The following is a 72,089-nucleotide window of genomic DNA, read 5'->3' on the forward strand; positions in this document are numbered from 1 at the left end:
AAGAAGAGTCAGTCTTCTTGTACTTAAGTCGGCATTGTGCCTTTTCTATTTAATTCCGATGCAATTTCTGTGTTTCATCGTCAATAAGAAGTTCCAAGGGATACAGTAAACCTGAAGTGAATCATCGTAATCTATAACTAGTGTCACAGGAATGGTTCAAGCATAGTCAGTACGAAGAGTCAGTCTTCTTGTACTTAAGTCGGCATTGTGCCTTTTGTATTTAATTCCGATGCAATTTCTGTGTCTCATCGTCAATAAGAAGGTCAGAGGGATACAGTAAACCTGAAGTGAATCATCGTAATCTATAACTAGTGTCATAGGAATGGTTCTAAACACAGACAGTAATAAGGGTGAGTCTTCTAGTACTTAAGTCGGCATTGTGCCTTTTGTATTTAATTCCGCTGCAATATATGTGTTTCATCGTCAATAAGAAGGTGCAAGGGATACAGTAAACCTGAAGTGAAGCATCGGAATCTATAACTAGTGTCACAGGAATGGTTCAAAGCATAGACAGTAGGAAGAGTCAGTCTTCTTGTACTTAAGTCAGCATTGTGCCTTTTGTATTTAATTCCGATGCAATTTCTGCGCTTCATCGTCAATAAGAAGGTCAGGGGGGTACAGTAAACCTGAAGTGAAGCATCGGAATCTATAACTAGTGTCACAGGAATGGTTCAAAGCAGTCAGTAAGAAGAGTAAATCTCCTTGTACTTAAGTCGGCATTATGCCTTTTGTATTTAATTCCGATGCATTTTCTGTGTTTCATCGTCAATAAGAAGGTCCAGCGGATACAGTAAACCTGAAGTGAAGCATCGGAATCTATAACTAGTGTCACAGGAATGGTTCAAAACATAGAGAGTAAGAAGAGTCAGTCTTCTTGTACTTAAGTCGGCAATGTGCCTTTTCTATTTAATTCCAATGCAATTTCTGTATTTCGTCGCCAATAAGAAGGTCCAAAGGATATAGTAAACCTGAAGTGAAGCATCGGAATCTGTAACTAATGTCACAGGAATCGTTCAAACATAGACAGTAGGAACAGTCAGTCTTCTTGTACTTAAGTCGGCATTGTGCCTTTTGTATTTAGTTCCGATGCAATTTCTGTGTTTCATCGTCAATAAGAAGGTCCTAGGGATAGAGTAAACCTGAAGTGAAGCATCGCAATCTATAACTAGTGTCACAGGAATGGTTCCAAACATAGTCAGTAATAAGAGTCAGTTTTCTTGTACTTAAGTCGGCATTGTGCCTTTTGTATTTAATTCCGATGCGATTTCTGTGTTTCATCGTCAATACGAAGGTTCAAGGGATACAGTAAACCTGAAGTGAAGCATCGGAATCTATAAGTAGTGTCACAGGAATGGTTCAAAACATAGTCAGTAAGAAGAGTCAGTCTTCTTGTACTTATGTTGGCATTGTGCCTTTTGTATTTATTCCGATGCAATTTCTGTGTTTCATCGTCAGTACGAAGGTCAGAGGGATACAGTAAACCTGAAGTGAAGCATCGGAACTTGTACCTAGTGTCACAGGAATGGTGCAAAGCATAGATAGTAGGAAGAGTCAGTCTTCTTGTACTTAAGTCGGCATTGTGCCTTTTGTTTTTAATTCCGATGCAATATCTGTGTTTCATCGTCAATAAGAAGGTCCAAGGGATACTGTAAACCAGAAGTGAAGCTTTGGAATCTGTAACTAGCGTCACAGGAATGGCTCAAATCATAGTCAGTAAGAAGAGTCAGTCTTCTTGTACTTACGTTGGCATTGTGCCTTTTCTATTTAATTCCGATGCAATTTCTGTGTTTCATCGACAATAAGAACGTCCAAGGGTTACAGTAAACCTGAAGTGAAGCATCGGAATCTATAACTAGTGTCACAGGAATGGTTCAAATCATCGACAGTACGAAGAGTCAGTCTTCTTGTACTTAAGTCGGTATTGTGCCTTTTCTATTTAATTCCGATGCAATTTCTGTGTTTCATCGTCAATAAGAAGGTCAGAGGGATGCAGTAAACCTGAAGTGAAGAATCGGAATCTATAAGTAGTGTCACAGGAATGGTTCAAAACATAGTCAGTAAGAAGAGTCGGTCCTCTTCTACTTAAGTCGGCATTGTGCCTTTTCTATTTAATTCCGATGCAATATATGTGCTTCATCGTCAATAAGAAGGTCAGAGGGATACAGTAAACCGGAAGTGAGGCATCGGAATCTATAACTAGTGTCACAGGAATGGCTCCAAACATAGTCAGTAAGAAGAGCCAGTCTTCTTGTACTTAAGTCGGCATTGTGCCTTTTGTATTTAATTCCGATGCAATATCTGTGTTTCATCGTCAATAAGAAGGTCAGAGGGATACAGTAAACCGGAAGTGAGGCATCGGAATCTATAACTAGTGTCACAGGAATGGCTCCAATCATAGTCAGTAAGAAGAGTCAGTCTTCTTGTACTTAAGTCGGCATTGTGCCTTTTGTATTTAATTCCGATGCAATTTCTGTGTCTCATCGTCAATAAGAAGGTCAGAGGGATACAGTAAACCTGAAGTGAATCATCGTAATCTATAACTAGTGTCATAGGAATGGTTCTAAACACAGACAGTAATAAGGGTGAGTCTTCTAGTACTTAAGTCGGCATTGTGCCTTTTGTATTTAATTCCGATGCAATATCTGTGTTTCATCGTCAATAAGAAGGTGCAAGGGATACAGTAAACCTGAAGTGAAGCATCGGAATCTATAACTAGTGTCACAGGAATGGTTCAAAACATAGACAGTAAGAAGAGTCAGTCTTCTTGTACTTAAGTCAGCATTGTGCCTTTTGTATTTAATTCCGATGCAATTTCTGCGCTTCATCGTCAATAAGAAGGTCAGGGGGGTACAGTAAACCTGAAGTGAAGCATCGGAATCTATAACTAGTGTCACAGGAATGGTTCAAAACAGTCAGTAAGAAGAGTAAATCTCCTTGTACTTAAGTCGGCATTATGCCTTTTGTATTTAATTCCGATGCATTTTCTGTGTTTCATCGTCAATAAGAAGGTCCAGCGGATACAGTAAACCTGAAGTGAAGCATCGGAATCTATAACTAGTGTCACAGGAATGGTTCAAAACATAGAGAGTAAGAAGAGTCAGTCTTCTTGTACTTAAGTCGGCAATGTGCCTTTTCTATTTAATTCCAATGCAATTTCTGTATTTCGTCGCCAATAAGAAGGTCCAAAGGATATAGTAAACCTGAAGTGAAGCATCAGAATCTGTAACTAATGTCACAGGAATCGTTCAAACATAGACAGTAGGAACAGTCAGTCTTCTTGTACTTAAGTCGGCATTGTGCCTTTTGTATTTAGTTCCGATGCAATTTCTGTGTTTCATCGTCAATAAGAAGGTCCTAGGGATAGAGTAAACCTGAAGTGAAGCATCGCAATCTATAACTAGTGTCACAGGAATGGTTCCAAACATAGTCAGTAATAAGAGTCAGTTTTATTGTACTTAAGTCGGCATTGTGCCTTTTGTATTTAATTCCGATGCGATTTCTGTGTTTCATCGTCAATACGAAGGTCCAAGGGATACAGTAAACCTGAAGTGAAGCATCGGAATCTATAAGTAGTGTCACAGGAATGTTTCAAAACATAGTCAGTAGGAAGAGTCAGTCTTCTTGTACTTATGTTGGCATTGTGCCTTTTGTATTTATTCCGATGCAATTTCTGTGTTTCATCGTCAGTACGAAGGTCAGAGGGATACAGTAAACCTGAAGTGAAGCATCGGAACTTGTACCTAGTGTCACAGGAATGGTGCAAAGCATAGATAGTCGGAAGAGTCAGTCTTCTTGTACTTAAGTCGGCATTGTGCCTTTTGTTTTTAATTCCGATGCAATATCTGTGTTTCATCGTCAATAAGAAGGTCCAAGGGATACTGTAAACCAGAAGTGAAGCTTTGGAATCTGTAACTAGCGTCACAGGAATGGTTCGAATCATAGTCAGTAAGAAGAGTCAGTCTTCTTGTACTTAAGTTGGCATTGTGCCTTTTCTATTTAATTCCGATGCAATTTCTGTGTTTCATCGACAATAAGAACGTCCAAGGGTTACAGTAAACCAGAAGTGAAGCATCGGAATTTATAACTAGTGTCACAGGAAAGGTTCAAAACATCGACAGTACGAAGAGTCAGTCTTCATGTACTTAAGTCGGCATTGTGAATTTTCTATTTAATTCCGATGCAATTTCTGTGTTTCATCGTCAATAAGAAGGTCAGAGGGATGCAGTAAACCTGATGTGAAGCATCGGAATCTATAACTAGTGTCGCAGGAATGGTTCAAAACATAGTCAGTAAGAAGAGTCGGCCTTCTTGTACTTAAGTCGGCATTGTGCCTTTTCTATTTAATTCCTATGCAATTTCTGTGTCTCATCGTCAATAAGAAGGTCAGAGGGATACAGTAAACCTGAAGTGAATCATCGTAATCTATAACTAGTGTCACAGGAATGGTTCAAAACATAGTAAGTACGAAGAGTCAGTCTTCTTGTACTTAAGTCGGCATTGTGCCTTTTGTATTTAATTCCGATGCAATATCTGTGTTTCATCGTCAATACGAAGGTCCAAGGGATACAGTAAACCTGAAGTGAAGCATCGCAATCTATAACTAGTGTCACAGGAATGGTTCCAAACATAGTCAGTAAGAAGAGTCAGTCTTCTTGTACTTATGTTGGCATTGTGCCTTTTGTATTTATTCCGATGCAATTTCTGTGTTTCATCGTCAGTACGAAGGTCAGAGGGATACAGTAAACCTGAAGTGAAGCATCGGAACTTGTACCTAGTGTCACAGGAATGGTGCAAAGCATAGATAGTAGGAAGAGTCAGCCTTCTTGGACTTAAGTCGGCATTGTGCCTTTTGTTTTTAATTCCGATGCAATATCTGTGTTTCATCGTCAATACGAAGGTCCAAGGGATACAGTAAACCTGGAGTGAAGCTTTGGAATCTGTAACTAGCGTCACAGGAATGGTTCAAATCATAATCAGTAAGAAGAGTCAGTCTTCTTGTACTTAAGTCGGCATTGTGCCTTTTCTATTTAATTCCGATGCAATTTCTGTGTTTCATCGTCAATAAGAAGGTCAGAGGGATGCAGTAAACCTGAAGTGAAGCATCGGAATCTATAACTAGTGTCACAGGAATGGTTCAAACATAGTCAGTAAGAAGAGTCAGTCTTCTTGTACTTAAGTCGACAATGTGCCTTTTCTGTTTAATTCCAATGCAATTTCTGTATTTCGTCGCCAATAAGAACGTCCAAAGGAAATAGTAAACCTGAAGTGAAGCATCGGAATCTATAACTAATGTCACAGGAATCGTTCAAACATAGACAGTAGGAAGAGACAGTCTTCTTGTACTTAAGTCGGCAATGTGCCTTTTGTATTTAGTTCCGATGCTATTTCTGTGTTTCATCGTCAATAAGAAGGTCCTAGGGATAGAGTAAACCTGAAGTGAAGCATCGGAATCTATAACTAGTGTCACAGGAATGGTTCAAAACATAGTCAGTAAGAAGAGTCGGTCTTCTTGCACTTATGTCGGCATTGTGCCTTTTGTATTTAATTCCGATGCAATTTCTGTGTTTCATCGTCAATACGAAGGTCCAAGGGATACAGTAAACCTGAAGTGAAGCATCGGAATCTATTACTAGTGTCACAGGATTGGTTCAAATCATGGTCAGTAAGAAGAGTCAGTCTTTTTGTACTTATGTTGGCATTGTGCCCTTCGTATTTAATTCCGATGCAATTTCTGTATTTCATCGTCAATAAGAAGGTCAGAGGGATACAGTAAACCTGAAGTGAAGCATCGGAATCTATAACTAGTGTCACAGGAATGGTTCAAAACAGTCAGTACGAAGAGTCAGTCTTCTTGTACTTAAGTCGGCATTGTGCCATTTGTATTTAATTCCGATGCAATTTCTGTGTTTCTTCGTCAATAAAAAGGTCCAAGGGATACAGTATACCTGAAGTGAAGCATTGGTATTATAACACTCCTACCTGTTTGCTACCGTACCATAACCTCTATGCTAAAAGCAGGTTATAACATAAAACAATTTTGTAAAAGCAACTATGGCACAAAGCAACAGAGCAGTGTTACCCTCTGAGAGGAATTTTGTTAGTTTGAGCGTGTCGTTCCTAACGGAGGTGGCTTATCGGAAATTAGTCAAAATTACGTAAAAATTGGAATAGTAACAAACAAAATTTTGCCAGCTATTTTGTTTACAGAGTAAGGGAAACGGTCGCCAGCCTAATTAGGCAAGAGAAAGAATAACGTTCTCGTTTATGAAAGTAGTTAAAGTAACTATAACGGACAAACACAACCTAGACTAGGTCACACGCGAGTGCAATGAACTCTGACACACATATGCTTTAAGATTGAAGCTAACAACTAGGGCAGCACCAAAAACTATTTGCAAAATTATAACACGTACAGAAAAACACTATCACTTTCAAGGTTTACACAAACTGAGTGGTCTTTATACTGTTAATATGCACACAATAGAGACAAACACTTGGCATACATGAGAATGTAACGTTTCTCAACTGCAGCTTTCTCACTTTTACTACAACGAAACACAATGTTGACAAAATTGCAAGAAACTGACTCACCTTTTTGAATTTACCACAGACAACAACGTGATCATTTACTTTATAAGACTCAGCCTAAAGTTAGAAGTTGGTAACAGCACTTTAAATAGCAGTTTCAATAGAAAAATTATTATTGGACAAATAACATTTGTTTTAACTCACTCTGTTACCACAATAGCTTTAAATATCCTTTTACTAAGTTCAAGAGGTTTTAATTAGCATAACATTGGTCATAAAAGTTCTTTCAGTAGGGACACTCGGTGATTACTTTAGTTCAAACGGAAAGGAGCCTGAGAGGTGTAATGATGAGGAGTAAAATCAAGGTAGGTAAATAAATTCCGATATTAATTACCTTATATTTCAGCACACTAACAAATCCATTAGGCTGATCCTTCACTATACATCAATATAGTATTACGTTACAGTGATTGCGCAATGTGGTGGCAACTGCATGTTGGTAGGTGGAATTGCAGGTAGAATTGCCAGACTTTATCGTATCTTCATGGCGATGATTCATACAAATTCCAGAATAGTTCCAGCTATTTATCCACCCATCCGAGGCATTGGAAAGAAGCAGGAAAAGCCGCTCTCTGAAACAGCACGATGTGCACCTTTACAATGACAGTGCACAGACTGGTGGCTCGTCTCCGACTGCTGCTCGTCTCCGACTGCTGCTCGTCTCCGACTGACTATCAGTTCCACCTTTTCCACCTATGCCAACCACTATTCGCGCGCTACCAATTTCCGTTCCTGAGGGGAACCACACTACCTCTTACATACAGAATAACTAAGAGCCCTAAGTGAGGATCAGCAGTTTACATAATAGCAACCAAATGTATTAAATAAAACAGAACATTTTCACATATTGACACTTCTACAAAAATTATTCACACAAAATTACAATCATATACAGTAAGTATTGTTCCCTCCAAATGGGTCACAGCATTCAAACTGCAGATACACTACTTTGCATAGAATCAAATCACGACATCAAAGGTTTGACAAAGAAAAGAATACACAATTTTATGCTATCGATTTAAACACATTCACAGGCGATCAACAATGTAACATTAAATAAGCAAAAAAAATAATAATGATAAATCCATACAGCATAAGAGCTGTGGTGCTACAGTATCTATAACTAGTGTCACAGGAATGGTTCAAAACATAGACAGTAAGAAGAGACAGTCTTCTTGTACTTAAGTCGGCATTGTGCCTTTTGTATTTAATTCCGATGCAATTTCTGTGTTTCATTGTCAATAAGAGGGTCCTAGGGATAGAGTAAACCTGAAGTGAAGCATCGGAATCTATAACTAGTGTCACAGGAATGGTTCAAAACATAGTCAGTAAGAAGAGTCAGTCTTCTTCTACTTAAGTCGGCATTGTGCCTTTTGTATTTAATTCCGATGCAATTTCTGTATTTCATCGTCAATACGTAGGTCGAAGGGTTACAGTAAACCTGAAGTGAAGCATCGGAATCCATAAGTAGTGTCACAGGATTGGTTCAAAACATGGTCAGTAAGAAGAGTCAGTCTTCTTGTACTTATGTTGGCATTGTGCCTTTCGTATTTAATTCCGATGCAATTTCTGTGTTTCATCGTCAATAAGAAGGTCAGAGGGATACAAAAACCTGAAGTGAAGCATCGGAATCTATAACTAGTGTCACAGGAATGGTTCCAAACAGTCAGTACGAAGAGTCAGTCTTCTTGTACTTAAGTCGGCATTGTGCCTTTTCTCTTTAATTCCGATGCAATTTCTGTGTTCTTCGTCAATAAGAAGGTCCAAGGGATACGGTAAACCTAAAGTGAAGCATCGGAATCTATAACTAGTGTCGCAGGAATGGTTCAAAACATAGTCAGTAAGAAGAGTCGGTCTTCTTGTACTTAAGTCGGCATTGTGCCTTTTCTATTTAATTCCTATGCAATTTCTGTGTCTCATCGTCAATAAGAAGGTCAGAGGGATACAGTAAACCTGAAGTGAATCATCGTAATCTATAACTAGTGTCACAGGAATGGTTCAAAACATAGTAAGTACGAAGAGTCAGTCTTCTTGTACTTAAGTCGGCATTGTGCCTTTTCTATTTAATTCCGATGCAATTTCTGTGTTTCATCGTCAATACGAAGGTCCAAGGGATACAGTAAACCTGAAGTGAAGCATCGGAATCTATTACTAGTGTCACAGGATTGGTTCAAATCATGGTCAGTAAGAAGAGTCAGTCTTTTTGTACTTATGTTGGCATTGTGCCCTTCGTATTTAATTCCGATGCAATTTCTGTATTTCATCGTCAATAAGAAGGTCAGAGGGATACAGCAAACCTGAAGTGAAGCATCGGAATCTATAACTAGTGTCACAGGAATGGTTCAAAACAGTCAGTACGAAGAGTCAGTCTTCTTGTACTTAAGTCGGCATTGTGCCTTTTGTATTTAATTCCGATGCAATGTCTGTGTTTCATCGTCAATACGAAGGTCCAAGGGATACAGTAAACCTGAAGTGAAGCATCGCAATCTATAACTAGTGTCACAGGAATGGTTCCAAACATAGTCAGTAAGAAGAGTCAGTCTTCTTGTACTTATGTTGGCATTGTGCCTTTTGTATTTATTCCGATGCAATTTCTGTGTTTCATCGTCAGTACGAAGGTCAGAGGGATACAGTAAACCTGAAGTGAAGCATCGGAACTTGTACCTAGTGTCACTGGAATGGTGCAAAGCATAGATAGTAGGAAGAGTCAGTCTTCTTGGACTTAAGTCGGCATTGTGCCTTTTGTTTTTAATTCCGATGCAATATCTGTGTTTCATCGTCAATAAGAAGGTCCAAGGGATACAGTAAACCTGGAGTGAAGCTTTGGAATCTGTAACTAGCGTCACAGGAATGGTTCAAATCATAATCAGTAAGAAGAGTCAGTCTTCTTGTACTTAAGTTGGCATTGTGCCTTTTCTATTTAATTCCGATGCAATTTCTGTGTTTCATCGACAATACGAACGTCCAAGGGATACAGTAAACCTGAAGTGAAGCATCGGAATCTATAACTAGTTTCACAGGAATGGTTCAAAGCATCGACAGTACGAAGAGTCAGTCTTCTTGTACTTAAGTCGGCATTGTGCCTTTTCTATTTAATTCCGATGCAATTTCTGTGTTTCATCGTCAATAAGAAGGTCAGAGGGATGCAGTAAACCTGAAGTGAAGGATCGGAATCTATAACTAGTGTCACAGGAATGGTTCAAAACATAGTCAGTAAGAAGAGTCAGTCTTCTTGTACTTAAGTCGACAATGTGCCTTTTCTGTTTAATTCCAATGCAATTTCTGTATTTCGTCGCCAATAAGAACGTCCAAAGGAAATAGTAAACCTGAAGTGAAGCATCGGAATCTATAACTAATGTCACAGGAATCGTTCAAACATAGACAGTAGGAAGAGACAGTCTTCTTGTACTTAAGTCGGCAATGTGCCTTTTGTATTTAGTTCCGATGCTATTTCTGTGTTTCATCGTCAATAAGAAGGTCCTAGGGATAGAGTAAACCTGAAGTGAAGCATCGGAATCTATAACTAGTGTCACAGGAATGGTTCAAAACATAGTCAGTAAGAAGAGTCGGTCTTCTTGTACTTATGTCGGCATTGTGCCTTTTGTATTTAATTCCGATGCAATTTCTGTGTTTCATCGTCAATACGAAGGTCCAAGGGATACAGTAAACCTGACGTGAAGCATCGGAATCTATAACTAGTGTCACAGGATTGGTTCAAATCATGGTCAGTAAGAAGAGTCAGTCTTTTTGTACTTACGTTGGCATTGTGCCCTTCGTATTTAATTCCGATGCAATTTCTGTATTTCATCGTCAATAAGAAGGTCAGAGGGATACAGTAAACCTGAAGTGAAGCATCGGAATCTATAACTAGTGTCACAGGAATGGTTCAAAACAGTCAGTACGGAGAGTCAGTCTTCTTGTACTTAAGTCGGCATTGTGCCATTTGTATTTAATTCCGATGCAATTTCTGTGTTTCTTCGTCAATAAAAAGGTCCAAGGGATACAGTATACCTGAAGTGAAGCATTGGTATTATAACACTCCTACCTGTTTGCTACCGTACCATAACCTCTATGCTAAAATCAGGTTGTAACATAAAACAATTTTGTAAAAGCAACTATGGCACCATGCAACAGAGCAGTGTTACCCTCTGAGAGGAATTTTGTTAGTTTGAGCGTGTCGTTCCTAACGGAGGTGGCTTATCGGAAATTAGTCAAAATTACGTAAAAATTGGAATAGTAACAAACAAAATTTTGCCAGCTATTTTGTTTACAGAGTAAGGGAAACGGTCGCCAGCCTAATTAGGCAAGAGAAAGAATAACGTTCTCGTTTATGAAAGTAGTTAAAGTAACTATAACGGACAAACACAACCTAGACTAGGTCACACGCGAGTGCAATGAACTCTGACACACATATGCTTTAAGATTGAAGCTAACAACTAGGGCAGCACCAAAAACTATTTGCAAAATTATAACATGTACAGAAAAACACTATCACTTTCAAGGTTTACACAAACTGAGTGGTCTTTATACTGTTAATATGCACACAATGGAGACAAACACTTGGCATACATGAGAATGTAACGTTTCTCAACTGCAGCTTTCTCACTTTTACTACAACGAAACACAATGTTGACAAAATTGCAAGAAACTGACTCACCTTTTTGAATTTACCACAGACAACAACGTGATCATTTACTTTATAAGACTCAGCCTAAAGTTAGAAGTTGGTAACAGCACTTTAAATAGCAGTTTCAATAGAAAAATTATTATTGGACAAATAACATTTGTTTTAACTCACTCTGTTACCACAATAGCTTTAAATATCCTTTTACTAAGTCAAGAGGTTTTAATTAGCATAACATTGGTCATAAAAGTTCTTTCAGTAGGGACACTCGGTGATTACTTTAGTTCAAACGGAAAGGAGCCTGAGAGGTGTAATGATGAGGAGTAAAATCAAGGTAGGTAAATAAATTCCGATATTAATTACCTTATATTTCAGCACACTAACAAATCCATTAGGCTGATCCTTCACTATACATCAATATAGTATTACGTTACAGTGATTGCGCAATGTGGTGGCAACTGTATGTTGGTAGGTGGAATTGCAGGTAGAATTGCCGGACTTTATCGTATCTTCATGGCGATGATTCATACAAATTCCAGAATAGTTCCAGCTATTTATCCACCCATCCGAGGCATTGGAAAGAAGCAGGAAAAGCCGCTCTCTGAAACAGCACGATGTGCACCTTTACAATGACAGTGCACAGACTGGTGGCTCGTCTCCGACTGCTGCTCGTCTCCGACTGCTGCTCGTCTCCGACTGACTATCAGTTCCACCTTTTCCACCTATGCCAACCACTATTCGCGCGCTACCAATTTCCGTTCCTGAGGGGAACCACACTACCTCTTACATACAGAATAACTAAGAGCCCTAAGTGAGGATCAGCAGTTTACATAATAGCAACCAAATGTATTAAATAAAACAGAACATTTTCACATATTGACACTTCTACAAAAATTATTCACACAAAATTACAATCATATACAGTAAGTATTGTTCCCTCCAAATGGGTCAAAGCATACAAACTGCAGATACACTACTTTGCATAGAATCAAATCACGACATCAAAGGTTTGACAAAGAAAAGAATACACAATTTTATGCTATCGATTTAAACACATTCACAGGCGATCAACAATGTAACATTAAATAAGCAAAAAAAATAATAATGATAAATCCATACAGCATAAGAGCTGTGGTGCTACAGTATCTATAACTAGTGTCACAGGAATGGTTCAAAACATAGACAGTAAGAAGAGACAGTCTTCTTGTACTTAAGTCGGCATTGTGCCTTTTGTATTTAATTCCGATGCAATTTCTGTGTTTCATTGTCAATAAGAGGGTCCTAGGGATAGAGTAAACCTGAAGTGAAGCATCGGAATCTATAACTAGTGTCACAGGAATAGTTCAAAACATAGTCAGTAAGAAGAGTCAGTCTTCTTCTACTTAAGTCGGCATTGTGCCTTTTGTATTTAATTCCGATGCAATTTCTGTATTTCATCGTCAATACGTAGGTCGAAGGGTTACAGTAAACCTGAAGTGAGGCATCGGAATCCATAAGTAGTGTCACAGGATTGGTTCAAAACATGGTCAGTAAGAAGAGTCAGTCTTCTTGTACTTATGTTGGCATTGTGCCTTTCGTATTTAATTCCGATGCAATTTCTGTGTTTCATCGTCAATAAGAAGGTCAGAGGGATACTATAAACCTGAAGTGAAGCATCGGAATCTATAACTAGTGTCACAGGAATGGTTCCAAACAGTCAGTACGAAGAGTCAGTCTTCTTGTACTTAAGTCGGCATTGTGCCTTTTCTCTTTAATTCCGATGCAATTTCTGTGTTCTTCGTCAATAAGAAGGTCCAAGGGATACGGTAAACCTAAAGTGAAGCATCGGAATCTATAAATAGTGTCACAGGAATGGTTCAAAACATAGGCAGTAAGAAGAGTCAGTCTCCTTGTTCTTAAGTCGGCATTGTGTCTTTTGTATTTAATTCGGATGCAATTTCTGTGTTTCATCGTCAATAAGAAGATCCAAGGCATACAGTAAACCTGGTGTGAAGCATCGGAATCTATAACTAGTGTCACAGGAATGTTTCACAGCATAGACAGTAAGAAGAGTCAGTCTTCTTGTACTTAAGTCGGCATTGTGCCTTTTGTATTTTATTCCGATGCAATTTCTGTGTTTCATCGTCAATAAGAAGGTTTAAGGGATTCAGTAAAACTGAAGTGAAGCATCGGAATCTATAAATAGTGTCACAGGAATGGTTCAAAATATAGACAGTAGGAAGAGTCAGTCTTCATGTACTTAAGTCGGCATTGTGCCGTTTGTATTTAATTCCGATGCAATTTCTGTGTTTCATCGTCAATAAGAATGTCAGAGGGATACAGTAATCTGAAGTGAAGCATCGGAATCTATAACTAGTGTCACAGGAATGGTTCAAAACATAGTCAGTAAGAAGAGTCAGTCATCTTGTACTTAAGTCGGCATTGTGCCTTTTGTATTTAATTCCGATGCAATTTCTGTGTTTCATCGTCAATAAGAAGGTCCAAGGGATACAGTAAACCTGAAGTGAAGCATCGGAATCTATAACTAGAGTCACAGGATAGGTTCAAAACATAGGCAGTAAGAAGAGTCAGTCTTCTTGTACTTAAGTCGGCATTGTGCCTTTTCAATTTAATTCCGATGCCATTTCTGTGTTTCATCGTCAATAAGAAGGTCCTAGGGTTTCAGTAAACCTGAAGTGAAGCATCGGAATCTATATATAGTGTCACAGGAATGGTTCATAACATAGGCTGTAAGAAGAGTCAGTCTTCTTGTACTTAAGTCGGTATTGTGCCTTTTGTATTTAATTCCGATGCAGTTTCTGTGTTTCATCGTCAATAAGAAGGTCCAAGGGATACAGTAAACCTAAAGTGTAGCATCGGAACCTATAACTAGTGTCACAGGAATGGTTCAAAACGTAGACAGTAGGAAGAGTCAGCCTTCTTGTACTTAAGTCGTCATTGTGCCGTTTGTATTTAATTCCGATGCAATTTCTGTGGTTGATCGTCAATAAGAAGGTCAGAGGGATACAGTAAACCTGAAGTGAAGCATCGGAATCTGAAACTAGTGTCACAGGAAGGGTTCAAAACATAGACAGTAGGAAGAGTCAGGCTTCTTGTACTTAAGTCGGCATTGTGCCTTTTGTATTAAATTCCGATGCTATTTCTGTGTTTCATCGCCAATAAGAATGTCCAAGGGATACAGTAAACCTGAAGTAAAGCATCGGAATCTAAAACTAGTGTCACAGGAATGGTTAAAACATAGTCAGTAAGAAGAGTCAGTCTTCTTGCACTTAAATCGGCATTGTGCCTTTTCTATTTATTTCCGATACAATTTCTGTGTTTCATCGTCAGTAAGAAGGTCAGAGGGATACAGTAAACCTGAAGTGAAGCATCGGAATCTGTAACTAGTGTCACAGGAGTGGTTCAAAGCATAGACAGTAAGAAGAGTCAGTCTTCTTGTACTTAAGTCGGCATTGTGCCTTTTGTATTTTATTCCGATGCAATTTCTGTGTTTCATCGTCAATAAGAAGGTTTAAGGGATTCAGTAAAACTGAAGTGAAGCATCGGAATCTATAAATAGTGTCACAGGAATGGTTCAAAATATAGACAGTAGGAAGAGTCAGTCTTCATGTACTTAAGTCGGCATTGTGCCGTTTGTATTTAATTCCGATGCAATTTCTGTGTTTCATCGTCAATAAGAATGTCAGAGGGATACAGTAATCTGAAGTGAAGCATCGGAATCTATAACTAGTGTCACAGGAATGGTTCAAAACATAGTCAGTAAGAAGAGTCAGTCATCTTGTACTTAAGTCGGCATTGTGCCTTTTGTATTTAATTCCGATGCAATTTCTGTGTTTCATCGTCAATAAGAAGGTCCAAGGGATACAGTAAACCTGAAGTGAAGCATCGGAATCTATAACTAGAGTCACAGGATAGGTTCAAAACATAGGCAGTAAGAAGAGTCAGTCTTCTTGTACTTAAGTCGGCATTGTGCCTTTTCAATTTAATTCCGATGCCATTTCTGTGTTTCATCGTCAATAAGAAGGTCCTAGGGTTTCAGTAAACCTGAAGTGAAGCATCGGAATCTATATATAGTGTCACAGGAATGGTTCATAACATAGGCTGTAAGAAGAGTCAGTCTTCTTGTACTTAAGTCGGTATTGTGCCTTTTGTATTTAAATCCGATGCAATTTCTGTGTTTCATCGTCAATAAGAAGGTCCAAGGGATACAGTAAACCTAAAGTGTAGCATCGGAACCTATAACTAGTGTCACAGGAATGGTTCAAAACGTAGACAGTAGGAAGAGTCAGCCTTCTTGTACTTAAGTCGGCATTGTGCCGTTTGTATTTAATTCCGATGCAATTTCTGTGGTTGATCGTCAATAAGAAGGTCAGAGGGATACAGTAAACCTGAAGTGAAGCATCGGAATCTGAAACTAGTGTCACAGGAAGGGTTCAAAACATAGACAGTAGGAAGAGTCAGGCTTCTTGTACTTAAGTCGGCATTGTGCCTTTTGTATTAAATTCCGATGCTATTTCTGTGTTTCATCGCCAATAAGAATGTCCAAGGGATACAGTAAACCTGAAGTAAAGCATCGGAATCTAAAACTAGTGTCACAGGAATGGTTAAAACATAGTCAGTAAGAAGAGTCAGTCTTCTTGCACTTAAATCGGCATTGTGCCTTTTCTATTTATTTCCGATACAATTTCTGTGTTTCATCGTCAGTAAGAAGGTCAGAGGGATACAGTAAACCTGAAGTGAAGCATCGGAATCTATAACTAGTGTCACAGGAGTGGTTCAAAGCATAGACAGTAAGAAGAGTCAGTCTTCTTGTCTTTAAGTCGGCATTGTGCCTTTTGTATTTAATTCCGATGCGATTTCTGTGCTTCATCGACAATAAGAAGGTCCAAGGGATACAGTTAACCTGAAGTGAAGTGACCTGAAGTGTCACAGGAATGGTTCAAAACATAGAGAGTAAGAAGAGTCAGCCTTCTTGTACTTAAGTCAGCATTGTGTCTTTTGTATTTAATTCCGATGCAATTTCTGTGTTTCATCGTCAATAAGAATGTCCAAGGGATACAGTAAACCTGAAGTGAAGCATCGGAATCTATAACTGGTGTCACAGGAATGGTTCAAAACATGGTCAGTAAGAAGAGTCAGTCTTCATGTACTTAAGTCGGCATTGTGCCTTTTGTATTTAATTCCGATGCAATTTCATTATATCATCGTCAATAAGAAGATCCAAGGGAAACAGTAAACCTGAAGTGAAGCATCGGAATCTATAACTAGTGTCAATGGAATGGTTGAAACATAGACAGTAGGAAGAGTCAGTCTTCCTCTACGTAAGTCGGCATTGTGCCATTTGTATTTAATTCCGATGAAATTTTTTGGTTTCATCGTTAATAAGATGGTCCAAGGGATTCAGTAAACCTGAAGCGAAGCATCGGAATCTATAACTAGTGTCACAGGAATGGTTCAAAACATAGACAGTGAGACGAGTCAGTCTTCTTGCACTTAAGTCGGCATTGTGCTTTTTGTATTTAAGTCCGATGCAATTTCTGTGATTCACCGTCAATAAGAAGGTCAGAGGGATACAGTAAATCTGAAGTGAAGCATCGGAATCTAAAACTAGTGTCACAGGAATGGTTCAAAACATAGACAGTAAGAAGAGTCAGTCTTCTTGCACTTAAGTCGGCATTGTGCGTTTTCTATTTAATTCCGACGCAATTTCTGTGTTTCATCGTCAATAAGAGGGTCAGAGGGATACAGTAAACCTGAAGTGAAGCATCGGAATCTATAATTAGTGACACAGGAATGGTTCATAACATAGGCTGTAAGAAGAGTCAGTCTTCTTGTACTTAAGTCGGTATTGTGCTTTTGTATTTAATTCCGATGCAATTTCTGTGTTTCATCGTCAATAAGAATGTCCAAGGAATACAGTAAACCTGAAGTGTAGCATCGGAACCTATAACTAGTGTCACAGGAATGGTTCAAAACATAGACAGTAGGAAGAGTTAGCCTTCTTGTACTTAAGTCGGCATTGTGCCGTTTGTATTTAATTCCGATGCAATTTCTGTGGTTCATCGCCAATAAGAAGGTCAGAGGGATACAGTAAACCTGAAGTGAAGCATCGGAATCTAAAACTAGTGTCACAGGAAGGCTTCAAAACATAGACAGTAGGAAGAGTCAGGCTTCTTGTACTTAAGTCGGCATTGTGCCTTTTGTAATAAATTCCGATGCTATTTCTGTGTTTCATCGCCAATAAGAATGTCCAAGGGATACAGTAAACCTGAAGTGAAGCATCGGAATCTAAAACTAGTGTCACAGGAATGGTTCAAAACATAGACAGTAAGAAGAGTCAGTCTTCTTGCACTTAAGTCGGCATTGAGCGTTTTCTATTTATTTCCGATTCAATTTCTGTGTTTCATCGTCAGTAAGAAGGTCAGAGGGATACAGTAAACCTGAAGTGAAGCATCGGAATCTATAACTAGTGTCACAGGAGTGGTTCAAAGCATGGACAGTAAGAAGAGTCAGTCTTCTTGTCTTTAAGTCGGCATTGTGCCTTTTGTATTTAATTCCGATGCCATTTCTGTGCTTCATCGACAATAAGAAGGTCCAAGGGATACAGTAAACCTGAAGTGAAGCATCATAATCTGTAACTAGTGTCACAGGAATGGTTCAAAACATAGAGAGTAAGAAGAGTCAGCCTTCTTGTACTTAAGTCAGCATTGTGACTTTTGTATTTAATTCCGATGCAATTTCTGTGTTTCATCGTCAATAAGAATGTCCAAGGGATACAGTAAACCTGAAGTGAAGCATCGGAATCTATACTAGTGTCACAGGAATGGTGCGAAACATAGTCGGTAAGAAGAGTCAGTCTTCATGTACTTAAGTCGGCATTGTGCCTTTTGTAATTAATTCCGATGCAATTTCATTATTTCATGTGTCAATGGAATGGTTCAAACATAGACTGTAGGAAGAGTCAGTCTTCTTGTACTTAAGTCGGCATTGTGCCTTTTGTATTTAATTCCGAGGCAATTTCTGTGTTTCATCGTCAATAAGAAGGTCCAAGGGATACAGTAAACCTGAAGTGAAGCATCGGAATCTATAACTAGTGTCACAGGTATGGTTCAAAACATAGTGAGAAGGAAGACTCAGTCTTCTTGTACTTAAGTCGGCATTGTGCCTTTTGTATTTAATTCCCATGCAATTTCTGTGTTTCACCGTCAATAAGAAGGTCAGAGGGATACAGTAAACGTGCAGTGAAGCATCGGAGGCTAAAACTAGTGTCACAAAAATGGTTCAAAACATAGACAGTAGGCAGAGTCAGTCTTCTTGTACTTAAGTCGGCATTGTGCCTTTTGTATTTAATTCCGAAGCTATATCTGTGTTTCATCGTCCATAAGAAGGTCTAAGGGATACATTAAACATGACGTGAAGCACCGGAATATATAACTAGTGTCACAGGAATGGTTAAAACATAGTCAGTAAGAAGAGTCAGTCTTCTAGTTCTTAAGTCGGCATTGTGCATTTTCTATATAATTCCGATGCAATTTCTGTGTTTCATCGTCAATAAGAAGGTCAGAGGGATACAGTAAACCTGAAGTGAAGCATCGGAATCTATAAATAGTGTCACCGAAATGGTTCAAAACATAGTCAGTAGTAAGAGACAGTCTTCTTGTCCTTAAGTGGGCATTGTGCCTCTTGTATTAAATTCCTACGTAATTTCTGTGTGTCATCGTCAATAAGCAGGTCCAAGGGATACAGTAAACCTGGAGTGTAGCATTGGAATCTATAACTAGTGTCACAGGAATGGTTCAAAACATAGACAGTAAGAAGAGTCAGTGTTCATGTACCTAAGTCGGCATTGTGCCTCTTCTATTTAATTGCGATGCAATTTCTGTGTTTCATCGTCAATAAGAAGGTCCAAGGGATACAGTAAATCTGAAGTGAAGCATTGGAATCTATAACTAGTGTCACAGGAATGGTTCAAAACATAGTAAGTAAGAAGAGTCAGTTTTCATGTACTTAAGTCGGCATTGTGCCTTTTGTATTAATTCCGATGCAATTTCTGTGTTTCATCGTCAATAACAAGGTCCAAGGGATACAGTAAACCTGAAGTGAAGCATCGGAATCTATAACTGGTGTCACAGGAATGGTTCAAAACATAGTAAGTAAGAAGAGTCAGCCTTCATGTACTTAAGTCGGCATTGTGCCTTTTGTATTTAATTCCGATGCAATTTCATTGTTTCATCGTCAATAACAAGTTCCAAGGGAAACAGTAAACCTGAAGTGAAGCATCGGTGTCTATAACTAGTGTCAATGGAATGGTTCAAACATAGACAGTAAGAGGAGTCAGTCTTCCTGTACTTGCGTCGGCATTGTGCCTTTTGTATTAAATTCCGATGCAATTTCTGTGTTTCATCGTCAATAAGAATGTCCAAGGGATACAGTAAACCTGAAGTCAAGAATCGGAATCTATAACTAGTGTCACAGGAATGGTTCAAAACATACACAGTAAGAAGAGTCAGTCTTCTTGTACTTAAGTCGGCATTGTGCCTTTTCTATTTAATTCCGAGGCAATTTCTGTGTTTCATCGTCAATAAGAAGGTCCAAATAAAACAGTAAACCTGAAGTGATGCCACGGAATCTGTAACTAGTGTCACAGGAATGGTTCAAACCATAGACAGTAAGAAGAGACATTGTTCTTGTACTTAAGTCGGTATTGTGCCTTTTGTATTTAATTCCGATGCAATTTCGGTGTTTCATCGTCCATAAGAAGGTCTAAGTGATACATTAAACCTGAAGTGAAGCACCGGTATATATAACTAGTGTCAATGGAATGGTTCAAACATAGACAGTAAGAGGAGGCAATCTTCTTGTACTTGAGTCGGCATTGTGCCTTTTGTATTTAATTCCGATGCAATATCGGTGTTTCATCGCCCATAAGAAGGTCCAAGGGATACAGTAAACCTGAAGTGAAGCATCGGAATCTATAACTAGTGTCACAGGAATGTTTCAAAACATAGTCAGTAAGAAGAGTCAGCCTTCATGTACTTAAGTCGGCATTGTGCCTTTTCTATTTAATTCCGAGGCAATTTCTGTGTTTCATCGTCAATAAGAAGGTCCAAATGAAACAGTAAACCTGAAGTGATGCCACGGAATCTATAACTAGTGTCACAGGAATGGTTCAAACCATAGACAGTAAGAAGAGACATTGTTCTTGTACTTAAGTCGGTATTGTGCCTTTTGTATTTAATACCGATGCAATTTCGGTGTTTCATCGTCCATAAGAAGGTCTAAGGGATACATTAAACCTGAAGTGAAGCTCCGGAATATATAACTAGTGTCACAGGAATGTTTCAAAACACAGTCAGTGAGAAGAGTGAGTCTTCTTGTACTTAAGTGGGCATTGTGCCTATTCTATTTAATTCCGAAGCAATTTCTGTGTTTCATCGTCAATAAGAAGGTCCAAGGGATACAGTAAACCTGGTGTGAAGCATCATAATCTATAACTAGTGCCACAGGAATGGTTCAATACATAGACAGTAAGATGAGTCAGCCTTCTTGTACTTAAGTCGGCATTGTGCCTTTTGTAATTAATTCCGATGCAATTTCATTATTTCATCGTCAATAAGAAGTTTAAAGGGAAACAGTAAACCTTAAGTGAAGCATCGGAATCTATAACTAGTGTCAATGGAATTTTTCAAAACATAGTCAGTAAGAAGAGTCAGCCTTCTTGCACTTAAGTCGGCATTATGCCTTTTGTATTTAATTCCGATGCAATTTCTGTGTTTCATCGTAAATAACAAGGTCCAAGGGATACAGTAAACCTGAAGTCAAGCATCGGAATCTATAACTAGTGTCACAGGAAAGTTTCAAAACATAGTCAGTAAGAAGAGTCAGCCTTCATGTACTTAAGTCGGCATTGTGCCTTTTGAATTTAATTCCGATGTAATTTCATTGTTTCATCGTCAATAAGAAGTTCCAAGGGAAACAGTAAACCTGAAGTGAAGCATCGCAATCTATAACCAGTGTCAGTGGAATGGTTCAAACATAGACAGTAAGAGGAGGCAGTCTTCTTGTACTTGAGTCGGCATTGTGCCTTTTGTATTTATTTCCGATGTAATTTCTGTGTTTCATCGTCAATAAGAAGGTCCAAATGAAACAGTAAACCTGAAGTGATGCCACGAAATCTATAACTAGTGTCACAGGAATGGTTCAAACCATAGACAGTAAGAAGAGTCACTCTTCTTGTACTTAAGTCGGCATTGTGCCATTTGTATTTCATACCGGTGCAATTTCTGTGTTTCGTCGTCAATAAGAAGGTCAGAGGGATACAATAAAACTGAAGTGAAGCATCGGAATCTGTAACTAGTGTCACAGGAATGGTTCAAATAATAGTCAGTACTTAAGTCGGCATTGTGCCTTTTGTATTTAATTCCGAAGGAATTTCTGTGATTCGTCGTTAATAAGAAGGTCCAAGGGATACAGTAAACCTGAAGTGAAGCATCGGAAACTATAACTAGTATCACAGGAATGGTTCAAAACATAGTCAGTAAGAAGAGTCGGTCTTCATGTACTTAAGTCGGCATAGTGCCTTTTGTATTTAATTCCCATGCAATTTCTGTGTTTCATCGTCAATAAGAAGGTCCAAAGGATACGGTAAACCAGAAGTGAAGCCACGGAATCTATAACTAGTGTCACAGGAATGGTTCAAAGCATAGTCAGTAAGAAGAGTCAGTCTTCATGTACTTAAGTCAGCATTGTGCCTTTTGTATTGAATTCCGATGCAATTTCTGTGTTTCATCGTCAATAAGAAGGTCCAAGGAATACTGCAAACATGAAGTGAAGCATCGGAATCTATAACTAGTGTCACAGAAATGGTTCAAAACATAGTCGGTAGGAAGAGTCAGTCTTATTGTACTTAAGTCGGCTTTATGCCTAATCTATTTAATTCCGATGCAATTTCAGTGTTTCATCGTCAATAAGAAGGTCCGAGGGATACAGTAAACCTGAAGTGAAGCATCGGAATCTATAACTAGTGTCACAGGAATATTTCAAAACATAGTCAGTAAGAAGAGTTGGTCTTCACGTACTTAAGTCGGCATTGTGCCTTTTGTATTTAATTCCGGTGCAATTTCTGTCTTTCATCGTCAATAAGAAGGTCAGAGGGATACAGTAAACCTGATGTGAAGCATCGGAATCTATAACTAGTGTCACAGGAATGGTTCAAAACATAGTCAGTAAGAAGAGTCGTTCTTCATCTACTTAAGTCGGCATTGTGCCTTTTGTATTTAAGTCCGATGCAATTTCTGTGTTTCATCGTCAGTAAGAAGGTCCAAGGGATACAGTAAACCTGAAGTCAAGCATCGGAATCTATAACAACTGTCACAGGAATGGTTCAAAACACAGTCAGTAAGAAGAGTCTGTCTTCTTGTATTTAAGTCGGCATTGTGCCTTTTCTATTTAATTCCGATGCAATTTCAGTGTTTCATTGTCAATAAGAAGGTCCAAGGGATACAGTAAACCTGGAGTGAAATATCGGAATCTATAACTAGTGTCAATGGAATGGGTCAAACATAGACAGTAAGAAGAGTCACTCTTCTTGCACTTAAGTCGGCATTGTGCCTTCTGTATTTCATTCCGGTGCAATTTCTGTTTTTCATCGTCAATAACAAGGTCAGAGGGATACAACAAACCTGAAGTGAAGCATCGGAATCTATAACTAGTGTCGCAGGAATGGTTCAAACCATAGTCAGTAAGAAGAGTCGGTCTTCATGTACTTAAGTCGGTATGGTTCCTTTTGTATTTAATTCCGATGCAATTTCTGTGTTTCATCGTCAATAAGAAGGTCCAAGGTATACAGTTATCCTGAAGTGAAGCATCGGAATCTATAACTAGAGTCACAGGAATGGTTCAAACATAGACAGTTAGAAGAGTCAGTTTTCTTGTACTTAAGTCGGCATTGGGCTTTTTGTATATAATTACGATGCAATTTCTGTGTTTCATCGTCAATAAAAAGGTCAGAGGGATACAGTAAACCTGAAGTGAAACATCGGAATCTATAACTAGAGTCACAGAAATGGTTCAAAACATAGACAGTAAGAAGAGCCAGGCTTCTTGTACCTGGGTCGGCATTGTGCCTTTTGTACTTAATTCCGATGCAATTTATGTGTTTCTTCGTCAATAAGAAGGTCAGAGGGATACAGTAAACCTGAAGTCAAGCATCGGAATCTATAACTAGTGTCACAGGAATGGTTCAAAGCATAGAGAGTAAGAAGAGCCAGTGTTCTTTTACTTGGGTCGGCATTGTGCCTTTTGTATTTAATTCGGTTGCAATTTCTGTGTTTCATCGTCAATAAGAAGGTCAGAGTGATACAGTAAACCTGAAGAGAAGCATCGGAATCTGTAACTAGTGTCACAGGAATGGTTCAAAACATAGACAGTAAGAAGAGTAATTTTTTTTGTCCTTAAGTCGGCATTGTGCCTTTTGTATTTAATTCCAAAGCAATTTCTGTGTATCATCGTCAATAAGAAGGTCAGCTGGATACAGTAAACCTGAAGTGAAGTATCGGAAACTATAACTAGTGGCAAAAGAATGGTCCAAACAAAAACAGTAAGTAGAGTCAGTCTTCTTGTACTTTAGTCGGCATTGTGTCTTTTGTATTTCATTCCGATGCAATTTATTTGCTTCATCGTCAATAAGAAGGTCAGCTGGATACAGTAAACCTGAAGTGAAGTATCGGAATCTATAACTAGTGTCACAGAAATGGTTGAAATCATAGGCAGTAAGAACAGCAAGTCTTCTTGTACCTCAGTCGGCATTGTGCCTTTTGTATTTAATTAAAATGCAATGTCTGTGTTTCATCGGCAATAATAAGGTCAGAGGGATACAGTAAACCTGAAGTGAAGCACCGGAATCTATAACTAGTGTCACAGGAATGGTTCAATACATAAACTGTAAGTAGAGTCAGTCTTCTTGTACTTTAGTCGGCATTGTGCCTTTTCTATTTAATTAAGATGCAATTTCTGTGTTTCATCGACAATAATAAGGTCAGAGGGATACAATAAACCTGAAGTGAGGCATCGGAATCTATAAGTAGTGTCACAGGAATGGTTCAAATCATAGACAGTAAGAAGAAGCAGTCTTCTTGTACTTAAGTCGGCATTGTGCCTTTTGTGTTTAATTAAGATGCAATTTCTGTGTTTCATCGTCAATAACAAGGTGAAAGGGCCACAGTAAACCTGAAGCGAAGCATCGCAATCTATAACTAGTGTCACAGGAATGGTTCAAAACATAAACATTAAGAAGAGTCAGTTTTCTTGTACTTAGGTCGGCATTGTTCCTTTTGTATTTAATTCCGATGCAATTCCTGTGTTTCATCGTCAATAAGAAGGTCAGAGGGATACAGTAAACCTGAAGTGAAGCATCGGAATCTATAACTAGTGTCACAGGAATGGTTCAAACATAGACAGTAAGAAGAGTCATTTTTCTTGTCCTTAAGTCGGCATTGTGCCTTTTGTATTTAATTCCAAAGCAATTTCTGTGTTTCATCGTCAATAAGAAGGTCAGCTGGATACAGTAAACCTGAAGTGAAGTGTCGGAATCTATAACTAGTGTCACAAGAATGGTTCAAAACACAAACAGTAAGTAGAGTCAGTCTTCTTGTACTTTAGTCGGCATTGTGCCTTTTGTATTTCATTCCGATGCAAATTATGTGCTTCATCGTCAATGAGAAGGTCAGCTGGATACAGTAAACCTGAAGTGAAGCATCGGAATCTATAACTAGTGTCACAGGAATGGTTGACATCATAGGCAGTAAGAAGAGCCAGTCTTCTTGTACCTCAGTCGGCATTGTGCCTTTCGTATTTGATTCTGATGAATTTTCGGTGTTTGATCGTCAATAAGATGGTCAGAGGCATACAGTAAACCTGAAGTGAAGCATCGGAATCTAAAACTAGTGTCACAGGAATGGTTCGAACCATAGACAGTAAGAAGAGTCAGTGGTCTTGTACTGAAGTCGGCATTGTGCCTTTTGTATTAAATTAAGACGCAATTTCTGTGTTTCATCGACAATAATAAGGTCAGAGGGATACAGTAAACCTGAAGTGAAGCATCGGAATCTATAACTGGTGTCACAGGAATGGTTCAAAACAAGGACGGTAAGAAGAAGCAGTTTTCTTGTACTTAAGTCGGCATTGTGCCTTTTGTATTTCATTCCGATGCAATTTATGTGCTTCATCGTCAATAGAAGGTCAGCTCGATACAGTAAACCTGAAGTTAAGCATCGGAATCTATAACTAGTGTCACACGAATGTTTCAAAACATAGACAGTAAGAAGGGTTAGTCTTCTTGTACTTAAGTCGGCATTGTGCCATTTGTATTTAATTCCGATGAATTTTCTGTGTTTGATCGTCAGTAAGAAGGTCAGAGGGGTACAGCAAACCTGAAGTGAAGCATCGGAAACTATAACTACTGTCACAGGAATGGTTCAAACCATAGACAGTAAGAAGAGTCAGTGTTCTTGTACTGAAGTCGGCATTGTGCATTTTCCATTTAATTAAGACGCAAATTTCTGTGTTTCATCGACAATAATAAGGTCAGGGGGATACAATAAACCTGAAGTGAGGCATCGGAATCTATAAGTAGTGTCACAGGAATGGTTCAAAACAAGGACGGTAAGAAGAAGCAGTCTTCTTGTACTTAAGTCGGCATTGTGCCTTTTGTATTTAATTAAGACGCAAATTTCTGTGTTTCATCGGCAATAATAAGGTCAGAGGGATACAGTAAACCTGAAGTGAAGCACCGGAATCTATAACTAGTGTCACAGGAATGGTTCAATACATAAACTGTAAGTAGAGTCAGTCTTCTTGTACTTTAGTCGGCATTGTGCCTTTTGTATTTCATTCCGATGCAATTTATGTGCTTCATCGTCAATAGAAGGTCAGCTCGACACAGTAAACCTGAAGTGAAGCATCGGAATCTATAACTAGTGTCAATGGAATGGTTCAAAACATAGACATTAAGAAGAGTCAGTCTTCTTGTACTTAAGTCGGCATTGTGCCTTTTGTATTTAATTCCGATGCAATTTCTGTGTTTCATCGTCAATAAGAAGGTCCAAGGGATACAGTAAACCTGGAGTGAAGCATCGGAATCTATAACTAGTGTTACAGGAATGGTTCAAAACATAGACAGTAAGTTGATACGGTCTTCTTGTACTTAAGTCGGCATTGTGCTGTTTGTATTTAATTCGTGTGCAATTTCTGTGTTTCATCGTCAATAAGAAGGTCAGAGGTATACAGTAAACCTGAAGTGAAGCATCGGAATCTATAACTAGTGTCACAGGAATGGTTCAAAACATAGACAGTAAGAAGAGTCAGTCTTCTTGCCCTTATGTCGGCATTGTGCCTTTTGTATTTAATTCTGATGCAATTTCTGTGTTTCATCGTCAATAAGAAGGTCCAAGGGATTCAGTAAACCTGGAGTGAATCATCGGAATCTGTAACTAGTGTCACAGGAATGGTTCAAATCATATACAGTAAGAAGATACAGTCTTCTTGTACTTAACTCGGCATTGTGCATTTTGTAAATAATTCCGATGCAATTTCTGTGTTTCATCGTCAATAAGAAGGTCCAAGGGATACAGTAAACCAGAAGTGAAGCATCGGAATCTATAACTAGGGTTACAGGAACGGTTCAAATCATAGTCAGTAAGAAGAGTCGGTCTTTATGTACTTAAGTCGGCATTGTGCCTTTTGTATTTAATTCCGGTGCAATTTCTGTGTTTCATCGTCAATAAGAAGGTCAGAGGGATACAGTAAACCTAATGTGAAGCATCGGAAGCTAAAACTAGTGTCACAGGAATGGTTCAAAACATAGTCAGTAAGAAGAGTCGGTCTTCATGCCCTTATGTCGGCATTGTGCCTTTTGTATTTAATTCTGATGCAATTTCTGTGTTTCATCGTCAATAAGAAGGTCCAAGGGATTTAGTAAACCTGGAGTGAAGCATCGGAATCTATAACTAGTGTCAATGGAATTTTTCAAAACATAGTCAGTAAGAAGAGTCAGCCTTCTTGTACTTAAGTCGGCATTATGCCTTTTGTATTTAATTCCGATGCAATTTCTGTGTTTCATCGTCAATAACAAGGTCCAAGGGATACAGTAAACCTGAAGTGAAGCATCGGAATCTATAACTAGTGTCACAGGAATGTTTCAAAACATAGTCAGTAAGAAGAGTCAGCCTTCATGTACTTAAGTCGGCATTGTGCCTTTTGAATTTAATTCCGATGTAATTTCATTGTTTCATCGTCAATAAGAAGTTCCAAGGGAAACAGTAAACCTGAAGTGAAGCATCGCAATCTATAACCAGTGTCAGTGGAATGGTTCATACATAGACAGTAAGAGGAGGCAGTCTTCTTGTATTTAAGTCGGCATTGTGCCTTTTCTATTTAATTCCGATGCAATTTAAGTGTTACATTGTCAATAAGAAGGTCCAAGGGATACAGTAAACCTGGAGTGAAGTATCGGAATCTATAACTAGTGTCAATGGAATGGTTCAAACATAGACAGTAAGAAGAGTCACTCTTCTAGTACTTAAGTCGGCATTGTGCCTTCTGTATTTCATTCCGGTGCAATTTCTGTTTTTCATCGTCAATAACAAGGTCAGAGGGATACAACAAACCTGAAGTGAAGCATCGGAATCTATAACTAGTGTCGCAGGAATGGTTCAAAACATAGTCAGTAAGAAGAGTCGGTCTTCATGTACTTAAGTCGGTATGGTTCCTTTTGTATTTAATTCCGATGCAATTTCTGTGTTTAATCGTCAATAAGAAGGTCCAAGGTATACTGTATACCTGAAGTGAAGCATCGGAATCTATAACTAGTGTCACAGGAATGGTTCAAACATAGACAGTTAGAGGAGTCAGTTTTATTGTACTTAAGTCGGCATTGGGCTTTTTGTATATAATTACGATGCAATTTCTGTGTTTCATCGTCAATAAAAAGGTCAGAGGGATACAGTAAACCTGAAGTGAAACATCGGAATCTATAACTAGAGTCACAGAAATGATTCAAAACATAGACAGTAAGAAGAGCCAGGCTTCTTGTACCTGGGTCGGCATTGTGCCTTTTGTACTTAATTCCGATGCAATTTATGTGTTTCTTCGTCAATAAGAAGGTCAGAGGGATACAGTAAACCTGAAGTCAAGCATCGGAATCTATAACTAGTGTCACAGGAATGGTTCAAAGCATAGAGAGTAAGAAGAGCCAGTGTTCTTTTACTTGGGTCGGCATTGTGCCTTTTGTATTTAATTCGGTTGCAATTTCTGTGTTTCATCGTCAATAAGAAGGTCAGAGGGATACAGTAAACCTGAAGAGAAGCATCGGAATCTGTAACTAGTGTCACAGGAATGGTTCAAAACATAGACAGTAAGAAGAGTAATTTTTCTTGTCCTTAAGTCGGCATTGTGCCTTTTGTATTTAACTCCAAAGCAATTTCTGTGTTTCATCGTCAATAAGAAGGTCAGCTGGATACAGTTAACCTGAAGTGAAGTATCGGAAACTATAACTAGCGGCACAAGAATGGTTCAAAACAAAAACAGTAAGTAGAGTCAGTCTTCTTGTACTTTAGTCGGCATTGTGCCTTTTGTATTTCATTCCGATGCAATTTATTTTCTTCATCGTCAATAAGAAGGTCAGCTGGATACAGTAAACCTGAAGTGAAGTATCGGAATCTATAACTAGTGTCACAGAAATGGTTGAAGTCATAGGCAGTAAGAACAGCCAGTCTTCTTGTACCTCAGTCGGCATTGTGCCTTTTGTATTTAATTAAAATGCAATGTCTGTGTTTCATCGGCAATAATAAGGTCAGAGGGATACAGTAAACCTGAAGTGAAGCATCGGAATCTATAACTAGTGTCACAGGAATGGTTCAATACATAAACTGTAAGTAGAGTCAGTCTTCTTGTACTTTAGTCGGCATTGTGCCTTTTGTATTTCATTCCGATGCAATTTATTTGCTTCATCGTCAATAAGAAGGTCAGCTGGATACAGTAAACCTGAAGTGAAGTATCGGAATCTATAACTAGTGTCACAGAAATGGTTGAAATCATAGGCAGTAAGAACAGCCAGTCTTCTTGTACCTCAGTCGGCATTGTGCCTTTTCTATTTAATTAAGATGCAATTTCTGTGTTTCATCGACAATAATAAGGTCAGAGGGATACAATAAACCTGAAGTGAGGCATCGGAATCTATAAGTAGTGTCACAGGAATGGTTCAAATCATAGACAGTAAGAAGAAGCAGTCTTCTTGTACTTAAGTCGGCATTGTGCCTTTTGTGTTTAATTAAGATGCAATTTCTGTGTTTCATCGTCAATAACAAGGTGAAAGGGCCACAGTAAACCTGAAGCGAAGCATCGCAATCTATAACTAGTGTCACAGGAATGGTTCAAAACATAAACATTAAGAAGAGTCAGTTTTCTTGTACTTAGGTCGGCATTGTTCCTTTTGTATTTAATTCCGATGCAATTCCTGTGTTTCATCGTCAATAAGAAGGTCAGAGGGATACAGTAAACCTGAAGTGAAGCATCGGAAGCTATAACTAGTATCACAGGAGTGATTCAAACATAGACAGTAAGAAGAGTCAGTTTTCTTGTACTTAAGTCAGCATTGTGCCTTTTGTATGTAATTCCGATGCAATTTCTGTGATTCATCGTCAATAAGAAGGTCAGTGGGATACAGTATACCTGAAGTGAAGCATCGGAATCTATAACTAGTGTCACAGGAATGGTTAAAAACATAGACAGGAAGTATAGCCGGTCTTCTTGTACTTGAGTTGGCATTGTGCCTTTTGTATTTAATTCCGATGCAATTTCTGTGTTTCATAGTCAATACGACCGTCAGAGAGGATACAGTAAACCTGAAGTGAAGCATCGGAATCTCTAACTAGTTTCACAGGAATGGTTCAAAACATAGACAGTAAGAAGAGTCAGTCTTCTTGTACTTAAGTCTGCAGTGTGCCTTTTGTATATAATTCCGATGCATTTTCTGTGTTTCATCGTCATTAAGAACCTCAGAGGGATGCAGTAAATCTGAAGTTAAGCATCGGAATCTATAACTAGTGTCACAGGAATGGTTCAAAGCATAGACAGTAAGAAGAGTCAGGTTTCTTGTACTTAAGTCGGCATTGTGCCTTTAGTATTTAATTCCGATGCAATTTCTGTGTTTCATCGTCAATAAGAAGATCAGAGTGATACAGTAAACCTGAAGTGAAGCATCGGAATCTATAACTAGTGTCACAGGAATGGTTCAAACATAGACAGTAAGAAGAGGCAGTCATTTTGTACTTAAGTCGGCATTGTGCCTTTTGTATTTAATTCCGATGCAATTTCTGTGTTTCATCGTCAATACCAAGATCAGAGGGATACAATAAACCTGAAGTGAAGCATCGGAATCTATAACTAGTGTCACAGGAATGGTTCAAAACATAGACTGTAAGAAGAGTCAGTTTCCTTGTACTTATGTTGGCATTGCGCTTTTTGTATTTAATTTCGATGCAATTTCTGTGTTTCATCGTCAATAAGAACGTCACAGCGATACAGTAAACCTGACGTGAAGCATCGGAATCTATAACTAGTGTCACAGGAATGGTTCAAAACATAAACAGTAAGAAGAGTCAGTTTTCTTGTTCTTAGGTTTGCATTGTGCCTTTTGTATTTAATTCCGATGCAATCTCTGTGTTTCATCGTCAATTAGAGGGTCAGAGGGATACAGTAAACCTGAAGTGAAGCATCGGAATCTGTAACTAGTGTCACAGGAATGGTTCAAAGCATAGACAGTAAGAAGAGCCAGTGTTCTTTTACTTGGGACGGCATTGTGCCTTTTGTATTTAATTCGGTTGCAATTTCTGTGTTTCATCGTCAATAAGAAGGTCAGAGGGATACAGTAAACCTGAAGTGAAGCATCGGAATCTATAACTAGTGTCACAGGAATGGTTCAAAACATAGACAGTAGGAAGAATGAGTCTCCTTGTAGTTAAGTCGGCATTGTGCCTTTTGTATTTAATTCCGATGCAATTTCTGTGTTTCATCGTCAATAAGAAGGTCAGAGGGATACAGTAAACCTGAAGTGAAGCATCGGAATCTATAACTAGTGTCACAGGAATGGTTCAAAACATAGACAGTAAGAAGAGTCATTTTTCTTGTCCTTAAGTCGGCATTGTGCCTTTTGTATTTAATTCCAAAGCAATTTCTGTGTTTCATCGTCAATAAGAAGGTCAGCTGGATACAGTAAACCTGAAGTGAAGTATCGGAATCTATAACTAGTGTCACAAGAATGGTTCAAAACACAAACAGTAAGTAGAGTCAGTCTTCTTGTACTTTAGTCGGCATTGTGCCTTTTGTATTTCATTCCGATGCAAATTATGTGCTTCATCGTCAATGAGAAGGTCAGCTGGATACATTAAACCTGAAGTGAAGCATCGGAATCTATAACTAGTGTCACAGGAATGGTTGACATCATAGGCAGTAAGAAGAGCCAGTCTTCTTGTACCTCAGTCGGCATTGTGCCTTTCGTATTTAATTCTGATGAATTTTCGGTGTTTGATCGTCAATAAGATGGTCAGAGGCATACAGTAAACCTGAAGTGAAGCATCGGAATCTAAAACTAGTGTCACAGGAATGGTTCGAACCATAGACAGTAAGAAGAGTCAGTGGTCTTGTACTGAAGTCGGCATTGTGCCTTTTGTATTAAATTAAGATGCAATTTCTGTGTTTCATCGACAATAATAAGGTCAGAGGGATACAGTAAACCTGAAGTGAAGCATCGGAATCTATAACTGGTGTCACAGGAATGGTTCAAAACAAGGACGGTATGAAGAAGCAGTTTTCTTGTACTTAAGTCGGCATTGTGCCTTTTGCATTTCATTCCGATGCAATTTATGTGCTTCATCGTCAATAGAAGGTCAGCTCGATACAGTAAACCTGAAGTTAAGCATCGGAATCTATAACTAGTGTCACACGAATGTTTCAAAACATAGACAGTAAGAAGGGTTAGTCTTCTTGTACTTAAGTCGGCATTGTGCCATTTGTATTTAATTCCGATGAATTTTCTGTGTTTGATCGTCAGTAAGAAGGTCAGAGGGGTACAGCAAACCTGAAGTGAAGCATCGGAAACTATAACTACTGTCACAGGAATGGTTCAAACCATAGACAGTAAGAAGAGTCAGTGTTCTTGTACTGAAGTCGGCATTGTGCATTTTCCATTTAATTAAGACGCAAATTTCTGTGTTTCATCGACAATAATAAGGTCAGGGGGATACAATTAACCTGAAGTGAGGCATCGGAATCTATAAGTAGTGTCACAGGAATGGTTCAAAAACAAGGACGGTAAGAAGAAGCAGTCTTCTTGTACTTAAGTCGGCATTGTGCCTTTTGTATTTAATTAAGATGCAATTTCTGTGTTTCATCGTCAATAACAAGGTGAAAGGGATACAGTAAACCTGAAGTGAAGCATCGGAATCTATAACTAGTGTCACAGGAATGGTTGAAAACATAGACAGTAGGAAGAGTCAGTCTTCTTGTACTTAAGTCGGCATTGTGCCTTTTGTATTTAATTCCGATGCAATATCTGATTTTCTTCGTCAATAAGAAGGTCAGATGGATACAGTAAACCTGAAGTGAAGCATCGGAATCTATAACTAGTGTCACAGGAATGGTTCAAAACATAGACAGTAAGAAGAGTCAGTCTTCTTGTACTTAAGTCGGCATTGTGCCTTTTGTATTTAATTCCAAAGCAATTTACGTGTTTCATCGTCAATAAGAAGGTCAGAGGGATACAGTAAACCTGAAGTGAAGCATCGGAATCTATAACTAGTGTCACAGGAATGGTTCAAAACATAGACAGTAAGAAGAGTCGGTTTTCTTGTACTTAAGACGGCATTGTGCCTTTTGTATTTAATTCCGATGCATTTTCTGTGTTTCATCTTGAATAAGAGGGTCAGAGGGATACAGTAAACCTGAAGTGATGCATCGGAATCTATAACTAGTGTCACAGGAGTGGTTCAAAACATAGATATTAAGAAGAGTCTGTTTTTTTGTACTTAAGTCGGCATTGTGCCTTAACTATTTAATTCCGATGCAATTTCAGTGTTTCGTCGTTAATAACAAGGTCGAAGGGATACAGTAAACCTGAAGTGAGGCATCGGAATCTAAAACCAGTCTCACAGGAAAGGTTCAAAACATGGACAGTAAGAAGAGCCAGTCGTCTTGTACTTGAGTCGGCATTGTGCCTTTTGTATTTAATTCCGATGCAATTCCTGTGTTTCATCGTCAGTACGACGGTCAGAGGGATACAGTTAACCTGAAGTGAAGCATCGGAATCTCTAACTAGTGTCACAGGAATGGTTCAAAACATAGACAGTAAGAAGAGTCGGTCTTCTTGTACTTAAGTCTGCATTGTGCCTTTTGTATATAATTCCGATGCCTTTTCTGTGTTTCATCGTCAATAAGAAGCTCAGAGGGATACAGTAAATCAGAAGTGAAGCATCAGAATCTATAACTAGTGTCACAGGAATGGTTCAAAACATAGACAGTAAGAAGAGTCAGGTTTCTTGTACTTAAGTCGGCATTGCGCCTTTTGTATTTAATTCCGATGCAATTTCTGTGTTTCATCGTCAATAAGAAGGTCTGAGGGATACAGTAAACCTGAAGTGAAGCATCGGAATCTATAACTGGTGTCACAGGAATGGTTCAAACATAGACAATAAAAAGAGTCAGTCATTTTGTACTTAAGTCGGCATTGTGCATTTTGTATTGAATTCCGATGCAATTTCTGTGTTTCATCGTCAATACGAAGGTCAGAGGGATACAATAAACCTGAAGTGAAGCATCGGAATCTATAACTAGTGTCACAGGAATTGTTCAAAACATAGACAGTAAGAAGAGTCAGTTTTCTTGTCCTTATGTCGGCATTGTGCTTTTTGTATTTAATTTCGATGCAATTTCTGTGTTTCATCGTCAATAAGAACGTCACAAGGGTACAGTAAACCTGACGTGAAGCATCGGAATCTATAACTAGTGTCACAGGAATGGTTCAAAACATAAACAGTAAGAAGAGTCAGTTTTCATGTTCTTAGGTTGGCATTGTGCCTTTTGTATTGAATTAAGATGCAATCTCTGTGTTTCATCGTCAATCAGAAGGTCAGAGGGATACAGTAAACCTGAAGTGAAGCATCGGAATCTATAACTAGTGTCACAGGAATGGTTCAAAACATAGACAGTAGGAAGAGTGAGTCTTCTTGTACTTAAATCGGCATTGTGCATTTTGTATTTAATTCCGATGCAATTTACGTGTTTCATCGTCAATAAGAAGGGCAGAGGGATACAGCAAACCTGACGTGAAGGATCGGAATCTATAACTAGTGTCACAGGAATGGTTCAAAACATAGACAGTAAGAAGAGTCAGTTTTCTTGTACTTAAGACGGCATTGTGCCTTTTGTATTTAATTCCGATGCTATTTCTGTGTTTCATCGTCAATAAGAAGGTCACAGGGATACAGTAAACCTGACGTGAAGCGTCGGAATCTATAACTAGTGTCACAGGAATGGTTTTAAAACATAAACAGTAAGAAGAGTCAGTTTTCTTGTTCTTAGGTTGGCATTGTGCCTTTTGTATTTAATTCCGATGCAATCTCTGTGTTTCATCGTCAATTAGAAGGTCAGAGGGATACAGTAAACCTGAAGTGAAGCATCGGAATCTATAACTAGTGTCACAGGAATGGTTCAAAGCATAGACAGTAAGAAGAGCCAGGTTTCTTGTACTTAAGTCGGCATTGTGCCTTTTGTATTTAATTCCGATGCAATTTCTGTGTTTCATCGTCAATAAGAAGGTCAGAGGGATACAGTAAACCTGAAGTGAAGCATCGGAATCTATAACTAGTGTCACAGGAATGGTTCAAACATAGACAATAAAAAGAGTCAGTCATTTTGTACTTAAGTCGGCATTGTGCATTTTGTATTTAATTCCGAAGCAATTTCTGTGTTTCATCGTCAATACGAAGGTCAGAGATATACAATAAACCTGAAGTGAAGCATCGGAATCTATAACTAGTGTCACAGCAATGGTTCAAATCATAGACAGTAAGAAGAGTCAGTTTTCTTGTACTTATGTCGGCATTGTGCTTTTTGTATTTAATTTCAATGCAATTTCTGTGTTTCATCGTCAATAAGAACGTCACAGGGATACAGTAAACCTGAAGTGAAGCATCGGAATCTAAAACTAGTGTCACAGGAATGGTTCAATACATAGACAGTAAGAAGAGCCAGTGTTCTTTTAGTTGGGTCGTCATTGTGCCTTTTGTATTTAATTCGGTTGCAATTTCTGTGTTTCATCGTAAATAAGAAGGTCAGAGGGATACAGTAAACCCGAAGGGAAGCATCGGAATCTAAGAAGGTCACAGGGATACAGTAAACCTGAAGTGAAGCATCGGAACCTATAACTAGTGTCACAGGAATGGTTCAAAACACAAACAGTAAGAAGAGTCAGTTTTCTTGTACTTATGTCGGCATTGTGCTTTTTGTATTTAATTTCGATGCAATTTCTGTGTTTCATCGTCAATAAGAATGTCACAGGGAAACAATAAACCTGAAGTGAAGCATCAGAATCTATAACTAGTGTCACAGGAATGGTTCGAACCATAGACAGTAAGAAGAGTCAGAGGTCTTGTACTGAAGTCGGCATTGTGCCTTTTGTATTAAATTAAGATGCAATTTCTGTGTTTCATCGACAATATTGAGGTCAGAGGGATACAGTAAACCTGAAGTGAAGCATCGGAATCTATAACTGGTGTCACAGGAATGGTTCAAAACATAAACAGTAAGTATGGTCAGTCTTCTTGTACTTTAGTCGGCATTGTGCCTTTTGTCTTTAATTCCGATGCAATTTATGTGCTTCATCGTCAATAGAAGGTCAGCTCGATACAGTAAACCTGAAGTTAAGCATCGGAATCTATAACTAGTGTCACAGGAATGTTTCAAAACATAACAGTAAGAAGGGTTAGTCTTCTTGTACTTAAGTCGGCATTGTGCCATTTGTATTTAATTCCGATGAATTTTCTGTGTTTGATCGTCAGTAAGAAGGTCAGAGGGGTACAGCAAACCTGAAGTGAAGCATCGGAAACTATAACTACTGTCACAGGAATGGTTCAAACCATAGACAGTAAGAAGAGTCAGTGTTCTTGTACTGAAGTCGGCATTGTGCCTTTTCCATTTGATTAAGACGCAAATTTCTGTGTTTCATCGACAATAATAAGGTCAGGGGGATACAATAAACCTGAAGTGAAGCATCGGAATCTATAAGTAGTGTCACAGGAATGGTTCAAAACAAGGACAGTAAGAAGAAGCAGTCTTCTTGTACTTAAGTCGGCATTGTGCCTTTTCTATTTAATTATGATGCAATTTCTGTGTTTCATCGTCAATAACAAGGTGAAAGGGATACAGTAAACCTGAAGTGAAGCATCGGAATCTATAACTAGTGTCACAGGAATGGTTGAAAACATAGACAGTAGGAAGAGTCAGTCTTCTTGTACTTATGTCGGGATTGTGCCTTTTGTATTTAATTCCGATGCAATATCTGATTTTCTTCGTCAATAAGAAGGTCAGATGGATACAGTAAACCTGAAGTGAAGCATCGGAATCTATAACTAGTGTCACAGGAATGGTTCAAAACATAGACAGTAAGAAGAGTCAGGTTTCTTGTACTTAAGTCGGCATTGTGCCTTTTGTATTTAATTCCGATGCTATTTCTGTGTTTCATCGTCAATAAGAAGGTCACAGGGATACAGTAAACCTGAAGTGAAGCATCGGAACCTATAACTAGTGTCACAGCAATGGTTCAAAACACAAACACTAAGAAGAGTCAGTTTTCTTGTTCTTAGGTCGGCATTGTGCCTTTTGTATTTAATTCCGATGCAATTTCTGTGTTTCATCGTCAGCACGACGGTCAGAGGGATACAGTAAACCTGAAGTGAAGCATCGGAATCTATAACTGGTGTCACAGGAATGGTTCAAATCATAGACAGTAAGAAGAGTCAGTCTTCTAGTACTTAAGTCGGCTTTGTGCCTTTTGTATTTAATTCCGATGCATTTTCTGTGTTTCATCTTGAATAAGAGGGTCAGAGGGATACAGTAAACCTGAAGTGATGCATCGGAAACTATAACTAGTGTCACAGGAGTGGTTCAAAACATAGATTTTAAAAAGAGTCTGTTTTTTTGTACTTAAGTCGGCATTGTGCCTTATCTATTTAATTCCGATGCAATTTCTGTGTTTCGTCGTTAATAACAAGGTCGAAGGGATACAGTAAACCTGAAGTGAGGCATCGGAATCTAAAACCAGTCTCACAGGAAAGGTTCAAAACATGGACAGTAAGAAGAGCCACTCGTCTTGTACTTGAGTCGGCATTGTGCCTTTTGTATTTAATTCCGATGCAATTCCTGTGTTTCATCGTCAGTACGACGGTCAGAGGGATACAGTTAACCTGAAGTGAAGCATCGGAATCTCTAACTAGTGTCACAGGAATGGTTCAAAACATAGACAATAAGAAGAGTCAGTCTTCTTGTACTTAAGTCTGCATTGTGCCTTTTGTATATGATTCCGATGCATTTTCTGTGTTTCATCGTCAATAAGAAGCTCAGAGGGATACAGTAAATCAGAAGTGAAGCATCAGAATCTATAACTAGTGTCACAGGAATGGTTCAAAACATAGACAGTAAGAAGAGTCAGGTTACTTGTACTTAAGTCGGCATTGTGCCTTTTGTATTTAATTCCGATGCAATTTCTGTGTTTCATCGTCAAATAGAAGGTCAGAGGGATAGAGTAAACCTGAAGTGAAGCATCGGAATCTATAACTAGTGTCACAGGAATGGTTCAAACATAGACAATAGAAAGAGTCAGTCATTTTGTACTTAAGTCGGCATTGTGCATTTTGTATTGAATTCCGATGCAATTTCTGTGTTTCATCGTCAGCACGACGGTCAGAGGGATACAGTAAACCTGAAGTGAAGCATCGGAATCTGTAACTAGTGTCACAGGAATAGTTCAAATCATAGACAGTAAGAGGAGCCAGTGTTCTTTTACTTGGGTCGGCATTGTGCCTTTTGTAATTAATTCGGTTGCAATTTCTGTGTTTCATCGTCAATAAGAAGGTCAGAGGGATACAGTAAACCTGAAGTGAAGCATCGGAATCTATGACTAGTGTCACAGGAATGGTTCAAAACATAGACAGTAGGAAGAGTGAGTCTTCTTGTACTTAAGTCGGCATTGTGCATTTTGTATTTAATTCCGATGCAATTTACGTGTTTCATCGTCAATAAGAAGGTCAGAGGGATACAGTAAACCTGACGTGAAACATCGGAATCTATAACTAGTGTCACAGGAATGGTTCAAAACATAGACAGTAAGAAGAGTCAGTTTTCTTGTACTTAAGACGGCATTGTGCCTTTTGTATTTAATTCCGATGCTATTTCTGTGTTTCATCGTCAATAAGAAGGTCACAGGGATACAGTAAACCTGAAGTGAAGCATCGGAACCTATAACTAGTATCGCAGGAATGGTTCAAAACACAAACAGTATGAAGAGTCAGTTTTCTTGTTCTTAGGTCGGCATTGTGCCTTTTGTATTTAATTCCGATGCAATTTCTGTGTTTCATCGTCAGCACGACGGTCAGAGGGATACAGTAAACCTGAAGTGAAGCATCGGAATCTATAACTAGTGTCACAGTAATGGTTCAAAACATAGACAGTAAGAAGAGTCAGTCTTCTAGTACTTAAGTCGGCATTGTGCCTTTTGTATTTATTCGGTTGCAATTTCTGTGTTTCATCGTCAATAAGAAGGTCAGAGGGATACAGTAAACCTGACGTGAAGCATCGGAATCTATAACTAGTGTCACAGGAATGGTTCAAAACATAGACAGTAAGAAGAGTCAGTTTTTTTGTACTTAAGACGGCATTGTGCCTTTTGTATTTAATTCCGATGCTATTTCTGTGTTTCATCGTCAATAAGAAGGTCACAGGGATACAGTAAACCTGACGTGAAGCGTCGGAATCTATAACTAGTGTCACAGGAATGGTTTAAAACATAAACAGTAAGAAGAGTCAGCTTTCTTGTTCTTAGGTTGGCATTGTGCCTTTTGTATTTAATTCCGATGCAATTTCTGTGTTTCATCGTCAATAACAAGGTCAGAGGGATACATTAAACCTGAGGTGAAGCATCGGAATCTATAACTACTGTCACAGGAATGGTTCAAACATAGACAATAAAAAGAGTCAGTCATTCTGTACTTAAGTCGGCATTGTGCATTTTGTATTTAATTCCGATGCAATTTCTGTGTTTCATCGTCAATACGAAGGTCAGAGGGATACAATAAACCTGAAGTGAAGCATCGGAATCTATAACTAGTGTCACAGGAATGGTTCAAATCGTAGACAGTAAGAAGAGTCAGTTTTCTTGTACTTATGACGGCATTGTGCTTTTTGTATTTAATTTCGATGCAATTTCTGTGTTTCATCGTCAATAAGAACGTCACAGGGATACACTAAACCTGACGTGAAGCATCGGAATCTATAACTAGTGTCACAGGAATGGTTTAAAGCATAAACAGTAAGAAGAGTCAGTTTTCTTGTTCATAGGTTGGCATTGTGCCTTTTGTATTTAATTCCGATGCAATCTCTGTGTTTCATCGTCAATTAGAAGGTCAGAGGGATAAAGTAAACCTGAAGTGAAGCATCGGAATCTATAACTAGTGTCACAGGAATGGTTCTAAACATAGACAGTAAGAAGAGCCAGTGTTCTTTTACTTGGGTCGGCATTGTGCCTTTTGTATTTAATTCGGTTGCAATTTCTGTGTTTCATCGTCAAAAAGAATGTCAGAGGGATACAGTAAACCTGAAGGGAAGCATCGGAATCTAAGAAGGTCACAGGGATACAGTAAACCTCAAGTGAAGCATCGGAACCTATAACTAGTGTCACAGGAATGGTTCAAAACACAAACAGTAAGAAGAGTCAGTTTTCTTGTACTTATGTCGGCATTGTGCTTTTTGTATTTAATTTTGATGCAATTTCTGTGTTTCATTGTCAATAAGAACGTCACAGGGATACAATAAACCTGAAGTGAAGCATCGGAATCTATAACTAGTGTCACAGGAATGGTTCAAAACATAGACAGTAAGAAGTGTCAGTCTTCTAGTACTTAAGTCGGGTTTGTGCCTTTTGTATTTAATTCCGATGCAATTTGTGTACTTCATCGTCAATGAGAAGGTCAGCTCGATACAGTAAACCTGAAGTGAAGCATCGGAATCTATAACTAGTGTCACAGGAATGGTTGACATCATAGGCAGTATGAAGAGCCAGTCTTTTTGTACCTCAGTCGGCATTGTGCCTTTCGTATTTAATTCTGACGAATTTTCTGTGTTTGATCGTCAATAAGATGGTCAGAGGCATACAGTAAACCTGAAGTGAGGCATCGGAATCTATAACTAGTGTCACAGGAATGGTTCCAACCATAGACAGTAAGAAGAGTCAGTGGTCTTGTACTGAAGTCGGCATTGTGCCTTTTGTATTTAATTCCGATGCGATTTCTGTGTTTCATCGACAATAATAAGGTCAGAGAGATACAGTAAACCTGAAGTGAAGCATCGGAATCTATAACTGGTGTCACAGGAATGGTTCAAAACATTAACAGTAAGTATGGTCAGTATTCTTGTACTTTAGTCGGCATTGTGCCTTTTGTATTTCATTCCGATGCAATTTATGTGCTTCATCGTCAATAGAGCGTCAGCTGGATACAGTAAACCTGAAGTTAAGCATCGGATCCTATAACTAGTGTCACAGGAATGTTTCAAAACATAGACAGTAAGAAGGGTTAGTCTTCTTGTACTTAAGTCGGCATTGTGCCATTTGTATTTAGTTCCGATGAATTTTCTGTGTTTGACCGTTAGTAAGAAGGTCAGAGGGATACAGCAAACCTGAAGTGAAGCATCGGAAACTATAACTACTGTCACAGGAATGGTTCAAACCATAGAAAGTAAGAAGAGTCAGTGTTCTTGTACTGAAGTCGGCATTGTGCCTTTTCCATTTAATTAAGACGCAAATTTCTGTGTTTCATCGACAATAATTAGGTCAGAGGGATACAATAAACCTGAAGTGAAGCATCGGAATCTATAAGTAGTGTCACAGGAATGGTTCAAATCAAGGACAGTAAGAAGAAGCAGTCTTCTTGTACTTAAGTCGGCATTGTGCCTTTTGTGTTTGATTAAGATGCAATTTCTGTGTTTCATCGTCAATAACAAGGTGAAAGGGATACAGTAAACCTGAAGTGAAGCATCGGAATCTATAACTAGTGTCACAGGAATCGTTGAAAACATATACAGTAGGAAGAGTCAGTCTTCTTGTACTTAAGTCGGCATTGTGCCTTTTGTATTTAATTCCGATGCAATATATGATTTTCTTCGTCAATAAGAAGGTCAGATGGATACAGTAAACCTGAAGTGAAGCATCGGAATCTATAACTTGTGTCACAGGAATGTTTCAAAACATAGACAGTAAGAAGAGTCAGTCTTCTAGTACTTAAGTCGGCTTTGTGCCTTTTGTATTTAATTCCGATGCATTTTCTGCGTTTCATCTTGAATAAGAGGGTCAGAGGGATACAGTAAACCTGAAGTGATGCATCGGAATCTATAACTAGTGTCACAGGAGTGGTTCAAAACATAGATATTAAGAAGAGTCTGTTTTTTGTACTTAAGTCGGCATTGTGCCTTATCTATTTAATTCCGATGCTATTTCTGTGTTTCGTCGTTAATAACAAGGTCGAAGGGATACAGTAAACCTGAAATGAGGCATCGGAATCTAAAACCGGTCCCACAGGAAAGGTTCAAAACATGCACAGTAAGAAGAGCCAGTCTTCTTGTACTTGAGTCGGCATTGTGCCTTTTGTATTTAATTCCGATGCAATTCCTGTGTTTCATCGTCAGTACGACGGTCAGAGGGATACAGTTAACCTGAAGTGAAGCATCGGAATCTCTAACTAGTGTCACAGGAATGGTTCAAAACATAGACAATAAGAAGAGTCAGTCTTCTTGTACTTAAGTCTGCATTGTGCCTTTTGTATATAATTCCGATGCATTTTCTGTGTTTCATCGTCAATAAGAAGCTCAGAGGGATACAGTAAATCAGAAGTGAAGCATCAGAATCTATAACTAGTGTCACAGGAATGGTTCAAGACATTGACAGTAAGAAGAGTCAGGTTTCTTGTACTTAAGTCGGCATTGTGCATTTTGTATTTAATTCCGATGCAATATCTGTGTTTCATCGTCAATTAGAAGGTCAGAGGGATACAGTAAACCTGAAGTGAAGCATCGGAATCTATAACTAGTGTCACAGGAATGGTTCAAAACATAGACAGTAAGAAGAGCCAGTGTTCTTTTACTTGATTCGGCATTGTGCCTTTTGTATTTAATTCGGTTGCAATTTCTGTGTTTCATCGTCAATAAGAAGGTCAGAGGGATACAGTAAACCTGAAGTGAAGCATCGGAATCTATAACTAGTGTCACAGGAATGGTTCAAAACATAGACAGTAGGAAGAGTCAGTGTTCTAGTACTGAAGTCGGCATTGTGCCTTTTGTATTTAATTAAGATGCAATTTCTGTGTTTCATCGACAATAAAAAGGTCAGAGGGATACAGTAAACCTGAAGTGAAGCCTCGGAATCTATAACTAGTGTCACAGGAATGGTTCAAACATAGACAATAAAAAGAGTCAGTCATTTTGTACTTTAGTCGGCATTGTGCATTTTGTATTGAATTCCGATGCAATTTCTGTGTTTCATCGTCAATACGAAGGTCAGAGGAATACAATGAACCTGAAGTGAAGCATCGGAATCTATAACTAGTGTCACAGGAATGGTTCAAAACATAAACAGTAAGAAGAGTCAGTTTTCTTGTTCTTAGGTTGGCATTGTGCCTTTTGTATTTAATTCCGATGCAATCTCTGTGTTTCATCGTCAATTAGAAGGTCAGAGGGATACAGTAAACCTGAAGTGAAGCATCGGAATCTATAACTAGTGTCACAGGAATGGTTCAAAACATAGACAATAAGAAGAATCAGGTTTCTTGTACATAAGTCGGCATTGTGCCTTTTGTATTTAATTCCGATGCAATTTCTGTGTTTCATCGTCAATAACAAGGTCAGAGGGATACAGTAAACCTGAAGTGAAGCATCGGAATCTATAACTAGTGTCACAGGAATGGTTCAAACATAGACAATAAAAAGAGTCAGTCATTTTGTACTTAAGTCGGCATTGTGCATTTTGTATTTAATTCCGATGCAATTTCTGTGTTTCATCGTCAATACGAAGGTCAGAGGGCTACAATAAACCTGAAGTGAAGCATCGGAATCTATAACTAGTGTCACAGGAATGGTTCTAATCATAGACAGTAAGATGAGTCAGTTTTCTTGAACTTATGTCAGCATTGTGCTTTTTGTATTTAATTTCGATGCAATATCTGTGTTTCATCGTCAATAAGAACGTCACAGGGATACAGTAAACCTGACGTGAAGCATCGGAATCGATAACTAGTGTCACAGGAATGGTTTAAGCATGAACAGTAAGAAGAGTCAGTTTTCTTGTTCTTATGTTGGCATTGTGCCATTTGTATTTAATTCCGATGCAATCTCTGTGTTTCATCGTCAATTAGAAGGTCAGAGGAATACAGTAAACCTGAAGTGAAGCATCGGAATCTATAACTAGTGTCACAGGAATGGTTCAAAACATAGACAGTAAGAAGAGCCAGTGTTCTTTTACTTGGGTCGGCATTGTGCCTTTTGTATTTCATTCGGTTGCAATTTCTGTGATTCATCGTCAAAAAGAAGGTCAGAGGGATACAGTAAACCTGAAGGGAAGCATCGGAATCTAAGAAGGTCACAGGGATACAGTAAACCTGAAGTGAAGCATCGGAACCTATAACTAGTGTCACAGGAATGGTTCAAAACACAAACAGTAAGAAGAGTCAGTTTTCTTGTACTTATGTCGGCATTGTGCTTTTTGTATTTAATTTCGATGCAATTTCTGTGTTTCATCGTCAATAAGAACGTCACAGGGATACAATAAACCTGAAGTGAAGCATCGGAATCTATAACTAGTGTCACAGGAATGGTTCAAAACATAGACAGTAAGAAGTGTCAGTCTTCTAGTACTTAAGTCGGCTTTGTGCCTTTTGTATTTAATTCCGATGCAATTTATGTGCTTCATCGTCAATGAGAAGGTCAGCTCGATACAGTAAACCTGAAGTGAAGCATCGGAATCTATAACTAGTGTCACAGGAATGGTTGACATCATAGGCAGTATGAAGAGCCAGTCTTCTTGTACCTCAGTCGGCATTGTGCCTTTCGTATTTAATTCTGACGAATTTTCTGTGTTTGATCGTCAATAAGATGGTCAGAGGCATACAGTAAACCTGAAGTGAAGCATCGGAAACTATATCTACTGTCACAGGAATGGTTCAAACCATAGAAAGTAAGAAGAGTCAGTGTTCTTGTACAGAAGTCGGCATTGTGCCTTTTCCATTTAATTAAGACGCAAATTTCTGTGTTTCATCGACAATAATAAGGTCAGAGGGATACAATAAACCTGAAGTGAAGCATCGGAATCTATAAGTAGTGTCACAGGAATGGTTCAAAACAAGGACAATAAGAAGAAGCAGTCTTCTTGTACTTAAGTCGGCATTGTGCCTTTTGTGTTTGATTAAGATGCAATTTCTGTGTTTCATCGTCAATAACAAGGTGAAAGGGATACAGTAAACCTGAAGTGAAGCATCGGAATCTATAACTAGTGTCACAGGAATCGTTGAAAACATAGACAGTAGGAAGAGTCAGTCTTCTTGTACTTAAGTCGGCATTGTGCCTTTTGTATTTAATTCCGATGCAATATATGATTATCTTCATCAATAAGAAGGTCAGATGGATACAGTAAACCTGAAGTGAAGCATCGGAATCTATAACTAGTGTCACAGGAATGGTTCAAAACATAGACAGTAAGAAGAGTCAGTCTTCTAGTACTTAAGTCGGCTTTGTGCCTTTTGTATTTAATTCCGATGCATTTTCTGCGTTTCATCTTGAATAAGAGGGTCAGAGGGATACAGTAAACCTGAAGTGATGCATCGGAATCTATAACTAGTGTCACAGGAGTGGTTCAAAACATAGATATTAAGAAGAGTCTGTTTTTTGTACTTAAATCGGCATTGTGCCTTATCTATTTAATTCCGATGCAATTTCTGTGTTTCGTCGTTAATAACAAGGTCGAAGGGATACAGTAAACCTGAAATGAGGCATCGGAATCTAAAACCGGTCCCACAGGAAACGTTCAAAACATGGACAGTAAGAAGAGCCAGTCTTCTTGTACTTGAGTCGGCATTGTGCCTTTTGTATTTAATTCCGACGCAATTCCTGTGTTTCATCGTCAGTACGACGGTCAGAGGGATACAGTTAACCTGAAGTGAAGCATCGGGAACTCTAACTAGTGTCACAGGAATGGTTCAAAACATAGACAGTAAGAAGAGTCAGTCTTCTTGTACTTAAGTCTGCATTGTGCCTTTTGTATATAATTCCGATGCATTTTCTGTGTTTCATCGTCAATAAGAAGCTCAGAGGGATACAGTAAATCAGAAGTGAAGCATCAGAATCTATAACTAGTGTCACAGGAATGGTTCAAGATATTGACAGTAAGAAGAGTCAGGTTTCTTGTACTTAAGTCGGCATTGTGCATTTTGTATTTAATTCCGATGCAATTTCTGTGTTTCATCGTCAATACGAAGGTCAGAGGGATACAATAAACCTGAAGTGAAGCATCGGAATCTATAACTAGTGTCACAGGAATGGTTCAAAACATAAACAGTAAGTAGAGTCAGTCTACTTGTACTTTTGTCGGTATTGTGCCTTTTGTATTTCATTCCGATGCAATTTATGTGCTTAATCGTCAATAGAACGTCAGCTCGATACAGTACACCTGAAGTGAAGCATCGGAATCTATAACTAGTGTCACAAGAATGGTTCAAAACATAGACAGTAAGAAGGGTTAGTCTTCTTGTACTTAAGTCGGCATTGTGCCATTTGTATTTAATTCCGATGAATTTTCTGTGTTTGATCGTCAATAAGAAGGTCAGAGGGATTCAGCAAACCTGAAGTGAAGCATCGGAAACTATAACTAGTGTCACAGGAATGGTTCAAACCATAGACAGTAAGAAGAGTCAGTGTTCTTGTACTGAAGTCGGCATTGTGCCTTTTCTGTTTAATTAAGATGCAATTTCTGTTTTTCATCGACAATAATAAGGTCAGAGGGAGACAATAAACCTGAAGTGAAGTATCGGAATCTATAAGTAGTGTCACAGGAATGGTTCAGAACATAGACAGTAAGAGGAAGCAGTCTTCTTGTACTTAAGTCGGCATTGTTGCTTTTGTATTTAATTAAGATGCAATTTCTGTGTTTCATCGTCAATAACAAGGTGAAAGGGATACAGTAAACCTGAAGTGAAGCATCGGAATCAATAACTAGTGTCACAGGAATGGTTGAAAACATAGACAGTAAGAAGAGTCAGTCTTCTTGTTCTTAAGTCGGCATTGTGCCTTTTGTATTTAAGTCCGATGCAATATCTGATTTTCATCGTCAATAAGAAGGTCCGAGGGTTACAGTAATCCTGAAGTGAAGCATCGGAATCTATCACTAGTGTCACAGGAATGGTTCAAAACATAGACAGTAAGAAGAGTCAGTTTTCTTGTACATGAGTAGGCATTGTGCCTTTTGTATTTAATTCCGATGCAATTTCTGTGTTTCATCGTCAATAAGAAGGTCACAGGGATACAGAATACCTGAAGTGAAGCATCGGAATCTATAACTAGTGTCACAGGAATGGTTCAAAACATAAACAGTAAGAAGAGTCAGTTTTCTTGTACTTAGGTCGGCATTGTGCCTTTTGTATTTAATTCCGATGCAATTTCTGTGTTTCATCGTCAATAAGAAGGTCAGAGGGATACAGTAAACCTGAAGTGAAGCATCGGAATCTATAACTAGTCTCACAGGAATGGTTCAAAACATGGACAGTAAGAAGAGTCAGTCTTCTAGTACTTTAGTCGGCTTTGTGCCTTTTTGTATTTAATTCCGATGCATTTTCGGTGTTTCATCGTGAATAAGAGGGTCAGAGGCATACAGTCAACCTGAAGTGAAACATCGGAATCTATAACTAGTGTCACAGGAATGGTTCAAAACATAGATATTAAGAAGAGTCTGTTTTCTTGTACTTAAGTCGGCATTGAGCCTTTTGTATATAATGCCGATGCAATTTCTGTGATTCATCGTCAATAAGAAGCGCAGAGGGATAGAGTAAACCTGAAGTGAAGCATCGGAATCTAAAACCGGTCTCACAGGAAAGGTTCAAAACATGGACAGTAAGAAGAGCCAGTCTTCTTGTACTTGAGTCGGCTTTGTGCCTTTTGTATTTAATTCCGATGCAATTTCTGTGTTTCATCGTCTGTACGACGGTCAGTGGGATACAGTTAACCTGAAGTGAAGCATCGGAATCTATAACTGGTGTCACAGGAATGGTTCAAAACATAGACAATAAGAAGAGTCAGTCTTCTTGTACTTAAGTCTGCATTGTGCCTTTTGTATATAATGCCGATGCAATTTCTGTGATTCATCGTCAATAAGAAGCGCAGAGGGATACAGTAAACCTGAAGTGAAGCATCGGAATCAATAACTGGTGTCACAGGAATGGTTCTAAACATAGACAGTAAGAAGGGTCAGTTTTCTTGTACTTAAGTCGGCATTGTGCCTTTTGTGTATAATTCCGATGCAATTTCTGTGTTTCTTCGACAATATGAAGGTCAGAGGGATACAGTAAACCTGAAGTGAAGCATCGGAATCTATAACTAGTGTCACAGGAATGGTTCAAAACATAGACAGTAAGAAGAGTCAGTCTTTATGTACTTAAGTCGGCATTGTGCCTTTTGTATTTAATTCCGATACAATTTCTGTGTTTCATCGTCAATACGAAGGTCAGAGGGATACAATAAACCTGATAAGAAGCATCGGAATCTGTAACTAGTGTCACAGGAATTGTTCAAAACATAGACAGAAAGAAGAGTCAGTTTTCTTGTACTTAAGTCGGCATTGTGCCCTTTGTATTTAATTCCGATGCAATTTCTGTGTTTCATCGTCAATAAGAAGGTCACAGGGATACAGTAAACCTGAAGTAAAGCATCGGAACCCATAACTAGTGTCACAGGAATGGTTCAAAACATAAACAGTAAGAAGAGTCAGTTTTCTTGTTCTTAGGTCGGCATTGTGCCTTTTGTATGTAATTCCGATGCAATTTCTGTGTTTCATCGTCAATACGATGGTCAGAGGGATACAGTAAACCTGAAGTGAAGCATCGGAATCTATAACTAGTGTCACAGGAATCTCTCAAAACATAGACAGTAAGAAGAGTCAGTCTACCAGTACTTAAGTCGGCTTTGTGCCTTTTGTATTTAATTCCGATGCATTTTCTGTGTTTCATCTTGAATAAGAGGGTCAGAGGGATACAGTAAACCTGAAGTGATGCATCGGAATCTATAACTAGTGTCACAGGAGTGGTTCAAAACATAGATATTAAGAAGAGTCTGTTTTCTTGTAATTAAGTCGGTATTGTGCCTTATCTATTTAATTCCGATGCAATTTCTGTATTTCGTCGTTAATAACAAAGTCCACGGGATACAGTAAACCTGAAGTGAGGCATCGGAATCTAAAACCGGTCACACAGGAAAGGCTCAAAACATGGACAGTAAGAAGAGCCAGTCTTCTTGTACTTGAGTCGGCATTGTGAATTTTGTATTTAATTCCGATGCAATTTCCGTGTTTCATTGTCAGTACGACAGTCAGAGGGAGACAGTTAACCTGAAGTGAAGCATCGGAATCTCTAACTAGTGTCACAGGAATGGTTCAAAACATAGACAGTAAGAAGAATCAGTCTTCTTGTACTTAAGTCGGCATGGTGCCTTTAGTATTTAATTAAGTTGCAATATCTGTGTTTCAGCGTCGATAATAAGGTCAGAGTTGTACAGTATACCAGAAGTGAAGCATCGGAATCCATAACTAGTGTCACAGGAATGGTTCAAAACATAGACAGTAGTAACAATCAGTCTTCTTGTACTTAAGTTGGCATTGTGCCTTTTCTATTTAATTCCGATGCAATTTCTATGTTTCATCGTCAATAAGAAGGTCACAGGGATACAGTAAACCTGAAGGGAAGCATCGGAATCTATAACTAGTGTCACAGGAATGGTTCAAAGCATAGACAGTAAGAAGAGTCTGTTTTCTTGTGCATAAGTCGGCATTGTGCCTTTTGTATTTACTTCTGATGCAATTTCTGTGTTTCATCGTCAATAAGAAGGTCACAGGGATACAGTAAACACGAAGTGAAGCATCGGAATCTATAACTAGTGTGACAGGAATGGTTCAAAGCTTAAACAGTAAGAAGAGTCAGTTCTCTTGTACATAGGTCGGCATTGTGCCTTTTGTATTTAATTCCGATGCAATTTCAGTGTTTCATTGTCAACAAGAAGGTCAGAGGGATACAGTAAACATGAAGTGAAGCTTCGGAATCTATAACTAGTGTCACAGGAATGGTTCAAACCATACACAGCAAGAAGAGTCAGTTTTCTTGTACTTAAGTCGGCATTGTGCCTTTTGTATGTAATTACGATGCAATTTCTGTGTTTCATCGTCAATAAGAAGGTCAGAGGGATACAGTAAACCTGACGTGAAGCATCGGAATCTATAACTAGTGTCACAGGAATGGTTCAAAACATAGACAGTAAGGAGAGTCAGTCTTTTTGTTCTTAAGTCGGCATTGTGCCTTTTGTATTTAATTCCGATGCAATTTCTGTGGTTCATCGTCAATACGAAGGTCAGAGGGATACAGTAAACCTGAAGTGAAGCATCGGAATCTATAACTAGTGTCACAGGAATGGTTCAAAATATAGACAGTAAGAAGGGTCAGTCTTCTTGTACTTAAGTGGGCATTGTGCCTTTTGTATTTAATTCCGTGGCCATATCTGTGTTTTTTCGTCAATAAGAACGTCAGAGGGATACAGTAAATCTGAAGTGAAGAATCGGAATCTATGACTAGTGTCACAGAAGTGGTTCAAACATAGACAGTATGAAGAGCCAGCCTTCTTGTACTTAAGTCGGCATTGTGCCTTTTGTATTTAATTCCGATGCAATTTCTGTGTTTCATCGTCAATAAGGTCAGACTGATACAGTAAACCTGAAGTAAAGCATCGGAATCTATAACTAGTGTCACAGGAATGGTTCAAAGCATAGCAGTAATAAGAGTCAGTCTTCTTCTACTGAAGTCGGCATTGTGCCTTTTGTATATAATTCCGATGCAATGTCTGTATTTCATCGTCAATAAGAAGGTCAGAGGGATACAGTAAACCTGAAGCATCGGAATCTATAACTAGTGTCACAGGAATGATTCAAAACATAGGTAGTAAGAAGAGTCAGTGTTCTTGTTCTGAAGTAGGCATTGTGCCTTTTGTATTTTATTAAGATGCAATATCTGTGTTTCATCGGCAATAATAAGGTCAGAGGGATACAGTATACCTGAAGTGAAGCATCAAAATCTATTACTAGTGTCACAGGAATGGTTCAAAACATAGACAGTAAGAAGAGTCAGTCTTCTTGTACTTAAGTCGGCATTGTGCCTTTTGTATATAATTCCGATGCAATTTCTGTGTTTCATCGTCAATAAGAAGTTCAGAGGGATACACTAAACCTGAAGTGAGGCATCGGAATGTATATCTAGTGTCACAGGAATGGTTCAAAACATAGACAGTAAGAAGAGTCAGTCTTTTTATACTTAAGTCGGCATTGTGCCTTTTGTACTTAATTCCGAGGCAATATCTGTGTTTCTTCGTCAATAAGAAGGTCAGAGGGATACAGTAAACCTGAAGAGAAGAATCGGAATCTATAACTAGTGTCACAGAAATGGTTCAAACATAGACAGTAAGAAGAGCCAGTCTTCTTGTACTTGACTCGGCATTGTGCCTTTTGTATTTAATTCCGATGCAATTTCTGTGTTTCATCGTCAATAAGAGGGTCCAAGTGTTACAGTAAACCTGATGCGAAGCATCAGAATCTAAAACCGGTCTCAGAGGAAAGGTTCAAAACATAGGCAGTAAGAAGAGCCAGTCTTCTTGTACATGAGTCGGCATTGTGCCTTTTCTATTTAATTCCGATTCAATTTCTGTGTTTCATCGTCAATAAGAAGGTCAGCTGGATACAGTAAACCTGAAGTGAGGCTTAGGAATCTATAACTAGTGTCACAGGAATGGTTTAAAACATAGACAGGAAGTATAGCCAGTCATATTGTACTTGAGTCGGCGTTGTGCCTTTTGTATTTAATTCCGATGCAACTTCTGTGTTTCATCGTCAATTCGACGGTCAGAGGGATACGGTAAACTTGAAAAGAAGCATCGGAATCTATAACTAGTGCCACAGGAATGGTTCAAAACTTAGACAGTAAGAAGAGTCAGTCTTCTACTACTTTAGTCGGCATTGTGCCTTTTGTATTTAATTCCGATGCAATATCTGTGTTTCTTCGTCAATAAGAAGGTCAGAGGGATACAGTAAACCTGAAGAGAAGAATCGGAATCTATAACTAGTGTCACAGAAATGGTTCAAACATAGACAGTAAGAAGAGCCAGTCTTCTTGTACTTGACTCGGCATTGTGCCTTTTGTATTTAATTCCGATGCATTTTCTGTGTTTCATCGTCAATAAGAGTATCCGAGGGATACAGTAAACCTGAAGTGATGCATCGGAATCCGCAACTAGTGTCACAGGAATGGTTCAAACATAGATATTGAGAAGAGTCTGTTTTCTTGTACTTAAGTCGGCATTGTGCCTTTTCTATTTAATTCCGATGCAATTTCTGTGTCTCGTCGTCGATAACAAGGTCCAAGGGATACAGTAAACCTGAAGTGGAGCATCGGAATCTAACACCGGTCTCACAGGAAAGGTTCAAAACATAAACAGTAAGAAGAGCCAGTCTTCTTGTACTTGAGTCGGCATTGTGCCTTTGTGTTTAATTCCGATGCAATTTCTGTGTTTCATCGTTAATACGAAGGTCAGAAGGATACAGTAAACCTGAAGAGAAGCATCGGAATCTATAACTAGTGTCACAGTAATGGTTCAAACATAGCGATTAAGAAGAGTCAGTCTTTTTATTCTTAAGTCGGCATTGTGCCGTTTGTATTTAATTCCGATGCAATTTCTGTGTTTCATCGTCAATACGAAGGTCAGAGGGATACAGTAAACCTGAAGTGAAGCATCGGAATCTATAACTAGTGTCACAGGAATGGTTAAAACATAGACAGTAAGAAGAGTCAGTCTTCATGTAGTTAAGTCGGCATTGTGCCTTTTGTATTTAATTCCGATGCAATTTACGTGTCTCATCGTCAATAAGAAGTTCAGAGGGATACTGTAAACCTGAAGTGAAGTATCGGAATCTATAACTAGTGTCACAGGAGTGGTTCAAAACATAGACAGTGAGAAGGGTCAGGTCTCTTGTACTTAAGTCGGCATTGTGCCTTTTGTATTTACTTCCGATGCAATTTCTGTGTTTCATCGTCAGTAAGAAGGTCACAGGGATACAGTAAACCTGAAGTGAAGCATCGGAATCTATAACTAGTGTCACACGAATGGTTGACAACATTAACAGTAAGAAGAGTCATTTTTCTTGTACTTAGGTCGGCATTGTGCCTTTTGTATTTAATTCCGAAGCAATATCTGCGTTTCTTCGTCAATGAGAAGGTCAGAGGTATACAGTAAACCTGAAGTGAAGCATCGGAATCTATAACTAGTGTCACAGGAATGGTTCAAAACATAGACAGTAAGAAGAGTCATTCTTCTTGTACTTAAGTCGGCATTGTGCCTTTTGTATTTAATTCCGATGCAATTTACGTGTTTCATCGTCAACAAGAAGGTCAGAGGGATACAGTAAACATGAAGTGAAGCATCGGAATCTATAACTAGTGTCACAGGAATGGTTCAAAGCATAGACAGTAAGAAGAGTCTGTTTTCTTGTACATAAGTCGGCATTGTGCCTTTTGTATTTAATTCTGATGCAATTTCTGTGTTTCATCGTCAATAAGACGGTCACAGGGATACAGTAAACACGAAGTGAAGCATCGGAATCTATAACTAGTGTGACAGGAATGGTTCAAAGCTTAAACAGTAAGAAGAGTCAGTTCTCTTGTACTTAGGTCGGCATTGTGCCTTTTGTATTTAATTCCGATGCAATTTCAGTGTTTCATTGTCAACAAGAAGGTCAGAGGGATACAGTAAACATGAAGTGAAGCATCGGAATCTATAACTAGTGTCACAGGAATGGTTCAAAACATACACAGTAAGAAGAGTCAGTTTTCTTGTACTTAAGTCGGCATTGTGCCTTTTGTATGTAATTACGATGCAATTTCTGTGTTTCATCGTCAATAAGAAGGTCAGAGGGATACAGTAAACCTGACGTGAAGCATCGGAATCTATAACTAGTGTCACAGGAATGGTTCAAAACATAGACAGTAAGAAGAGTCAGTCTTTTTGTTCTTAAGTCGGCATTGTGCCTTTTGTATTTAATTCCGATGCAATTTCTGTGGTTCATCGTCAATACGAAGGTCAGAGGGATACAGTAAACCTGAAGTGAAGCATCGGAATCTATAACTAGTGTCACAGGAATGGTTCAAAATATAGACAGTGAAAAGGGTCAGTCTTCTTGTACTTAAGTGGGCATTGTGCCTTTTGTATTTAATTCCGTGGCCATATCTGTGTTTTTTCGTCAATATGAACGTCAGAGGGATACAGTAAATCTGAAGTGAAGAATCGGAATCTATGACTAGTGTCACAGAAGTGGTTCAAAACATAGACAGTAAGAAGAGTCAGCCTTCTTGTACTTAAGTCGGCATTGTGCCTTTTGTTTTTAATTCCGATGCAAATTACGTGTTTCATCGACTATAAGAAGGACAGAGGGATACAGTAAACCTGAAGTGATGCATCGGAATCCATAACAAGTGTCACAGGGATGGTTCAAACTTAGATATTAAGGAGAGTCTGTTTTCTTGTACTTAAGTCGGCATTGTGCCTTTTCTATTTAATTCCGATGCAATTTCTGTGTTTCGTCGTCGATAAAAAGGTCCAAGGGATACAGTAAACCTGAAGTGAAGCATCGGAATCTAACACCGGTCTCACAGGAAAGGTTCAAAACATAGACAGTAAGAAGAGCCAGTCTTCTTGTAATTGAGTCGGCATTGTGCCATTTGTATTTAATTCCGATGCTATTTCTGTGTTTCATCGTCAGTACGACGGTCATAGGGATACAGTAAACCTGAAGTGAAGCATCAGAACCTATAACTAGTGTCACAGGAATGGTTCAAGACATAGACAGTAAGAAGAGTCAATCTTCTTGTACTTAAGTCGGCATTGTGCCTTTTGTATTTAATTCCGATGCAATTTACGTGTTTCATTGTCAATAAGAACGTCAGAGGGATACAGTAAACCTGAAGTGAAGCATCGTAATCCATAACTAGTGTCACAGGAATGGTTCAAAACATAGACAGTAAGAAGAGTCAATTTTCTTGTACATAAGTCGGCATTGTCGCTTTTCTATTTAATTCTGATGCAATTTCTGTGCTTCGTCGTCAATAAGAAGGTCCAAGGGATACAGTAAACCTGAAGTGAAGCATCGGAATCTAAAACCGGTCTCAGAGGAAAGGTTCAAAACATAGGGAGTAAGAAGAGCCAGTCTTCTTGTACATGAGTCGGCATTGTGCCTTTTGTATTTAATTCCGATGCAATTTCTGTTTCATCGTCAACAATAAGGTCAGCTGGATACAGTAAACCTGAAGTGAAACTTCGTAATCTATAACTAGTGTCACAGGAATGGTTCAAACATAGACAGGAAGTATAGCCAGTCCTCTTGTACTTGAGTCGGCATTGTGCCTTTTGTATTTAATTCCGATGCAATTTCTGTGTTTCATCGTCAATACGACGGTCAGAGGGATACAGTAAACCTGAAGTGAAGCATCGGAATCTATAAGTAGTGTCACAGGAATGGATCAAAACATAGACAGTAAGAAGAGCCAGTCCTCTTGTACTTGTGTCGGCATTGTGCCATTTGTATTTAATTCCGATGCAATTTCTGTGTTTCATCGTCAGTACGACGGTCAGAGGGATACAGTAAACCTGAAGTGAAGCATCGGGATCTATAACTAGTGTCACAGGAATGGTTCAAAACATAGACAGTAAGCAGAGTCAGTTTTCTTGTACTTAAGTGGGCATTGTGCCTTTTGTATGTAATTCCTATGCAATTTCTGTGTTTCATCGTCAACAAGAAGGTCAGAGGGATACAGTAAACCTGAAGTGAAGCATCGAAAACTATTACTAGTGTCACAGGAATGGTTCAAAACATAGACAGTAAGAAGAGTCAGTCTTCTAGTACTTAAGTCGGCATTGTGTCCTTTGTATTTAATTGCGATGCATTTTCTGTGTTCCATCGTCAATAACAGGGTCAGAGGGATACAGTAAACCTGAAGTGATGCATCGGATTCCATAACTAGTGTCGCAGGAATGGTTCAAAACATAGATATTAAGAAGAGTCTGTTTTCTTGTACTTAAGTCGGCATTGTGCCTTTTCTATTTGATTCCCATGCAATATTTGTGTTTCGTCGTCAATAACAAGGTCCAAGGGATACAATAAACCAGAAGTGAAGCATCGGAATCTAAAACCGGTCTCACAGGAAAGGTTCAAAGCACAGACAGTAAGAAGAGCCAGTCTTCTTGTACTTGAGTCGGCATGTGCCATTTGTATTTAATTCCGATGCAATTTCTGTGTTTCATCGTCAGTACGACGGTCAGAGGAATACAGTAAACTTGAAGTGAAGCATCGGAATCTATAAGTAGTGTCACAGGAATGGATCAAAACATAGACAGTAAGAAGAGCCAGTCCTCTTGTACTTGTGTCGGCATTGTGCCATTTGTATTTAATTCCGATGCAATTTCTGTGTTTCATCGTCAGTACGACGGTCAGAGGGATACAGTAAACCTGAAGTGAAGCATCGGAATCTATAACTAGTGTCACAGGAATGGTTCAAACATAGAGAGTAAGAAGAGTCAGTCTTTTTATACTTAAGTCGGCATTTTGCCTTTTGTATTTAATTCCGATGCAATTTCTGTGTTTCATCGTCAATACGAAGGTCAGAGGGATACAGTAAACCCGAAGTGAAGCATCGGAATCTATAACTAGTGTCACAGATATGGTTCAAAACATAGACAGTAAGAAGAGTCAGTCTTCTTGTACTTAAGTCGGCATTGTGCCTTTTGTATTTAATTGCGATTTAATTTCTGTGTTTCATCGTCAATAAGAAGGTCAGCTGGATACAGTAAACCTGAAGTGAGGCTTAGGAATCTATAACTAGTGTCACAGGAATGGTTTAAAACATAGACAGGAAGTATAGCCAGTCATCTTGTACTTGAGTCGGCATTGTGCCTTTTGTATTTAATTCCGATGCTACTTCTGTGTTTCATCGTCAATTCGACGGTCAGAGGGATACGGTAAACTTGAAAAGAAGCATCGGAATCTATAACTAGTGCCACAGGAATGGTTCAAAACTTAGACAGTATGAAGAGTCAGTCTTCTACTACCGTAGTCGGCATTGTGCCTTTTGCATTTAATTCCGATGCATTTTCTGTGTTTCATCGTCAATAAGAGTATTCGAGGGATACAGTAAACCTGAAGTGATGCATCGGAATCCGCAACTAGTGTCACAGGAATGGTTCAAACATAGATATTGAGAAGAGTCTGTTTTCTTGTACTTAAGTCGGCATTGTGCCTTTTCTATTTAATTCCGATGCAATTTCTGTGTCTCGTCGTCGATAACAAGGTCCAAGGGATACAGTAAACCTGAAGTGGAGCATCGGAATCTAACACCGGTCTCACAGGAAAGGTTCAAAACATAAACAGTAAGAAGAGCCAGTCTTCTTGTACTTGAGTCGGCATTGTGCCTTTGTATTTAATTCCGATGCAATTTCTGTGTTTCATCGTTAATACGAAGGTCAGAAGGATACAGTAAACCTGAAGAGAAGCATCGGAATCTATAACTAGTGTCACAGGAATGGTTCAAAACATAGAGAGTAAGAAGAGTCAGTCTTTTTATTCTTAAGTCGGCATTGTGCCGTTTGTATTTAATTCCGATGCAATTTCTGTGTTTCATCGTCAATACGAAGGTCAGAGGGATACAGTAAACCTGAAGTGAAGCATCGGAATCTATAACTAGTGTCACAGGAATGGTTCAAAACATAGACAGTAAGAAGAGTCAATCTTCTTGTACTTAAGTCGGCATTGTGCCTTTTGTATTTAATTCCGATGCAATTTACGTGTTTCATCGTCAATATGAAGGTCAGAGGGATACAGTAAACCTGAAGTGAAGCATCGGAATCTATAACTAGTGTCACAGGAATGGTTCAAAACATAGACAGTAGGAAGAGTCAGTCTTCTTGTACTTAAGTCGGCATTGTGCCTTTTGTATTTAATTCCGATGCAATTTCTGTGTTTCATCGTCAATAAGAAGGTCACAGGGATACAGTAAACACGAAGTGAAGCATCGGAATCTATAACTAGTGTGACAGGAATGGTTCAAAGCTTAAACAGTAAGAAGAGTCAGTTCTCTTGTACTTAGGTCGGCATTGTGCCTTTTGTATTTAATTCCGATGCAATTTCAGTGTTTCATTGTCAACAAGAAGGTCAGAGGGATACAGTAAACATGAAGTGAAGCATCGGAATCTATAACTAGTGTCACAGGAATGGTTCAAAACATACACAGTAAGAAGGGTCAGTCTTCTTGTACTTAAGTGGGCATTGTGCCTTTTTATTTAATTCCGTGGCCATACCTGTGTTTTTTCGTCTCTAAGAACGTCAGAGGGATACAGTATATCTGAAGTGAAGAATCGGAATCTATGACTAGTGTCACAGAAGTGGTTCAAACATAGACAGTATGAAGAGCCAGCCTTCTTGTACTTAAGTCGGCATTGTGCCTTTTGTTTTTAATTCCGATGCAAATTACGTGTTTCATCGACTATAAGAAGGACAGAGGGATACAGTAAACCTGAAGTGATGCATCGGAATCCATAACAAGTGTCACAGGGATGGTTCAAACATAGATATTAAGGAGAGTCTGTTTTCTTGTACTTAAGTCGGCATTGTGCCTTTTCTATTTAATTCCGATGCAATTTCTGTGTTTCGTCGTCGATAACAAGGTCCAAGGGATACAGTAAACCTGAAGTGAAGCATCGGAATCTAACACCGGTCTCACAGGTAAGGTTCAAAACATAGACAGTAAGAAGAGCCAGTCTTCTTGTAATTGAGTCGGCATTGTGCCATTTGTATTTAATTCCGATGCAATTTCTGTGTTTCATCGTCAGTACGACGGTCAGCGGGATACAGTAAACCTGAAGTGAAGCATCGGAACCTACAACTAGTGTCACAGGAATGGTTCAAGACATAGACAGTAAGAAGAGTCAATCTTCTTGTACTTAAGTCGGCATTGTGCCTTTTGTATTTAATTCCGATGCAATTTACGTGTTTCATTGTCAATAAGAACGTCAGAGGGATACAGTAAACCTGAAGTGAAGCATCGTAATCCATAACTAGTGTCACAGGAATGGTTCAAAACATAGACAGTAAGAATAGTATGTTTCCTTGTACATAAGTCGGCATTGTGCCTTTTGTATTTAATTCCGATGCAATTTCTGTGTTTCATCGTCAATAAGAAGGTCACAGGGATACAGTAAACACGAAGTGAAGCATCGGAATGTATAACTAGTGTCACAGAAATGGTTCAAAACATAGACAGTAAGAAGAGTCTGTTTTCTTGTACTTAGGTCGGCATTGTGCCTTTTGTATTTAATTCCGATGCAATTTCTGTGTTTCATCGTCAGTACGACGGTCAGAGGAATACAGTAAACTTGAAGTGAAGCATCGGAATCTATAAGTAGTGTCACAGGAATGGATCAAAACATAGACAGTAAGAAGAGCCAGTCCTCTTGTACTTGTGTCGGCATTGTGCCATTTGTATTTAATTCCGATGCAATTTCTGTGTTTCATCGTCAGTACGACGGTCAGAGGGATACAGTAAACCTGAAGTGAAGCATCGGAATCTATAACTAGTGTCACAGGAATGGTTCAAACATAGAGAGTAAGAAGAGTCAGTGTTTTTATACTTAAGTCGGCATTTTGCCTTTTGTATTTAATTCCGATGCAATTTCTGTGTTTCATCGTCAATACGAAGGTCAGAGGGATACAGTAAACCTGAAGTGAAGCATCGGAATCTATAACTAGTGTCACAGGAATGGTTCAAAACATAGACAGTAAGAAGAGTCAGTCTTCTTGTACTTAAGTCGGCATTGTGCCTTTTGTATTTAATTGCGATTCAATTTCTGTGTTTCATCGTCAATAAGAAGGTCAGCTGGATACAGTAAACCTGAAGTGAGGCTTAGGAATCTATAACTAGTGTCACAGGAATGGTTTAAAACATAGACAGGAAGTATAGCCAGTCATCTTGTACTTGAGTCGGCATTGTGCCTTTTGTATTTAATTCCGATGCTACTTCTGTGTTTCATCGTCAATTCGACGGTCAGAGGGATACGGTAAACTTGAAAAGAAGCATCGGAATCTATAACTAGTGCCACAGGAATGGTTTAAAACTTAGACAGTAAGAAGAGTCAGTCTTCTACTACTGTAGTCGGCATTGTGCCTTTTGTATTTAATTCCGATGCATTTTCTGTGTTTCATCGTCAATAAGAGTATCCGAGGGATACAGTAAACCTGAAGTGATGCATCGGAATCCGCAACTAGTGTCACAGGAATGGTTCAAACATAGATATTGAGAAGAGTCTGTTTTCTTGTTCTTAAGTCGGCATTGTGCCTTTTCTATTTAATTCCGATGCAATTTCTGTGTCTCGTCGTCGATAACAAGGTCCAAGGGATACAGTAAACCTGAAGTGGAGCATCGGAATCTAACACCGGTCTCACAGGAAAGGTTCAAAACATAAACAGTAAGAAGAGCCAGTCTTCTTGTACTTGAGTCGGCATTGTGCCTTTGTATTTAATTCTGATGCAATTTCTGTGTTTCATCGTTAATACGAAGGTCAGAAGGATACAGTAAACCTGAAGAGAAGCATCGGAATCTATAACTAGTGTCACAGGAATGGTTCAAAACATAGAGAGTAAGAAGAGTCAGTCTTTTTATTCTTAAGTCGGCTTTGTGCCGTTTGTATTTAATTCCGATGCAATTTCTGTGTTTCATCGTCAATACGAAGGTCAGAGGGATACAGTAAACCTGAAGTGAAGCATCGGAATCTATAACTAGTGTCACAGGAATGGTTTAAACCAAGACAGTAAGAAGAGTCAGTCTTCTTGTACTTAAGTCGGCATTGTGCCTTTTGTATTTAATTCCGATGCAATTTACGTGTTTCATCGTCAATAAGAAGTTCAGAGGGATACTGTAAACCTGAAGTGAAGTATCGGAATCTATAACTAGTGTCACAGGAGTGGTTCAAAACATAGACAGTGAGAAGGGTCAGTTCTCTTGTACTTAAGTCGGCATTGTGCCTTTTGTATTTACTTCCGATGCGATTTCTGTGTTTCATCGTCAGTAAGAAGGTCACAGGGATACAGTAAACCTGAAGTGAAGCATCGGAATCTATAACTAGTGTCACAGGAATGGTTGACAACATAAACAGAAAGAAGAGTCATTTTTCTTGTACTTAGGTCGGCATTGTGCCTTTTGTATTTAATTCCGAAGCAATATCTGCGTTTCTTCGTCAATAAGAAGGTCAGAGGGATACAGTAAACCTGAAGTGAAGCATCGGAATCTATAACTAGTGTCACAGGAATGGTTCAAAACATAGACAGTAAGAAGAGTCAATCTTCTTGTACTTAAGTCGGCATTGTGCCTTTTGTATTTAATTCCGATGCAATTTACGTGTTTCATCGTCAATAAGAAGGTCAGAGGGATACAGTAAACCTGAAGTGAAGCATCGGAATCTATAACTAGTGTCACAGGAATGGTTCAAAACATAGACAGTAGGAAGAGTCAGTCTTCTTGTACTTAAGTCGGCATTGTGCCTTTTGTATTTAATTCCGATGCAATTTCTGTGTTTCATCGTCAATAACAAGGTCACAGGGATACAGTAAACACGAGTGAAGCATCGGAATCTATAACTAGTGTGACAGGAATGGTTCAAAGCTTAAACAGTAAGAAGAGTCAGTTCTCTTGTACCTAGGTCGGCATTGTGCCTTTTGTATTTAATTCCGATGCAATTTCAGTGTTTCATTGTCAACAAGAAGGTCAGAGGGATACAGTAAACATGAAGTGAAGCATCGGAATCTATAACTAGTGTCACAGGAATGGTTCAAAACATACACAGTAAGAAGAGTCAGTTTTCTTGTTCTTAAGTCGGCATTGTGCCTTTTGTATTTAATTCCGATGCAATTTCTGTGGTTCATCGTCAATACGAAGGTCAGAGGGATACAGTAAACCTGAAGTGAAGCATCGGAATCTATAACTAGTGTCACAGGAATGGTTCAAAATATAGACAGTAAGAAGGGTCAGTCTTCTTGTACTTAAGTGGGCATTGTGCCTTTTTATTTAATTCCGTGGCCATATCTGTGTTTTTTCGTCTCTAAGAACGTCAGAGGGATACAGTATATCTGAAGTGAAGAATCGGAATCTATGACTAGTGTCACAGAAGTGGTTCAAACATAGACAGTATGAAGAGCCAGCCTTCTTGTACTTAAGTCGGCATTGTGCCTTTTGTATTTAATTCCGATGCAATTTCTGTGTTTCATCGTCAATAAGGTCAGACTGATACGGTAAACCTGAAGTAAAGCGTCGGAATCTATAACTAGTGTCACAGGAATGGTTCAAAACATAGACAGTAAGAAGAGTCAGCCTTCTTGTACTTAAGTCGGCATTGTGCCTTTTGTTTTTAATTCCGATGCAAATTACGTGTTTCATCGACTATAAGAAGGACAGAGGGATACAGTAAACCTGAAGTGATGCATCGGAATCCATAACAAGTGTCACAGGGATGGTTCAAACATAGATATTAAGGAGAGTCTGTTTTCTTGTACTTAAGTCGGCATTGTGCCTTTTCTATTTAATTCCGATGCAATTTCTGTGTTTCGTCGTCGATAACTAGGTCCAAGGGATACAGTAAACCTGAAGTGAAGCATCGGAATCTAACACCGGTCTCACAGGTAAGGTTCAAAACATAGACAGTAAGAAGAGCCAGTCTTCTTGTAATTGAGTCGGCATTGTGCCATTTGTATTTAATTCCGATGCAATTTCTGTGTTTCATCGTCAGTAGGACGGTCAGAGGGATACAGTAAACCTGAAGTGAAGCATCGGAACCTATAACTAGTGTCACAGGAATGGTTCAAGACATAGACAGTAAGAAGAGTCAATCTTCTTGTACTTAAGTCGGCATTGTGCCTTTTGTATTTAATTCCGATGCAATTTACGTGTTTCATTGTCAATAAGAACGTCAGAGGGATACAGTAAACCTGAAGTGAAGCATCGTAATCCATAACTAGTGTCACAGGAATGGTTCAAAACATAGACAGTAAGAATAGTATGTTTCCTTGTACATAAGTCGGCATTGTGCCTTTTGTATTTAATTCCGATGCAATTTCTGTGTTTCATCGTCAATAAGAAGGTCACAGGGATACAGTAAACATGAAGTGAAGCATCGGAATCTATAACTAGTGTTACAGGAATTGTTCAAAACTTAAACAGTATGAAGAGTCGGTTCTCTTGTACTTAGGTCGGCATTGTGCCTTTTGTATTTAATTCCGATGCAATTTCTGTGTTTCATTGTCAACAAGAAGGTCAGAGGTATACAGTAAACCCGAAGTGAAGCATCGGGATCTATAACTAGTGTCACAGGAATGGTTCAAAACATAGACAGTAAGCAGAGTCAGTTTTCTTGTCCTTAAGTGGGCATTGTGCCTTTTGTATGTAATTCCTATGCAATTTCTGTGTTTCATCGTCAACAAGAAGGTCAGAGGGATACAGTAAACCTGATGTGAAGCATCGGAAACTATTACTAGTGTCACAGGAATGGTTCAAAACATAGACGGTAAGAAGAGTCAATTTTCTTGTACATAAGTCGGCATTGTCGCTTTTCTATTTAATTCTGATGCAATTTCTCTGTTTCGTCGTCAATAACAAGGTCCAAGGGATACAGTAAACCTGAAGTGAAGCAACGGAATCTAAAACCGGTCTCAGAGGAAAGGTTCAAAACATAGGGAGTAAGAAGAGCCAGACTTCTTGTACATGAGTCGGCATTGTGCCATTTGTATTTAATTCCGATGCAATTTCTGTGTTTCATCGTCAACAATAAGGTCAGCTGGATACAGTAAACCTGAAGTGAAACTTCGGAATCTATAACTAGTGTCACAGGAATGGTTCAAACATAGACAGGAAGTATAGCCAGTCCTCTTGTATTTGAGTCGGCATTGTGCCTTTTGTATTTAATTCCGATGCAATTTCTGTGTTTCATCGTCAGTACGACGGTCAGAGGGATACAGTAAACCTGAAGTGAAGCATCGGAATCTATAACTAGTGTCACAGGAATGGTTCAAAACATAGAGAGTAAGAAAAGTCAGCCTTTTTATACTTAAGTCGGCATTTTGCCTTTTGTATTTAATTCCGATGCAATTTCTGTGTTTCATCGTCAATACGAAGGTCAGAGGGATACAGTAAACCTGAAGTGAAGCATCGGAATCTATAACTAGTGTCACAGGAATGGTTCAAAACATAGACAGTAAGAAGAGTCAGTCTTCTTGTACTTAAATCGGCATTGTGCCTCTCCCATTTAATTCCGATGCAGTTTCTGTGTTTCATCGTCAATAAGAAGGTCAGAGGGATACTGTAAACTTGAAGTGAAGTATCGGAATCTATAACTAGTACCACAGGAGTGGTTCCAAACATAGACAGTAAGAAGGGTCAGTTTTCTTGTACTTAAGTCGGCATTGTGCCTTTTGTATTTACTTCCGATGCAATTTCTGTGTTTCATCGTCAATAAGAAGGTCACAGGGATACAGTAAACCTGAAGTGAAGCATCGGAACCTATAACTAGTGTCATAGGAATGATTGAAAACATAGACAGTAAGAAGAGTCGGTTTTCTTGTACTTAGGTCATCATTGTGCCTTTTGTATTTAATTCCGAAGCAGTATCTGTGTTTCTTCGTCACTAAGAAGGTCAGAGGGATACAGTAAACCTGAAGTGAAGCATCGGAATCTATAAGTAGTGTCACAGGAATGGATCAAAACATAGACAGTAAGAAGAGCCAGTCCTCTTGTACTTATGTCGGCATTGTGCCATTTGTATTTAATTCCGATGCAATTTCTGTGTTTCATCGTCAGTACGACGGTCAGAGGGATACAGTAAACCTGAAGTGAAGCATTCAATCTATAACTAGTGTCACAGGAATGGTTCAAAACATAGAGAGTAAGAAAAGTCAGCCTTTTTATACTTAAGTCGGCATTTTGCCTTTTGTATTTAATTCCGATGCAATTTCTGTGTTTCATCGTCAATACGAAGGTCAGAGGGATACAGTAAACCTGAAGTGAAGCATCGGAATCTATAACTAGTGTCACAGGAATGGTTCAAAACATAGACAGTAAGAAGAGTCAGTCTTCTTGTACTTAAATCGGCATTGTGCCTCTCCCATTTAATTCCGATGCAGTTTCTGTGTTTCATCGTCAATAAGAAGGTCAGAGGGATACTGTAAACTTGAAGTGAAGTATCGGAATCTATAACTAGTACCACAGGAGTGGTTCCAAACATAGACAGTAAGAAGGGTCAGTTTTCTTGTACTTAAGTCGGCATTGTGCCTTTTGTATTTACTTCCGATGCAATTTCTGTGTTTCATCGTCAATAAGAAGGTCACAGGGATACAGTAAACCTGAAGTGAAGCATCGGAACCTATAACTAGTGTCACAGGAATGATTGAAAACATAGACAGTAAGAAGAGTCGGTTTTCTTGTACTTAGGTCATCATTGTGCCTTTTGTATTTAATTCCGAAGCAGTATCTGTGTTTCTTCGTCACTAAGAAGGTCAGAGGGATACAGTAAACCTGAAGTGAAGCATCGGAATCTATAACTAGTGTCACAGGAATGGTTCAAAACATAGACAGTAAGAAGGGTCAGTCTTCTTGTACTTATGTCGGCATTGTGCCTTTTGTAATTAATTCCGAAGCAATATCTGTGTTTCTTCGTCAATAAGAATGTCAGACAATACAGTAAACCTGAAGTGAAGCATCGGAATCTATAACTAGTGTCACAGAAATGATTCAAATCATAGACAGTAAGAAGAACCAGTCTTCTTGTACTAGACTCGGCATTGTGCCTTTTGTATTTAATTCCGATGAAATTTCTGTGTTTCATCGTCAATAAGAAGGTCAGAGGGATAATGTAAACCTGAAGTGATGCATCGGAATCCATAACTACTGTCACAGGAATGGTTCAAAACATAGATATTAAGAAGAGTCTGTTTTCTTGTACTTAAGTCGGCATTGTGCCTTTTCTATTTAATTCCGATGCAATTTCTGTGTTTCGTCGTCAATAACAAGGTCCAAGGAATACAGTAAACCTGAAGTGAAGCATCGGAATCTAAAACAGGTCTCACCGGAAACGTTCAAATCATAGACAGTAAGTAGAGTCAGTCTTCTTGTACTTTAGTCGGCATTGTGCCTTTTGTATTTAATTCCGATGCAATTTCTGTGTCTCATCGTCAATACGAAGGTCAGAGGGATACAGTATACCTGAAGTGAAGCATCGGAATCTATAACTAGTGTCACAGGAATGGTTCAAAACATAGACAGTAAGAAGAGTCAGTCTTCTTGTACTTAAGTCGGCATTGTGGCTTTTGTATTTAATTCGGTTGCAATTTACGTGTTTCATCGTCAATAAGAATGTCGGAGGGATACAGTAAACCTGAAGTGAAGCATCGGAATCTATTACTAGTGTCACAGGAATGGTTCAAACAAAAGACAGTAAGAAGAGACAGTTTTCTTGTACTTAAGTCGGCATTGTGCCTTTTGTATTTAATTCCGATGCCTTCTTATTGACGATGAAACACAGAAATTGCATCGGAATTAAATAGAAAAGGCACAATGCCGACTTAAGTACAAGAAGACTGACTATTCTTACTGTCTATGTTTTGAACCATTCCAGTGACGCTAGTTACAGATTCCGATGCTTCACTTCGGATTTTCTGTATCCCTCTGACCTTCTTATTGACAATGAAACACATAATTTGCATCGGAATTAAATAGAAAAGGCACAATGCCGACTTAAGTACATGAAGACTGACTCTCCCTACAGTCTATGATTTGAACCAGTATTGTGACACTACTTATAGATTCCGATGCTTCACGTCAGGTTCACCGTATCCCTTGGACGTTCTTATTGACGATGAAACACAGAAATTGCATCAGAATTAAATACAAAAGTCACAATGTCGACGTAGGTACATGTAGACTGACTCTTCCTACTGTCTATGTTTTAAAACAGTCCTGTGACCTTAGTTATAATTTCCGATGTTTCATTTCAGGTTTACTGTCCCTTGGACCTTCTTATTCACGATGAAACACAGAATGTGCATCGGAGTTAAATAGAAAAGGCACAATGCCGACATAAGTACAAGAAGACTGACACTTTCTACTGTCTATGATTTAACCATTCCTGTGACACTAGTTATAGATTCCGATGCATTATTTCAGGTTTACTGTATCCCCTGGATCTTCGTATGGACGATCAAACACAGATAGTGCATGGGAGTTAAAAACAAAAGGCACAATGCCAAATTAAGTACAAGAGGACTGACTCTTCCTACTGTCTATGTTTTGAACCATTCCAATGGCACTAGTTATAGATTCCGATGCCTCACTTCAGGTTTACTGGTTGCCTCTGACCTTCTTTCTGACGATGAAACACAGAAATTGGATCGGAATTAAATACAAAAGGCACAATGCCAACTTAAGTACAAGAAGACTGACTCTTCTTACTATCTATGATTTGAACCATTCCTGTGACGCTAGTTACAGATTCCGATGCTTCACTTTAGGTTTACTGTATCCCTTGGACGTTCTTATTGACGATGAAACACAGATATTGCATCGGAAGTAAATAGAAAAGGCACAATGTCGACTTAAGTACCAGAAGACTGGCTCTTCTTACTGACAATGTTTTGAACCATTCCTGCGACGCTAGTTACTGATTCCGATGCTTCACTTCAGGATTACTGTATCCCTTGGACCTTCTTATTGACGAGGAAACACAGAAATTGCATCGGAATTAAATAGAAAAGGCACAATGCCGACTTAAGTACAGGAGGACTGACTCTTCTTACTGTCTATGATTTGAACCATTCCTATGACGCTAGTTACAGATTCCGATGCTTCACTTCAGGTTTACTGTATCCCTCTGACTTTCCTATTGACGATGAAACACAGAAATTGCATCGGAATTAAATAGAAAAGGCACAATGCCGACTTTAGTACCAGAAGACTGACTCTTCTTACTGACAATGTTTTGAACCCTCCCTGCGACGCTAGTTACAGTTTCCGATGCTTCACTTCAGGGTTCCTATATCCCTTGGACCTTCTTATTGACGATGAAACACAGATATTGCATCGGAATTAAATACAAAAGGCACAATGCGGACTTACGTACAAGAAGACTGTCTCTTCTTACTGACTATGTTTTGAACCATTCCTGTTACACTAGTTAGAGATTCCGATGCTTCACTTCAGCTTTACTGTATCCCTCTGACCTTCTTATTGACGATGAGACACAGTAATTGCATCGGAATTAAATTGAAAAGGGCATAATGCCGACTTAAGTACAAGAAATCTGGCTCTTCTTACTGTCTATATTTTGAACCATTCCTGTGACACTAGTTATAGATTATGATGCTTCACTTCAGGTTTACTGTATCCCTTGGACCTTCTTATTGACGAGGAAACACAGAAATTGCATCGGAATTAAATACCAAAGGCACAATGCCGACTTAAGTACAAGAAGACTGACTCTTCTTACTGACTATGTTTTCAACCATTCCTGTGACACTAGTTACAGATTCCGATGCTTCACTTCAGGTTTACTATCTCCATCTGACCTTCTTATTGACGATAAAACACAGAAATTGCGTCGGAATTAAATACAAAAGGCACAATACTGACTTAAGTACATGTAGACTGACTCTTCCTACTGTCTATGTTCTGAATCATTCCTGTGACACTAGTTATAGATTCCTATGCTTCACTTCAGGATTACTGTATCCCTCTGACCTTCTTATTGACGATGAAACACAGAAATTGCATCGGAATTAAATACAAATGCACAATGCCGACTTAAGTACAAGAAGACTGACTCTTCTTACTGTCTAGGTTTTGAACCACTTCAGGTTTCCTGTATCCCTTGGACCTTCTTATTGACGATGAAACGCAGAAATTGCATCGGAATTAAATACAAAAGGCACAATGCCGACTCATGTACAAGAAGACTGACTGTTCCTACTGTCTATGTTCTGAATCATTCCTGTGACACTAGTTATAGATTCCTATGCTTCACTTCAGGATTACTGTATCCCTCTGACCTTCTTATTGACGATGAAACACAGAAATTGCATCGGAATTAAATACAAATGCACAATGCCGACTTAAGTACAAGAAGACTGACTCTTCTTACTGTCTAGGTTTTGAACCATTCCTGAGACACTAGTTATAGATTCCGATGCTTCACTTCAGGTTTACTGAATCCCTTGGAACTTCGTATTGGCGATGAAACACAGTAATTGCATCGGAATTATATACAAAAGGCACAATGCCGACTTAAGAACATGAAGACTGACTCTTCCTACTGTCTATGTTTTGAACCATTCCTGTGACACTAGTTATAGGTTCCGATGCTACGCTTCAGGTTTTCTGTATCCCTCTGACCTTCTTATAGACGATGAAATACAGAAATTGCATCGGAATTAAATACAAAGGGCACAATGCCGACTTAAGTACAAGAAGACTGACTCTTCTTTCTGACTGTTTTGAACCATTCCTGTGACACTAGTTATAGATTCCGATGCTTCACTTCAGGTTTACTGTATCCCTCTGACCTTCTTATTGACGATGAAACACAGAAATTGCATCGGAATAAAATACAAAAGGCACAATGCCGATTTAAGTACAAGAAGACTGACTCTTCGTTTTGTCTATGCTTTGAACCATTCCTGTGACACTAGTTATAGATCCCTATGCTTCACTTGAGGTTTACTGTATCCCTTGGACCTTCTTATTGACGATGAAACAAAGAAATTGCATAGGATTTAAATAGAAAAGGCACAATGCTGACTTAAGTACAAGAAGACTGACTCTTCCTACTGTCTATGTTTTGAACCATTCCTGTGACACTAGTTTTAGATTCCGATGCTTCACTTCAGGATTACTGTATTCCTCTGACCTTCTTATTGACGATGTAACACAGAAATTGCATCGGAATTAAATACAAACGGCACAATGCCGACGTAAGTACAAGAAGACTGACTCTTCTTTTTGTCTATGTTTTGAACCATTCCTGTGACACTAGTTATAGTTTCCGATGCTTCACTTCAGGTTTACTGTATCCCTTGTACCTTCTTATTGACGATGAAACACAGAAATTGCATCGGAATTAAATACAAAAGGCACAATGCCGACTTAAGTACAAGAAGACTGACAGTTCTTACTGTCTATGATTTGAACCATTCCTGTGACACTAGTTATAGATTCCGATGCTTCACTTCAGGTTTACTGAATTCCTTGGACCTTCTTATTGACGATTAAACACAGAAATTGCATCGGAATTAATTAGAAAAGGCACAATGCCGCCTTAAGTACAAGAAGACTGACTCATCTTACTGTCTATGCTTTGAAACATTCCTGTGACGCTAGTTACAAATTCCGATGCTTCACTCCAGGTTTACTCTATCCCTCTGACCTTCTTATTGACGATGAAACACAGAGATTGCATCGGAATTAAATAGAAAATGCACAATGCCGACTTAAGTACAAGAAGACTGACTCCTCTTACTGTCTATGTTTTGAACCATTCCCTTGACACTAGTTAGAAATTCCGATGCTTCACTTCAGGTTTATTGTATACCTCTGACGTTCTTATTGACGATGAAACACAGTAATTCCATCGGAATTAAATTGAAAAGGGCATAATGCCAACTTATGTACAAGAAGTCTGACTCTTCTTACTGTCTATGTTTTGAACCATTCCGGTGACACTAGTTACAGATTCCGATGCTTCACTTCAGGTTTACTGAATCCCTTGGAACTTCTTATTGGCGATGAAACACAGAAATTGCATCGGAATTATATACAAAAGGCACAATGCCGACTTAAGCACATGTAGACTGACTTTTCCTACTGTCTATGCTTTGAAACATTCCTGTGACGCTAGTTATAGATTCCGATGCTTCATTTCAGGTTAACTGTATACCTTGGACCTTCTTATTGACGATGAAGCACAGAGAGTGCATCAGAATTAAATAGAAAAGGCACAATGCTGACTTAAGTACAAGAAGACTGACTCTTCCTACTGTCTATGCTTTGAACCATTCCTGTGACACTAGTTATAGATTCCGATGCTTCACTTGACTATTACTGTATCCCTCCGACCTTCTTATTGACGATGAAACACAGAAATTGCATCGGAATAAAATACAAAAGGCACAATGCCGACTTAAGTACAAGAAGACTGACTCTTCGTTTTGTCTATGTTTTGAACCATTCCTGTGACACTAGTTATAGATCCCTATCCTTCACTTCAGGTTTACTGTATCCCTTGGACCTTCTTATTGACGATGAAACACAGAAATTGCATCGGAATTAAATAGAAAAGGCACAATGCTGACTTAAGTACAATAAGACTGACTCTTCCTACTGTCTATGTTTTCAACCATTCCTGTGACACTAGTATTAGATTCCGATGCTTAACTTCAGGATTACTGTATCCCTCTGACCTTCTTATTGACGATGAAACACAGAAATTGCATCGGACTTAAATACAAACGGCACAATGCCGACTTAAGTACAAGAAGACTGACTCTTCTTTTTGTCTATGTTTTGAACAATTCCTGTGACACTAGTTATAGCTTCCGATGCTTCACTTCAGGTTTACTGTATCCCTTGGACCTTCTTATTGACGATGAAACACAGAAATTGTATCGGAATTAAATACAAAAGGCACAATGCCGACTTAAGTACAAGAAGACTGGCAGTTCTTACTGTCTATGATTTGAACCAATCCTGTGACACTAGTTATAGATTCCGATGCTTCACTTCAGGTTTACTGAATTCCTTGGACCTTCTTATTGACGATTAAACACAGAAATTGCATCGGAATTAATTAGAAAAGGCACAATGCCGCCTTAAGTCCAAGAAGACTGACTCATCTTACTGTCTATGCTTTGAATCATTCCTGTGACGCTAGTTACAAATTCCGATGCTTCACTCCAGGTTTACTCTATCCCTCTGACCTTCTTATTGACGATGAAACACAGAGATTGCATCGGAATTAAATAGAAAATGCACAATGCCGACTTAAGTACAAGAAGACTGACTCCTCTTACTGTCTATGTTTTGAACCATTCCCTTGACACTAGTTAGAGATTCCGATGCTCCACTTCAGGTTTAGTGTATACCTCTGACCTTCT

The sequence above is a fragment of the Schistocerca piceifrons genome, chromosome 9 (assembly GCF_021461385.2).
Source record: "Schistocerca piceifrons isolate TAMUIC-IGC-003096 chromosome 9, iqSchPice1.1, whole genome shotgun sequence".
NCBI lineage: Eukaryota > Metazoa > Arthropoda > Insecta > Orthoptera > Acrididae > Schistocerca > Schistocerca piceifrons.